The sequence below is a fragment of the Magnolia sinica genome, chromosome 4 (assembly GCF_029962835.1).
Source record: "Magnolia sinica isolate HGM2019 chromosome 4, MsV1, whole genome shotgun sequence".
Classification (NCBI taxonomy): domain Eukaryota; kingdom Viridiplantae; phylum Streptophyta; class Magnoliopsida; order Magnoliales; family Magnoliaceae; genus Magnolia; species Magnolia sinica.
Window position 1 is genome coordinate 18,979,267 of NC_080576.1, and position 72,089 is coordinate 19,051,355.

Sequence of the window (72,089 nt, forward strand, 5' to 3'; positions counted from 1 at the left end):
AAGATAAAAATGCACCAATCCTTCTCTTAAACTGCCATAGCTTTTTCATGGAAGTTAAGAGTGCCTTTTGAAAATAAGGATGTAGATCCATTGAATTAAATCATTATATATCTGATTTGGATGATCTTTTACTTATTGAAAAAATAATTTAATAAAATTCTAAATGATTTTGAAATGTTTTAATATAAATATGCTTTAATTTTAGATATATTCTAATTTTGAGCTCATGCCCTAAAATAATCTATAAAAATGGATGAACAGTATGGATAATAGGGCTGAAAGTTGGACGGGTTCAACCCGACTGACCCATGATCGACCCGACATTGGGTTGGGCTCGGGCAAGATGAATCGAGTCCGGTCTCAAGCCTGGCTATACAAACACCAACCCAATAAAACTTGGGCCGGGCTCGTGTTGCCCGATCCAACCCGAACTCGATTAATATGTAAGTCACTTATAAATTATAATTGAGTGTGGATCATCTGTGTTAAAGGCATTGGAAATTCTAGTGTGGTTGAGTTTCATCGGTCCACGTCATTTCCAATGACTGAAGCTAATAAGATATGCTAGATTTCTGTATCCTAAATAGATTACGTACCACACAACGCGACTTTTAAAGGAGTAGTTGTCTTATATTTTAGCTTGTTTGTTTAGAAAAAATGAAGTTCTTTACGATAAATAACTACATATATAATTAATAAAATCATAGATAGAAAAAATAAGTATGTATTGAAATATAATACACTAATGTAATAACAAAAATACTAGCATATATCCACCCAACTAACCCGACCGAGCTCGCTTGGGTTGAGAATTCCCAACCTGAGGTTGGGTTAAGGTTAGTGTTAAGATATAGGAACCTTGGGTTGGGCTAGGGTTGAGCACCAACCCAAGCCAACCCACCCCACCCGACTTTCAGCCCTAGTGGATAATCATGGTGGGCCCATAGAATTTACTATGTAATTCAGTAGGCAGTCGGCTTCCAAGATGATCAGCGCAGTAAATAACTCATCATGAACCATCTCAAGTGGGTACTGCAAGATGTGGTACCATATGACGTTTTCACAGAATCTGACTCGTCCGCCAGATGTATCGCATCAAGTTGCTCACATATCACAAAAATCAGTTTGATCCACAACTCGGATCGAGCCACAACACACATAACAAGTTGACCGTGGAAGACCACGGGTGATTTGAGTGGGTGACCAACAATATTGTTTATACATATCGAAGCCGTTCAAACCATTCGTCTGTACTTGATGAAAGGTTAGGCCAAAACTAATATAGTTTCACAACTCAGGTGAGCCTTAGTGAAAATAAAGGATGGGCATCCCCTCTTACCTTGTTCCCATTTCTGTGGTCCACTTGCGTTTTGTGTTAGGTTGAGTTAATGGCGGTTGGGGTATCTTGAGTTGATTCACCTGATGGACGGGTTGATGGCGTTCCGCCATCACTGGCTCCGACTCTTTGAAATTAGGGGCTTTAAACAACATCCACTTACCACTGTTTCATGCATATCAGTCTTAGTACATCTTTCATACCCTTCCCTTAGAATACATTGGCCTGAATATTTTCAGAAAAGGTACCCTGTGCAAGGAATGGGGATTGCCCACGCGACATGAAGCTAGGAGGGGTCCACGATGATATTTTTATCCATGGTAGGACATGGACCAAAAAAACAAGGCTGATCTAAAACTAAAGTAGGCCCCCCTACAAGAAAGATTGAGCATTGAACACACACTCTAAACATTCGTGGGGCTACATAATTTTGAATTAGGTTAATATTTTTATATTTTCATTTCACCTTTGCCCGGGCAACATAATGAAGTTACTTACCAGTTGCCCGCACAGCATGCCTATCGCACGGACAACAGGTTTTTTATAAAAATTATCATTTTGAAGGCATTGAGGAAGGCTTAATTCATGCCAAGGGATCAAAGTACTTGAAGTATATGAGGTTGGTCAAGACAAATATCATTTCCGCACGACAATTTCTTAAATTAGAAGACCATATTGCGATTCGAAATGCTGCAGCAACCGATATCCTAACTCATTCAATGTTTGTATTTGGTAGTTATCAATGCTTTATTTTAAAATTAAGAGATAAAAAAGACGTAAACGAATGCCGAATTAATAAATGTAATGTGATGATTGTTGTATTTTGTTTTAAAATAATATTAAAATTTGAATTTTCAAATTTTCGATGTTTTCCCTCCACATTTGAAAAGCTTTGGTACTTTTGTGTTGTGGGTTTTGTCCCACATCGGATTTGAAAAGGTAAACTATCTTGTATATAAGATAGTCTTTTTGCCTAGGGCTTGAGCTCCTTTCAGGGGGCATGTGAATTTGGTCCTTGGGGGGGGGGGGGGGCAATAGCTCTAATCTATGCCATTTACTACACACACGCGCGTGCGCCGAGCCGAGCCGAGTCCGAGTCTGAGTCCGTGTGCGTGTGCGCGTGCGTGTCCGTGTGCGTGTGCGCGACGAGACGGGACGGGCTGGGCTGGGCTGGGCGTGGGCACGGGTGCGGGTACGGTGTGTGTGTACTCGCGTGGGTGTGTGTATGAGTACTCGTAGAACTGTATGTGCGGGAGTGTACTCACATTTGCACTTTTTCGTTTTTAACCAGAGAGATGCGTCCCTTCCGGTTGGTCGCCTCTGTTGGGTTTAAACCCAACGGACCTAACCTTTTGAAAAGGGTGCTTATGCACCACTTCGGAGTCTATATAAAGACAATAAATAGACTTCTGGTTGTAAGTTTTTATTAGAAAATCAGGTTTCCTTTTAAAAATATATTCAAGTATTTTCTAATTCGGGTTAAGACTATAAGTGGTTCAAGCCCGTGTACAGTGAGTGCACCGCTGAGACCGGGTCATAGTCGTTGTATCCTGGAGGTCGATTGCTCTGGAAACCTGTTGCACTTGGGACGCTGTCCAAGGGGAGCAAATTCGATTTCAAGCCGAGTGACTCAGTCACGCCTCGACTCAATTCAATAAGTTATTCTTTCTCAAAATTTATTTTCCTTTTTTGGTTCTTGATTTTTAATAGTCTATTTAATTCAACCAAATATTCCAACAATCTTGAAATCGAATTTTTGAATTACATAGACTATGGCTATAGTAATAGTAAATATTTCTGCTGAGTTAGCCAAAATCAAACCGTTCACTGGACAATGCTTTAAATGGTGGAAACAGAAACTGATGTTCGCATTGACCACCCTGAAAGTTTCATACAGATTATCTGAATCATTTACTATAGATCCAGCAAATCAAACTGAAGTAACAGATGAAAATAATTGTAAAAATTATATTCTAAATTCTTTATCCAACGAACTATATGACGTGTATGCTTCTTACGTGTCTGCTAAAGACATATGGACTGCTTTGGAAAAGAAATACATATTAGAAGATGCAGGCGCTAAGAAACATGCAATTGCTAATTTCTTTCATTATGAAATGACAGACGATATACCTGTCACAAATCAGATTCATGATTTTCAAAGTTTAGTTTATGAACTATTGACAGAAGGAATTAAGTTGGATGAAGTGTTTCTTTCATGACCACTAATAGAAAAGTTACCGCCCTCCTGGAAAGAATATAAGAATAGAATGAAACATAAAAAGAACGGTGTTTCTTTGGAAACCACTATCATACACATACGAATAGAGGAGGCCAATAGAATCAGGGACCAAAAAGAAAATAAAAATGAGATAGATTCAAAGGCGAATCTTGTGGAATCAAGTCGGGCAAATAATAAGAAAAATGGCAACTGTCATAACTGTGGCAAACCTGGACATTATGCAAATGAATGCAGGCTCAAAAAGAAGAATGCAAACAGTCAATTCAAGAAAAAAGGAAACTGCTACAACTGTGGAAAGCCTGGGCATCATATCAAAACCTGTAGGCTTAAGAAAAACAAAGATAAGCCGCAAGCTAATCTTACAGAAACAGGCAATGAGTCTGACATGATAGTAGCTGTGGTGTCAGAAGTCTTCCTTGTAAACAACTTGGAGTGGGTGCTAGACACTGGTGCAACTAGGCACGTGTGCAAGGATCGTAGCATGTTTACCTCCTACCAAGTATCAGGAGATGATGAACAGGTGTTCATGGGTAATGCTAGAACGTCTCCAGTTGTAGGGAAAGGGAAAGTACTTCTGAAACTCACTTCTGGAAAGACTCTGATGTTGAATGATGTCCTACATGTGCCCGACATTAGAAGAAACTTGGTCTCTGGTTCACTCCTCAATAAGGCTGGTGTTAAGTTAGTATTTGATTCAGATAAGCTTGTAATGACTAAGAATGAAACTTTTGTTGGTAAGGGGTACTGTAGCGATGGTTTATTCATTATAAATGTATCCAATGATAATAATAAGAAGACATTCAGTTCTGTTTATATCGTTGAACCTTTTTATCTATGACATAGTAGATTAGGTCATGTGAATATAGCATCTTTGAAGAAAATGAAAAGATTAGGTTTATTATCTAATATATCTAATGAAGAGTTTGACAAATGTGAAACATGTGTCGAATCAAAATTCATTAGAAAACCCTTTAAACAAATAGAAAGATCATCTGTTCTATTAGAGTTAATACACAGTGACTTAGGTGATTTTAGAAATCACATGTCTAGAGGTGGAAAAAGATATTATATAACTTTTGTAGATGATTACTCTAGGTTCACTAGAGTCTATCTGTTAAGGAACAAAGATGAAGCTTTAGATGCTTTTTCTAAATATAAAATTGAAGTTGAAAATCAGTTAAATATAAAAATTAAAAGACTTAGAACAGATAGAGGAGGTGAATATGAATCTTCTCAATTTAGAGAATTATGTGAAAAGAATGGAATAGTTCACGAAACTACAGCTCCTTATACACCAGAACAGAATGGAATAGCAGAACGTAAGAATAGAACTCTAAAAGAGATGATGAATGCTATGTTAAATAGTTCAGGCTTACCCTCAAATATGTGGGGAGAAGCAATTCTATCTGCTTGTTATATTCTAAATAGGATTCCTTCTAAATCTTCTGAACAAACACCATATGAACTATGAAAGAATCATGTTCTTAGTTACAAATATATTAAAGTGTGGGGGTGTCTTGCTAAAGTAGGATAACCTGAAACTAAGAAAAGAAAGTTAGGTCCTAAAACGACCGACTGTGTATTTATAGGTTATGCACAAAATAGTGCGGCCTATAGGTTTCTAGTTTTAAAAACTAAGGATAATATTCTAGATCCTAATACAATTATAGAAGCTAGGGATGCAGAGTTCTTTGAGAACATATTCCCTATGAAATCTAAATCTACAGGAATAGAGGAAGTCAATGAATCAGATATTGCATCTACAAGTAAAAATGCATACGAGAAAGTAGTATAAGAGATACAACTAAGAAAAAGTACTAGGGTTAGAAGAGAAACTAACCTAGGAGATGATTTTTTCACTTTCTTAGTAGAAGATGATCCTATAACTTATATAGAAGCAATTAACTCTCCAGATGCAACATTTTGGAAGGAAGCAATAAATGATGAGTTAGAATCTATTATATCTAATAACACGTGGAAAATTGTAGACCTACCACCTGGAAATAAACCAATAGGTTGTAAATGAGTGTTTAGAAAGAAACTAAAACCAGATGGGACTATTGATAAGTTTAAGGCTAGGTTGGTAGCGAAAGGCTTTAAACAAAAAGAAGGAATGGATTACTTTGATACTTACTTTCCTGTAACTAGAATTACAACTATTAGGGTCTTAATAGCAATAGCCTCCATATATAAACTGGTGGTACACCAGATGGACGTTAAGACAGCTTTCCTAAATGGAGACTTAGAAGAAGAAATATATATGGAACAACCTGAGGGTTATAAGATATCAGAAAAAGAAAATAAAGTATGTAGACTAATTAAATCATTATATGGTTTAAAATAGGCTCCTAAACAATGGCATGAAAAATTTGATGGTGTTTTAAAATCAAATGGTTATCATATAAATGATGTAGATAGATGTGTATATAGTAAAATTTCTGGAAATGATTATGTTATTATATGCCTTTATGTTGATGACATGCTTATTTTTGGAACTAATATTAAATTAGTTAATACAACTAAGAAATTCTTGTCATCTAAGTTTGACATGAAAGACTTAGGAGAGGCTAGTGTAATCTTGGGTATTAAAGTAACCAGGAAAAATGATGTTATTATATTATCTCAATCTCATTACATTGAGAAGATATTGAGAAAGTTTAACCATTTTGACTGTTTACCTGTCAGTACTCCTTATGATTATAGTGTGACTCTCATGAAGAATACAGAAAATAGTGTGTCTTTATTGGAGTATTCTAGAATAATTGGTAGCCTTATGTATCTAACAAACTGCACTAGACCAGACATTGCTTTTGCAGTAGGTAGGCTAAGTAGATATACACATAACCCTGGAAAAGAGCATTCGAATGCTTTGTCTAGGATTTTGAGATACCTAAAAGACAGTATAGCCTATGGTTTACATTATAATGGTTTTTTTGCTGTATTAGAAGGATACAGTGATGCTAATTGGATTAGTGATTCAGATGAGACAAAATCCACGAGTGGATATGTCTTCACTTTAGCTGGAGGAGCAGTCTCTTGGAAGTCTACCAAGCAGACATGTATCGCTCGGTCTACTATGGAATCCGAGTTTATTGCCTTAGAAAAGGCTGGAACAGAAGCCGAGTGACTTAGAAATCTCTTAGCTGATATACCATTGTGGCCAAAGCCTGTATCGGCCGTATCTATTCATTGTGACTGTCAAGCAACTATAGCGAAAGCAAAAAGTAAAATATATAATGAAAAGAGCAGGCATATTAGACTCAGACACAACATAGTGAAACATATGTTGCGTGATGGAGTCATATCTATTGACTTTGTGAGGTCAGAAAAGAATCAAGCAGATCCTCTGACTAAAGGACTATTTAAAAGGTTAGTCAATGATACATCGAAGGGAATGGGGCTAAGCCTAATATATGAGCTGCCATTGTCGGCAACCCAACCTATACAAGTGAAGATCCCATGAGATAAGTTCAATGGGTAAACAACAAGATACGAGGTAGACGATTGCACTGAGTTGTATGAGCCCCTTCTATGGTGTACAGTGTGAGCAGCAACGCAGAAGGATGAGTTGTTAGAACTCTTAATGAATCCATAACCATATATTTGGTGGTGTATACAGTTGCTGCATACACTTAATGGAATTCACCTATATGGGTGTGGAGGTGGAGGCCGCTTCCTATGAGAATCTAGGCGAATTCTCTAGAGCACTCATGAAATCCAGGTAATGGTGTATGGCCGAAACGCACCGAACCGCAGAATCACTTGCAGAGGAAGAGTTGTGTGAGTGGCATGTACTTGCGATCTACATTAAAAGGATTCAGGTTCAAGACTATGGTGTCACCTGATTCCTGTAGACCTGTCTTGCTTACTCTAATGTCGGTTCAAGTCTATGGTGACACCGACACCATTGCACAACTATTACGCTTTAATCCGAAAGGGTTTATTTTAAAACATGTGGGGGATTGTTGTATTTTGTTTTAAAATAATATTAAAATTTGAATTTTCAAATTTTCGGTGTTTTCCCTCCACATTTGAAAAGCTTTGGTACTTTTGTGTTGTGGGTTTTGTCCCACATCGGATTTGAAAAGGTAAACTATCTTGTATATAAGATAGTCTTTTTGCCTAGGGCTTGAGCCCCTTTCAGGGGGCATGTGAATTTGGTCCTGTGGGGGGGCTATGCCAATAGCTCTAATCTATGCCATTAACCACACACGCGCGCGCGCGCCGAGCCGAGCCGAGCCGAGCCGAGTCCGTGTGCGCGTGCGCGACGCGACGGGACGGGCTGGGCTGGGCGTGGGCGCGGGCGCGGGTGCGGGTGCGGTGTGTGTGTACTCGCGTGGGTGTGTGTATGGGTACTCGCAGGACTGTATGTGCGGGAGTGTACTCGCATTTGCGCTTTTTCGTTTTAAACCAGAGAGATGCGTCCCTTCCGGTTGGTCGCCTCTGTTGGGTTTAAACCCAACGGACCTAACCTTTTGAAAAGGGTGCTTATGCACCACTTCGGAGTCTATATAAAGACAACCGATTCCAGTTTCAAATATGAAAAATTCTTCTCTTATAAAACGCTCTCTGATATTCGGTTTTAAGCATTTTCTACTGAGTTCATCGCTGAGTCAACTCAGCACTTTCGGATTAAACTGCAAGTGATTCGAGCCCGTGTACAGTGAGTGCACCGCTGGGACCGGGTCATAGTCGTTGTATCCTGGAGGTCGATTGCTCTGGAAACCTGTTGCACTTGGGACGTTGTTCAAGGGGAGCAAATTCGATTTCAAGCCGAGTGACTCAGTCACGCCTCGACTCAATTCAATAAGTTCTTCTTTCTCAAAATTTATTTTCCTTTTTTGGTTCTTGATTTTTAATAGTCTATTTAATTCAACCAAATATTCCAACAATGATGTCATATAAACATTGAAGTGGACTTATGGAAACTTTAACTGTAATAATTTCTTTACTTTTTATTCATCGTGGGGCTCAACTCGAGTTCGGAAATGCTAACATCGTGGTGACGTTATCTAGCTTCCCAGGCTGTCGCAGGCAATCGGCTTTGCAAGTTCCTTCAAAGCTCTCTTAAAGAGGATTGACTGAAGAATAAAAGTTCGAAGGGGAAACGGACACGGATAACCAATTGACGGTGGATGCGCCAACATGATGTATGTGTTTCATCCACTGTTCATTCATTTTTCCAGATCATTTTAGGATGTGATTCAAAAAATGGGATAGATATATATCTCATGTGGACCACACCATTGGAAATTAGTGATTAAACGCGCACCATTAAAAATTTCTTGGGGCCCCGAAAGTTTTGTATCAAGCTGATATTTGTGTTTTCCCTTCGTTCAGGTTGGTTGAGAAATATACATTACAGTGGGCCCTAGAAAGTTTTTAATGATGGACTTTCAATTACCGCTTTTTTTCTTGTGGTGTGGTCCACTTGATACTTGGATATATCCCATTTTTCGAATCATGACCTAAAATGATCTGGAAAAATAGATGGACAGCATTGATAAAGCACATACATCATGGTAGGGCCCACAGAGCACTGTCCAGCAGCCACCTCGGTACTTTCAGTATCAGTAGGCAAACCACGTCCAGGGAAAACTCCTCTCTTAAGCTATATACACATGACATGGCATGTGCTTGAGACATCTTTTGTGTGCAAACTCCTCTCTTACGCTATACACATGACCTGGCATGTGCTTGAGACATCTTTTGTGTGCATCAGGTGGGCCACATCATGTCGATTGCCTGGCCCAAAAATCAGGCTCATGTGGGCTTATGCATCTATGCTAAATGTGGACCATTGGCAATTCTTTAAAGCCGTCAATTGTTAGTTGTTCCTGTACATGTGTGGGGCATCTAATGAGTTTTATCGGCTCTCTCTCGGTCCAATCATCCAGAAGGTGGGTCCCACCTAATGCATACACGTTTTTTTCCTTAATAGGTAAGCTAGGAGATCAAACGGTGGAGAAATGCTTAGCAACGATCACCCTCCTCTTAAACTGCAAGATCAACCACTTCTAAGAACAAAGGAAAGGCCGAATTAAATATACGTGGCAATTGCTAAAAAGAATGACTGACGATCTGCATTCAAAGTACATATGTGGCCCACCTGCCTGATCTTTGGAAACATGGTCCATTCACTGTAGGCCCACCAGACGAATGGTCTATTGGCAATGCCTTGAGTACATTGCAACTTGGTACCTGCACCGTCCATTCTGATGGACCCCTCATGGATAGTTTTATGCGGAAAATAGACCGGCCTATTAATAATAGGCTAGGTTAGCACTTTAGACAGCAGCAGACGCAACCCAGCGGTTCAACCATCGTCTCCCGTACCTAGTGTGGAGAAAGACCGAGCTCGACCTCTCGGCAACAAGTCAAGCTATTTATCGACCAACCGCTATATGAGGAGCTATTCACCTCAGGTTGGCTAGACCCGCCCTCCGACGAACGCGGCCCGACCACGGTGGAAGACTAGGTCAAGTCACCCCGGGTCAGCTAAACCCGTCATATGTGGGATCCGACCTGACCTCTATCAGGTTTGTCGACAATCTCAGCCAAAGATCACAAAAACCAACTCTTACACTAATCACCCTGCGATTCTAGCCAAGGATATAGAAAGATCCGCCAGGTAAAGAGTCAGAATCCTACTATGATCTGCCCTTGCCAAAGCTGAGAGAGGCCCATCTATGCCACTGTTTCTCTCCATCTATAAATAAGGGTACCTTTGATGGTGAAAGGTATGCACCCACAATCTCTATCCCTAAACCTTCGATATTCAACTAGACCCAAATTACTTTTCTGACTTAGGCCTCAGAGGATCCCCTACATGAGTTAGGGTCTTCTTTGTCCGCTTTGTGTAGGTTCGCTGGTTCGAGGACGGCTAACCAGATTTTTACATCAACAGATAGTTAATTGTGTAGAAGGCAGATTGATTATATGTTTATTACCTGGGACTGTTGATAGAATTTTGAGTGATAGTATATTCTTTCATTGTCCAATCAATAGATTTTTCTTTTTTTAGTATAACGCCCAATTTGGGTTACATGCATTAGATCTACCCGTCCATCAGCCCAATAAAAAACTTAGTTGGGCCACACCATAAGGAACGGTTGGGATGGGCTGCCCACCATTACTTGTTATATCTCATCCAATACATTAATCCGATCACCCCACCAGGCCCACCATTAGTCGTTAGATCCCATCTAATCCGTTAATCTGAACTCTCAAACTAAAATAACGATATGAACAATGGTTAATGAGGATTAGCTTCTTCGGCGATTATGTGGAAGAGAAATCTGTTGTATTGTTTGGGACCGTCCATCTAGTTACCTCTACGCTTGATTGCAATTCTTTCAAAATAGATATGGATTGGATTATTCCAACGGTCTGATTGGTGGCCCTCCAATCACGGTTAAAAATAAAAAATGGTTAACGGTAAAAAAATTCATCGAATAAAATGATGGTAGGATTTTCAAACGGGTGCGAGTTTTGTAACATAACTATCCATAGATAGTACCTACTGAATGGATGGACCGGATCGAATTGATCACCCTGCCAAGTTTACAATGTAGAGATTGCTACCACATTCCTGTCCATCCATCTCTTTTCTTTATATCCATTCATCTCATTACAAGACAATACAAAGCATCTCTGCATTTCAAGCATCCTCGTATTGAACTCCAAACATGCCAAAGATTGCAATTTAATAGAATTCCAATCGTTTTCATTGAGCTAAGTCCAAGAATGTGGGCCCAATATTATCAACTTCCTTCCTTCCAATTGACGCAGGGGAGTACGTGAGGTCGAGCACCGTCTTCCTCAAGAGGATAACTATTCCGAATCCACGGAACTTCTCTGGACTCCTCACAGAGACTTCTTGAATCCACGAGGAAAGAAAGCAAAAAATAGAAATAAATTCTAATAAATTCGAAATTGATTGATGAATAATTGATAATTCCCTAATGTGTCTCCTTACACCATTAATATAGGAAAAAAAAAAAAACTAAAATTCGTAATTACCAAAAATAGTAAAATTCTAACTCTAATAAAAATCCTAATTCTAATAAAACTCTTCTAAGGCCTAATTTCTAAAAATAAAAATTGCAAATAAACTTTCTCTAGAAGAGTCCTAGTATAATTAAAAGTTATTTCTAAAAGGAAAGAAAATCTAAAGCTCTAAAAAATATTTAAAAAATCGGAATTACTAAAAATAGTAAAATTTTCCTAAAAATTCGTTTTTGAGCTGAAAGCGCGCCTTTTTTGACGAAACGGACAGATGCGACTCACTTTATGGGTCGGTTCACCTCGGATGGCCCATTTCAGTAAAGATTGATAGGTTGTGCGTCCCGTAACGATACCCGGATCAAAAGTTATAGTCAATTCACGGTCCATCTTCTTTTGGCTCAACCATGCTAGGAACGTGTTTGTGACAGGTTCTACATCAGACCCCTCCACTTGAAAAAAACTCGTCCTCGAGTTACGCAAGAGACTTGGCACATGAGTCTGAGATAACTTCTGACGCCGATATTCATTAGACTTTTTTTTGTACTTGGCATTAAGCTTTTGAGCCGATACGATACATATACTCATGCTTTTGAGCCGATACGATACATATCGATTAATTCCTTCACATCTGTCTTCAAGATTTCATATTTTTTCTGATAATGTGGGCAATTAGGCGGACTTGCCCCTGCGATGGGATCAACGTAATTTTGCATATCTCGTATGGGAGGTAATTTATTAGGGAGTTCATCGAGCACAACCCCCTTGAACTCCTGCGATACTGGTTCCAAATCCTTTAGGATATTCACAGGCTCCACATATTTTTTCTCTTCAACTACTGCATATATGTCTCTCGTTTCCTCAGATTGTTTAACAAAGGCCTGTTCAGTCATGAGAGATTGTCCCTCCACTTTAGAAGTCTTAAGTTGGCTCACCGTTCCCATAGGGGTCACATGTTTTCCACTGATGAATCCTGTGGTTTGTTGCAACTCCGTTTTGACTTGGTCAGCTCTCGCCGACAAATAATAGGATTTCTCTGCATAACCCTTTAATGATTGGTTATCTTGCCAATAATTTTGATTTTGTTGGAATAATACCTGATCGTAATTGGTAGGGAAGAATCGCATGCACAATAACTTCTTCATCCGCGACCACATGCGGATTGGCGCCTTCATCCGTCTCATTCGCTCGAGTTGAAGTTGCTCCCACCAATCTGAAGCTCTGCCCGTCAACTTGTAAGCCACGAGTTTAACTTTCTTTTCTTCCATTATGTTCATGTAGTCGAAGAAACGTTCGACTTTAAGCAACCAATCGAGGAAGTCCTTGAAGTAGAGTTGACCATTAAAACTAGGAAGATCGACTTTCATCTTGAATTCTTGGTCCATCCGATCCATCTGATTAATGGCTCATCTAGGATGTTGTAAAATCATGTCGCTAGATCCCATTTTATCAGGAGTGATCCTGTGGTTCACTGATAGCGTCGCCCTACGATCAATATGATTATGAATTCTTGCAATTGTTGATGGTGGATCCCCACCATGAACACGGAGCTTCCCTAGGGCCTCCGCCAAACGATCCGCCATGCGATCGATGGAAGCTTGCAGCCCTTGCATGGCTTGCCGATTCTCTCGCCATGCTGCTTCGAAAGCTGCCACCGTTAAAGGTAAATTCCCTGGAACACCGCCCATAGATAGGGCCCACCAAGATGTTTGTGATAAATCCCTGTGTCCATCTGTTTTGCGACGCAGGGGAGGACGTGAGGTCGAGCACCGTCTTCCTCAAGAGGATAACTATTCCGAATCCACGGAACTTCTCTGGACTCCTCACAGAGACTTCTCGAATCCACGAGGAAAGAAAGCAGAAAATAGAAATAAATTCTAATAAATTCGAAATTGATTGATGAATAATTGATAATTCCCTAACGTGTCTCCTTACACCACTAATATAGGAAAAAAAAATAAACTAAAATTCGTAATTACCAAAAATAGCAAAATTCTAACTCTAATAAAAATCCTAATTCTAATAAAACTCTTCTAAGGCCTAATTTCTAAAAATAAAAATTGCAAATAAACTTTCTCTAGAAGAGTCCTAGTATAACTAAAAGTTATTTCTAAAAGGAAAGAAAATCTAAAGCTCTAAAAAATATTTAAAAAATCGGAATTACTAAAAATAGTAAAATTTTCTTAAAAATTCGTTTTTGAGCTGAAAGCATGCCTTTTTTGACGAAACGGACAGATGCGACCCACTTTGTGGGTCGGTTCACCTCGGATGGCCCATTTCAGTAAAGATTGATAGGTTGTGCGTCCCGTAACGATACCCGGATCAAAAGTTATAGTCAATTCACGGTCCATCTTCTTTTGGCTCAACCATGCTAGGAACGTGTTTGTGACAGGTTCTACATCACCAATCAACATCTATAAATCACCATTCAGCTCTTCATCAATTCACAATCTAACACAAAATAACTGCCTTTGATTTTTAGTGTCCACAAAAAAGAAAAATGGTTAAGGGTGCAATCAGCCACCATATGGTGTCCCCACTCCCACCCGCAAGGCTCTGGAAAGCGATTGCGAAGGACCCACACAACCTCATGCCCAAGATCATGCCCCAAATAATATCGAGCATCGTTGTTCTTGAAGGTGATGGTGGGGTCGGAACGGTCAAACAGGCTAACTTCACTGACGGTAAGGATCGCATTACTCATGTTTCTGTAAGTGCAGATTATTAGTATAAGGTATTAACTATGTGTTCGGGTTTCTCTAAGGGCATGTTTGGATACATGTATTATGTGGATATCATAATGATTCTTAAATGATAATTTATGTGGTCATCTTGAGGATTCAAAAATTAAGAATTCTTTAATTTATAAGACAATTGTCAGCTTATTTTTTGTGGAAGTTCTGTCAGCCCTACTATGATGTACGTGTTATATCAATGTAGTCTATCCATTTGACTAGATCATTTTAGGCCACGAGCTAAAAGATAAGATAAATTCAAATCTCAAGTGGACCACACTAGGCAATGGGGATAATGATTCCCACCGTTGAAACCTTCATGGGCATACAATAATATTTATTTGTCATCCAACCTGTTCATGAGGTTATATGGATCAAAGAAGGAAAAAAAAAAAAAAACAAATATAAGATTAATTCAAAACCACTAATTTTGTAGATGTGCGTCTTTCAACAATAGATGTTTCAATCTCTACTAATTTCTGTGATGTGGTCCACTTGAGGTTCCAATTTGCCTTTTTTTGGACTTATGCTCTAAAATAAAATTGTGAAATGGATATATAGTGTGGTCTATTTAGAAAAAAATAAATTTTACTTCGTATGTGTTGTGTAAAATCACCATATTTTTCCGCATTTAGATAAAAGTTGTTATTTTAATATTGTTGATTAATCCTGCTCTTATACCATGTAAAATCACAGCTTCTTTAAAAACTCAAGTCATTATAGGATGGTGTAGCCATGTATATCAAGGAACTTTAACTGACAATTTGTAAATGTGCAGCCATCAAGGACTTTAGTTATTGGAAGGAACGTGTGGATGAGATTGACGAAGAGAAGACGGTGTGTAAGTACTCTGTGATTGAAGGCGGGCTAATCGGTAAGAAAGTGAAGTCGAGCACGTTTAAGCTCCAGTTCGAAGATGGCGCCAATGGAGGGAGTGTATGCAAGCTTGATGGGGAGTTTGAGGCCATTGAAGATGGCCCACCGATGGAAGATGAAAGGATTAAGGAGACAATCGTAAACATGGAGGGGATGTTCAAGGCCGTAGAAGCCTATCTTGTTGCCAATCCAGATGCATATGTTTAGCCTTGAGTTCTTGCAAGGGATGTCGTAGATGTGCGTCTTTCATGGTTTTATTTTCTCCAATAACTGCCATATCTTTGCAGTGTCTTTGCATGGGAATATGAAACTTACTTCAATAAGCTAGCTCTCTCTCTCTCTCTCTCTCTCTCTCTCTCTCAATGGGCCGGTTTGGACTGGGTCTTACAATACAATTCCCCAGGCCCGAACCTGTCTGAGCTTGTATTGAACTAGCACTGAGGCCCAAGCCCGGCCCAAAAATGGGTGGGCCAGACCCGTCCTGGCCTTGCCTAAAAATGAATCAAATCCTTATTTCCTGCAATGAATACTCCTAATGCATCCGTTGATTAGGTGGCCCGCACGTGCTTCAAGAAATAGATATTTAGAAAAATGGAATCACGGCCAACATGCAAGATGCTGTATGGATGATGATCCAGTGGGCCCCGCGTAATTTTGTAGCATTGGGAAGTATGTATATCCATGATAGTCTGTCACGATCTGTATATGCATCCATTCACGTGCATGAATTTCGACTGAAAGAAATCCAAGATCAGGATCAGATGCATTCTCTGATATCATATCAACAGAGACAGAGAGAGATGAGAAAATGAGAATGGAACACTTAATCTTCAGCAATGGTTTTAATGGCCATTGAACACTGTTTCCTGTGGTGTGGTCTACCTGATATTAATATTTGCTTGAATTTCGGATCCATACTCTAAAATAAGCTGAAAAAAAGGATGGACAGCATGGATATACAATTCATACATCATGTGCGCCGCACCATCAGGGTCCACCCATAACGCTGGCTCGGGGTCGCAGCTAAGTCGACGTCCCTAAAAATCGTCTGGACTTGGGTGGAAGCGGATGGGCTGATGTACCACACATCAGCTATAGCTGATGTATTGACGTGAGCAAGTCCTGTGGATCCCATCATGAGGTATTTATTATATCCAAAGCGTCCATTCATTTGGCGAGCTTGTCTTAAGACAGATCTAAAGATCAATTGGGAAGCAGTTAGGGATCGAACGTCTACCAATGAAACCCTTTCAGGGGTCATAGAAGTTTCGGATCAATATGAAATTTGTTTTTTCCTCTTCATTCATGTATTTGTGACCTTATTAACAGATTGGATGGAAAATAAACGTTATAGTGGGCCCTACAAATATTTTAACGGTGAAAATTATTATCCTCACTGCTATTTTTGATGTGGTCCATTTGAGCTTTGGATATGATTCATTGTTTTTTCTAATGCTCTAAAATTATCTCAAAAAATGGATAAACAGTGTGGATATAATAAATACATCATTATTGTGGGTCTATGTAACTTTGATCTCCTTTAAACCGTTCATACAACTCGGAGCTTGAGGAGCGCCGGTGCGCTTGTCTTCGCACGAGCACGACACGTATCTACATCGGGCGCGAATTAGGTACTACCCTGGCCTGTCCGGAGCTCGGGACAGGCGGAGGCTCCGAGGGCCACTGATGAGCCACTGTGATGTATGACTTTTATCCACACCGTCCATCTTTCAGAGTACTGATCCAAAAATAAGGCATATAAAATACTCAAGTGGACCACACCACAGGAAGCAGCGGTACTAAGGACATCCACCATTGAAACCTTCTAAGCATCTACTGTGTTCGTTTATTTTCCATCTAACCTGTTGTCATGGCCATATAAAGCTGGATGGAGTGAAGAAACAAATATCATCTTGATCCAAAACTTCCGTGGTCTCTAAGAATTTTGCAACTGTGTGGCCATTTTAGGTTTGTATCTTATCTATTTCTGGGACTACAAACTAAAATGATATGGAAAAATTGATGGACGGTGCAGATAAAATTCATACATCACGGTGGCCCCTAGCGTCCTTAGGAGCCTCCGCCTGTCCCGAGCTCCGAACAGGCGGGGTAGTACGTAATCCGCGCGCATCTGCATCAGCTGTATAGCTGGTGTGTGGTACGCCAGCCAATCCGCTTCCGGCTTGTGTAATCTTTATGGACGTGGATTTCCTGCGAAAGCCTTTAGCAGGAAGTTCTGGGTAAGGATTATGGGTGGGCCAATGTGATGTTTTGGTGAAATCCAACCCGTCTATCTGTTTTTCAAGCTCATTTTAGCAAATGGGACCAAAAATAAGGACCTAAAGCTCGAATGGGCCACACGATAGGAAACAGTAGGGATTTAGTGACCGCCGTCAAAAAATTTATATGGCCACATAAGTTTTGTATTGGTCCAAGTTTTTAGTGTTGTCGATTGACGTTATAAACAGTTTAGATGACATATAAACATCAAGATAGAGCCTAGGAAGGTTTCAACGGTAGGCATTCTTTTGCCACTGCTTCATCTAGTATGGCCCACTTAAATATTGGATCCTGCTAATTTTTGTTCTTAGTGTCCTAAAATGAGTTCGAACAATAGATGAATGGGTTGGATTTCTCAAAAACATCACGGTGCACCTCACTTTCAATCCCAGCACAGGAACTTAACTTCCTGCCAAGTGCCGAAGGCTTTCTTAGGAAATCCGAGCAGTAAATGAATGGCCGGATTGGCTGGTGTACAATACACCAGATATATAGCTGGTATATGGACGTCGGTACGTTGTAAGGCTTGGGACAAAAATTAAAACACATATAAAGACCAAGTGGACCACAAAGAAAAAAGCAGTGAGGAATTGAACTTCTACCATTGAAACTCTTTCTCCCACAGGAATGGATTAATATGAAATTTGTTTTTCCTCTTCATTAAGGTCATTATGACTTTAATGAATATATTGGATGGGAAATAAATATTATGGTAGGCCTTATGAAAGTTTTAATGGTGAAAATCATGATTTCCGCTGCTATTTATTGTGTGGTCCAGTTGACCTTTAGATATGAGTCATTTGTTGGTTAGTACTCTGAAATGATCTTTAAAAATGAATGAACTATGTGAATATAATAAATACATCATTGTGGGCCATGTAACTTTGATATCTTTTGAACCGTTCGATACAACTCGGAGCTCGAGGAGCGTCACCGTTCGTCTTCGCACTCGTACCTACGCCGTCTATATAGCTGATGTGTGGTACACCAGCCAATCCGCTTCCAATCTTTACATAGCTGTGCGTGGATAGTTGTCCAATGAACAGTCATGGTTCTTTGGCACTTCATAGTACACATCGCAGAATGGTCACTGAAATTGGGCTGTTGATCTAGTGGGCCTTACCGTGGATGGCCGTGGTACAAACCCCATTCCGGTTGAATGATTCCAGCATCTGATTGATCGACTTTTAGCCTTTGAATCTAGACCACTCATGGTTTTTCTAATATTCGCGGTTCAGTGTTCCATGTTCTACGGCTCACAGCTCCCTTGAGCTCTGGATTTTTGGGCTCATGTCCTAGCATAATCTGAAAAAATGGATGGACGGGGTGGATTTCTCATAAACATCATGGTGCACCACACCTAGCTCCTGACTATAGGAACTCCGTGAAACAGGTGTCGCAGACAATCCGACTCCTTACTCGTTAAAATCCGAAGGTGTCTCCAACGTGATAGATACACAATGGATAATCCACATGCGAGTTATATACGGTGGGCAGGACATTGAAGGCGGGCCCCATGGTGGACATTTAACATGGAAGGTGGGCCTCATCACAATGGGCGACGGCCCCACCTAATGGACGATCTACATCAAAGGTCGGTCCCTAGCGATGAATGACCTGCATGAAGGCGGGCAAAGCATGTTAGGTGGTCCACGTTAAAGGTGGGCCCCACATGATGGTTATGTGTTCCAGATGCATCCAGACCGTAGAAATGGGGCTTAGGTGGGTCGATCACACCGAACTGATTTCGCATCATTTCAGAGTGCAATCTAATAAGCTGTTAAAATGAAAAATAATGAACGGTTCCACTTCAATTTCTGAGTGAATGAACCATCACTCCACGGTGATTATCGAGGCGTCCATCTACTTGAAGCCTACCCTGCTTAGCCTGTTATTTGAATGCCATACAACCTGTCCAAACAACCAATCCACGCGGTTTAGCTACACCGGCCAGCTAGCTGGTGTCAAAGCTCCATGAGCCTCACCATGATGTATGTGTTTTATCCACGCCGTCCATCCATTTTTTTCGGCTCATTTTCAGGCATAAGCCCCAAAATAAGACGGATCCAAATCTCAGGTGGACCATACCACGAGGAAAAGTGGGGATTGAATGCTTAATATTGAAAAGTGTCCGAGGGCCATAGAAGTTTTGGATCAAGCTGATATTTGTGTTTTCCCTTCATCCAGTTCTTTGTGAGTTGTGACCCTATCCACAAGTTGGATGGCAAAGAAACATTAGAGCATGCAATAGGTAGTTCTTAACGGTGGACGTTCAATCAACACTGTTTTTCTTGTGGTGTAGTCCACCTGTGAGTTGGATCTGTCTAATTTTTTGGCTCAAACCTGGTAAATTGGATGGATGGCATGGAGGAAACATATACATTATAATAGGGCCCATGGAGCTTTGACACCTGCTAGCTGGCCAGTGCTGGGTCCTAGCCAAACTGCGCTCATCACCAGATATGCCCCACCAATCATGCTGATGGAATCGCAAGAATCAGGCCAATCCATTAATCAGGTGGGCCACGTTACTTGAATCCGGATTTCTTTGGGGGGCAAATTTACATTGTTTATTATTATTATTATTATTTATAGTGGGCCTACCTGATCATTTGATGGCCCTGATCTTCAGGGTGTCTTACTTCCTTGGGGGATAGACCTGATACACGTATGGGATGCCACAAGGATATCAGAGTGGGCCCCACACAAAGCTCCATTCAACTCAACGTGGAGTCAAGCTCCATGGGATAATTCCCCATACGAAAGAGAAATGCATTATTTATCATACTTTTGGGAGTATGGAACTCTGTTCCACCGAATCCAATAAACTCAAGGTTGTTGGATCCTCCTCCTTCTAACCAATGTCATTCATGACGATCTAGTTGCAGATTGGTTGCTTGCACGTAACATCTCCAATGAAAAGATTAAAAAATGCATCCCACGATCTCTCAGGGAGATGAGACTTTTATTTCAGTTCTTACTTTATATTTTAAATGAATGCCTGTTTGAATTGAAGTAAATGACCGGAAATGAAACCAAATGTCAGTAAATAAGCTGTAAATGAAATCTTGTCTGTAACGATTAGATTTGGAAGGAACTCCTTTAGAAAGTCAAGTAAATAAAGGTGTTCTTATATACATATTTGTCATATATCCGTCCCTCTAATGATACTTTAAAATAATCCAATTATCGTGTACATCATTGAAGTTACAATAATATAATGATCCAAAACTATTTAAAGATTGACCATCTAAACGGACGGTTGAAAAATATTGAGAAGTTACTTGTTTATGATCTATATGTTTGAGGTTCACTTGTGATTTAATTATTATTATTTTTTGCTAAATATGTATTTTGCTGAACTTATCATAATTATTTTGTCAAATATCATATATGTACACCAATTTAAGATGTTATATGTATTCTTGTGAATTTATTAAAATTTTACGGTGCATTATAATTCATTTCATTTATTCCCACTCAAACAAAATATTCAGATTTCAAATGCATTTCATTTATAGTTAGCCAAACACAACTAAGACATTTTCTTCCATTTACAAGCTTTCAAACAAACCCTAATGACTTAAAAACTCTTTTTCTTACAAAGCTGGCCAAGAGCTAGCCCGGGCTTAAGGAATTATGGTCAGGGTAGGGTTGACTTAATCACAATCCTAACCTAGCCCATTGCTACCCCTTTCTCATGGACCTCACTTTTACAAAAGTGCTTGGAACTATCTTACATGTTCAAAGTTTTATTTTAAGAAATGTTTTAGATCACACCGGGTTGACCCGGTTGCATCGGGTACTTGGATCTAAGAATATTACAAAATAATGGGGTCCGGTTCTAGTTTTAAAACAACGATCAAATGCATGTATCTCAATAACAATTTCTTTTCATTCAGGTCAAAGCAAAACTAATAAATAATCATTAATCAAAGTGTCCAATCATGCTAATCAATTTATAATCCGAGTTCAATACGCAGGACTTATAGTAATATGATTATAGACATGAGAAGAACGTTGGTACTCTGGCAGTGTGATGGATGATATGCAGGCACTTAGAAATTGCAAATGTGGCATATAAGTAATTGTACTTAAACTGTCCAAATCATGGATTCTAGTTTAGATGTACCATGGACTAAGTATGCTTATTTGATTATCTATCTATCTGATTGGGGGAGTTTTATTGTATGGTTAAAAATGAAAAATATCCAAATGATCCTGTTTCAACAAATAAGCATACACAGATCGGATCTTAGGATTGTTCAACCAGTCTGATTTTGGCACTATGGATCTGCGACAGTGGGCCCCACATTTTAATTGGTTTAATTTGAGTTAGCATACGCCACATGTACAATGTCTGAGTGCCTGTGTATCAGGCACCGTACTCTGCCAGTGTATCAAATAATTAACTCCCCTATTATTACTATTCTAATGGCGTTGATTAGATACCAGACCAAACCACGGCGCAACGTTCATGCACCCCTCGACTGGTTTTTTTATTTTTATACCCCTTTTAGCTCTGTTGATCTCTCTGCATGATCCAGACCGTTTATCACAAAAATCTAGCTGATTCAACACTCAGGTGGGACACCCCATAGGTTACAGTACATAATCACACCTTAAAATTGTAAATTCCGTGATATGGTCCACCTGGGTTTCAGAACAGTTTTATCTTTGGCTAATCCTTTCATCCTGATGAGGTAAACCAGATGACTGGATTGGATGGCATACAAACAACGCACCGGACCCTACCCAAAACTAATGGTGGACGTTCCCATCCCAACCGTAAAAGGTGTGGCCTATCTGAGTATTGGGAGTCAGCTTACCTGATGGACGGAGTGGATCTCATGGAAGTTCCACCCACGTGGCTCTCGATTAGTGAAACTGACCTACACAAGATACTCTAGCACTGTCCCAAATGAAGTGGGCCCCACCAAGGAACCGTACAGAAGGGCCCATTCACGTGCCGTCAGTTATGAGTGGGTCTCCTCGTATGGTACCGATCACATGGTCCCTCCATTTTCCCATGACCCATCTGACCATCTCATCACTCCCACTAAATAAATTGGGGGATCGTGTATGATTAGATGGTATATTTGGGGATGAGAAACTATAGTTTCCTGATGCATCAGCACTTGGATAGTGTTTCGTTTCATCCAGTCCGTAGAAATGGATTGCTGTTTGTTGATCCAGAATGCTGACCTGATGGGCCCACCATTATTCTAGGGATGGCCCAAAAATCTTCTCCAGTGGAAGATTCTAGTCTTAGAACATTTGACGACTTTTCTAGACCGTTGCTATCTTCTTGTTACCTGTCTATTTGTCGGTCAACCATGGGAGGGCTAGGATTTCCCAGCCTGCAAAATATTTGTGGGCTTCTTCATCCATGATGGGGCCCGTCAGATCAACGGTCTGGATCACTGAACTATAAGCCTCATTTAGGTAGGGAAGTCTCTGGATTCTATAATTTCTAGGTGGGAAGAGGAACCTTGGACGGTTCTGATTGGAAGTTACGTAGGACCACGGAAACATAACAGCTACGTCATGTTGGTGCCGCCCTTGTGTTGGGCTTTCTTGTTACAGCTTCCGATTATGGCGCCAGATGAGCACATCTAACATCTTCCCTGCGGGTACTGGAAATGTTCTGTCTATTTACCGGGCCCACCTTACAGCTGCTGAAAGTGGAAACGGATTGGCTACTCCCCCTGCCACCAGCAAATGGCTGATGGTCGGTGCTCCCTGGGCTCCACCATGATGTATGTTTTTCATCCATACCGTCCATATATTTTTACAGATCATTTTATTTTATGAGACCAAAAATTATGTATATCCAAATCTCAAGTGGACCACATTACAGGAAACAGTGTTGAATGAGCGTAGACCATTAAAAACCTTTTTGGAGCCATTAAAGTTTTGGATCAAGATGATCTTTGTTTTTTTCCATTCATCTGGTCCTTTATGACCTAATCAACAGATTGGATGTCAAACAAACAGTACAGTGGGCTTTAGGATGATTTTAATGGTGGATATCCAATCACTATTGTTTTCCTGTGGTGTGGTCCACCTGAGATTTATCTCTCTCTCATTTTTCGTATAAAGCCCTAAAATGACGTGTAAAAATGGATGAACAGCATGGATGAAACAAATACATCATGGTGGGGCCCACAGAGCACCGACCACCAGCCATGGGGCTGGTGGCAGGGGGAGTAGCCAATCCGTTTCCGCTGAAAGTGGCGGGAACAAAGAAAAAAAAGTCCTGATTCTGTGAGGGGCCTCACGTGGGGTAGGAACTAGGAAGACGGGTCAGAGATCCTGGCCTTGACACGTGTCGGAGGTACAGGCCATTCAACAGGTAGGGCTCACATGAACTAAAATAACATTGGTATGCTGATAGAAAAAAATGGGCACTTAGAGAGAAACTCCAACGGTCCAAATTCAACGTTGAGGTTAGTGTTGTTGCCCTAACTTTGCCGGTCAGTGCCGCTCATGCCTGGATCGGTTGTACCTGTGCGCTCATGTGACCAAGGGTTGGATCAGTTGTACCTATGCGTGTATGATTCCCTGGGCATGGCAGAGTCTACCTAATTATTATTATTATTATTATTTTTTTGGCTTGGTTGAATTGTTGATGCCCCTGCACCGAGATGGACAGACTGAAGGGAGACGATCAGAATCTATGATCTTTTTGCCCATGGATTTCATAGCGTGGTTTGTAGAAGGGTAGCCACCGTGAATGAGTTCTTTTTACCTTGTGTCGTTAGATGTGGAAATGATCGGCTTAAGGACTTTTTATCACACCAATGTGATATTTCTCAATTAGAATAGAAGATTTGCCCTATAAAAAAATTTAAACTAAAATAAACACGATCAATTTTATTAATAACTTAGCTATATTACAACCATTGTTCTTTACAATCATATATAAATAAAAAGCAAAAAAAAAAAAGAGAAGATAAGTACTTGATGCTCCTATTAGCATAGACGGTCAATACAAGTGGTTGGCAGAATATGAAAGTGGTATAAATAACTAAATCAAAACTCAAATGAACATGGTGATATGGAAATTTAAAGTTATAAATATTTAGTATACTTTTAAGATAAATAAACTGCAATGGGAGCCATTCAACAATATTAAATTAGACTAGGAAAAGTAAAATAGACATCAAAGTAAGTACAATAGATAAAAAATAGATAAATGTGTTTGGTGTGGGGCCTCAAAATCTTCTTCTTATATATCTTTTATAGTTTTCTCGAGGTGGTGAGAGTCCATCACTGGGTTTTTGGATCATTTGTGTGGGCTTTTCGAGTATGTAATCTCTTCCTTAACAAACTGAGACTTTGCCCTGAGAGGAAAGGACTTTGGATTTGTTAGCCTACGGAGATGTTTGTGGCCCACTCAAGACTAGGCCTGAGACTGCCAAAGTTTTGTCGATGAAGACAACTAGGCTGAAGTCCGGAAAACTCAAGAACTGATCCCTATCGAGCAGGGCCACTTAATACTTCTTAGTGACCCACCTCATCCACTTCGAGGTGTTGGACAGTATGGATCAAACCACCTCCTATATTTAACCATCACTAAAGTGATGGTCTGGAGTGTTGGAGGGATTTGACCATTGATACTGATATGCCATTTGGGCAAATCATATCTCCTATTCTCTTGATTCTGATCATCATATATAATGTGACCTGACAGAAATTCAGCCGTCCCTTTACGAGTCAGGTCTTTAACCGCATCCGAGTTGGCTTGGATGTCGATTCGACCTCTTGGTCTTTGAAATATTTTAAATTGTTACTGGTTCTCTGAATGTCTTTGGGAAAATCTCTCATTTTGAAAGAATTGGGAGAAACGATCTCATAGATAAGATTATATCCAGTTGTGAGATAGGATATGCTCACTCAACATGTCTTTTATAGATGTGTCAAGCATGTTGCCTTATTTAATGGGCATATTAATTGTGGCTATGTGACATGCGGTGATTCATCCCATAATGCCGAAAGAAGATTAGAAGCAAATCTATATGAGTGCGAGTACAAATTCTACATATGTTAAACATGTAGTGCCTCAATGTGGCATCTTCTTATTGTTCTACGTCAAGACATCAAATATAAATGTAAACAAGTACACTTTTGGACATATTACAACTTGGTAGTGTGTGCAACCTCTGAATGGTTGAGATCTTTGACATATGTGCCATACATGTTCGGATATGTGGCGCCTCAAGTAAGTAGCCTAAGGCCCCTCATTGAATTCCTACAACTACCACCACCACTACCACTAATGATGATAATAATAATAATATAAAAGATTTTGCTAACCTTGCGGCATCGTCCCCTCTCATAAATTTGAGCATTCATTCAACCAAAATACTAATAGGAGCAAGCGGCGGTGCAATACTCACACAAATTGGATAATCCTAGACATCCCATCAATGGCATGAAAATGAACCATTGAGATTGACCCGAGAAAGAAAATAAATCGGATCATTATCTTAAAATATCTAGAAGTATATCCCACTTTATATTACTTATGATTTCAAAATAGCACTTTAGTTTGATTTTAATAATTTGATTTATTATTTATAAATGATGAATAATTGTAAAAATTAGCTGTATCAAAGGGTAGGAATCATTCAATTGTCATGATTCTTGCACCATATTTTGCTCCCCATGGTACTAGAATGGGGAAGTTTCATTTTCATGATGAGGAAATATGTTTGGACAAGTTATATGCCATGAAATGCCAATTGTAGCCTTTACGTTTAGTAGTCATACTAGATTCCACTTTACAGGTGAGCCAGCCTCATCGTTGGTGTCATTTTCTCAACTTGGAAGAGTTATCTGGTTCATTTGAGGAGCGTGTGATTGATATGCATTAGCAATTATTCTGAAAATTTATGTGAATTGGAATTATGGGTTACAAAATGCAACCTGCAATTAATATCAACTGGAATCCAAGTGTTTGGTAGCAGTATGTGGAAGAGAGTGAAAGAAATAACCTTGAATGGTGAACATCGGTAATAAGTGGTATAAATGTTTCAAGTGAAGTAAAATCATGTGATTTTTCTGTGACTTTAAAAATATAGTTTTTATTGTATTTGATGTGAATTGGATCCCATTTACTCTTTCTAAATGCACTAATTGTCACAATATTCACACCTATTCACAGATAACCACTTGGACACTCTAGAGAGGTGTTTGTCACCATGGATTTGGGGGATTTCAAATCATTTATCTATTTGGCACCATAAAATAATTGGAGGTTTCAAATCCAGTGGATTTTAAATCCCCCCAAAGAGGGCTTAAAATTCAAGATGGTCATGATCACCATTTGGGTTGGCCCCATCAATACCATTTGCCTATCTTGGAGAATCAGATGTCCTTGCCAGGTGTTGTAATGACATTAGATGGCCCTAATCAACTTGCCTGCCTAACCATTTAACTATGTGTAACATGGATGGGTCACACGTTACTCAATCATCAATCACATGCCTCAAGCGGCTTGTGCAAACACTTCTAATCACCACAACATACACTCATTGTCCACCTTCAGTGTTCATGCTATTATTGATCCAAAACGCTGCAACCACCACCAGCCACACTTTGTTGAGTCATTTCATCAAACACTTGGTGAGTAACATCAATATCAAAGTAACTGAGTCACCAAACTGGTTCGATCCGAGTTCGATTCGAGCTGGGTTCGAGTGGAGTCGAGCAGGGGCCAGCTCGAACTCAGCTTTGAAACGAGTCAAATCGAGTTTTTTCGAGTTGAGTCGAGCGAGCAAACCGAGCTAGCTCGGTTCGTGTAAGGTCTACGCGGCTACTTTATTTGTAGGTAGTTTGGTATTTCTGCTTGTACGGGAATCCTGCATGACACCTGCTGTACAAAGTGGGTACGAAATCCAATCTCCGGGCGCCCACCGTTACGTCTGTGTGAAATCCACTCCGTCCATCAGGTGAGCCCATTGATTTTAACACGTATTTATAAAATTCAACCCGATAATTAACTCAGGTGAGTCACACCACAGGGACCAATGGGGTGGGGATGCTAGCCATAGAGTATTGTGTGGGGCTCACCATAGTGTTTATATTTCGTCAAACCCTTTCTTCCCATGCTTCTCACCTTGATGAACAGATACTTCAGCAATTAGACTGATCCAAAAATCGGGTGGGCCATACCGCATGATCTAGAAGTTTCGTTCGTGATTTTACATTGTTATTCTTGGTAGCTCCAATCTGAGCTTTTTATCAGGATTAATTTTAGGATGTATAGTTAAAAAAGAAATCGATAAAATGGACGGATTGGATATTGAACAATACAGTGGGCCCCATCTAACTTAGGTATTTTATGTGCTTAGAGGGAGGCCTTCTCGGAGTTTACTTTCTCTAACATGTTGAAACTACTCAACGTTCATGGAATCCACGCCGTCCATCAGTTACACCACCCCTTGTTTGGGCTTATCTCAAAACCAGGGCTGATTCAACACTAGGTGGTCAACCCCCCCAAAAAAAATTGCATTTACAAGTTTTAAATTCACATGGTATGGCCCACCGAGTTTTGGAATACTGTAGTTTTCAGTGTTTATTTCATGCTGATGAGACGCATCCCATGAATGGATTAGATGGCATAGAAACATCACGGTGGGCACTATGCAGCGTTCCATCCCAACTCTTTACTATGGTGTGGCCTATATGAGATTTTTATTATAATCAATTTTGGTTTCAATGGTTAACATGAGGCAGTGTACCTTATGGACGGAGTGGATCTCATGGAAGTTTCAAAGTTCCATCCACCTGGCCCTCGGATTGCGAAAGTAACCGTGTGGATTCCTAGCGCGACGTTTGGTTCTTTCCATTTTCGTCGAAGATAAACTAACCAACAATCATTATTAGGAACGCTGACTTGCAGGTCGCTGTATACAAGTTCTATGCATTTCTCTCCATACGCAACGAAATTCCAAACATCTCCGATGATCTGTACCGTAGATCTGGTGGGCCAGCTTTTCGATGGTTAGTAGGATAAAAATCGTAGTGATTATACAACTCTAACAATCAAATCACTGAAAGTTTTACTATTTGAGTGTTTTCCATTTGCAGGCTACGTATTGGAGCCATACCAGGCTAAAATCCATTTGAATTTCCAGATATGGACCATCCACGTGGTGTCGGACCAGAACAACAGTCCGGATCACCAGATATGTTTGGCACGTGTGTCTGAGGAGGCATTCAGCAGCCACGTGCACATTAGCCGTCTCCTAATCATTAAGTTAGGCCCAATCATATTAATCAATTTATAATCAGAGTTCAAAAGAACTACTTACCCTACAATGATTATGATTATCTGATGGCTCCGATTAGAGATCCCAAACCAAAGCACTGTACATGCACCGTTGACTCTTTAACCCGTTCTGCTCGTGCATGAGACCCCCACTAAAATGAATTCCAACAGGAACCCATCCAGCTGGATCAAAGGAAGGGCATTCGTCACTAAATATCTAGCATATGGTAGGTGGGATAGTTGATCCAGACCGTTCATCTAATGGATCCTTTCTACAGATGGCCACAGTAAAAATAAAATAAAATAGATGATCATATACATCTATTTCATCTACTTGAATGTCGACGCTAAGCCATTTCATTCGCACCGTTAATTTGAGAACCATGAGTCCAATGGCTAGGATAGACCGCTCAACGTTATTTTCAACCATGGGGACATCCATGATAGGGAATAAAAAAAGGTGGTCAGTACGGTGGATGTATCCACCTGCCACGTGTCAGGATGGATCCATGATGCTCACAACAAGAACCTCCATGTGATGGATTATGGATAGGTTTGTTTCTAAACAAATGAAGGGAATCTAAGAACATGAACAGGATTTAAAAATCACAGCTTCCAAAGCTCCTTGCAATGAAATTTTGACTTGGTGGAATGAATCCTACTCACCCAAATGATGATTCAAACACCTTGCCCGAAAAAACCCAATAAAATTTTTTTTTTTTCGTGCATGTGGCCCACCAATCACACGTTCTTGTTGTGAGCATCACACCCTTCATTGATTTCCTCGTTTCAAATGGCCACGTATGCATAGTTTTATAAAGAAGTGAGAAAGATTCCTGCCATTTGTGCGATTAACCACTCTTGATTCGTTGCCATTTCAACCCACTCGCGGATCACCAATCCAGACCGTCCATCCGGTTTGACGTTCTGTCATTCTCTGTAAAAACGGTATGGAACGTACAGTCCTCTGAAGAAATGAGCAATAGACAATCTCTACCGTTGGATCATACATGTGGCTATGTGATTTTTGATGGATAGTGTTGTTCCAATGGGTCCCACTACGGATGAGTCATGGCCCGGTAGTCTCACTGATCACAGGGAGAGGATTGCCTGTGACCCTCTGTGCCCGAAGCTATGTGGGCCCATAGAGATGTCAGTGACAAATCCACTCCATCCATCTGTTTTGAAAGACCACAATAGGACAGGATTCTAAGTATCAATCAGATCCAAGACTCAGGTGGGCCATACCATACGAAACAGTGGGGATTGAACGCTTCTCGGTGAAAGAAGTTTTGTATCAAGATGATATTTGTTCCTACAGTTTATCTGTGTCGTAATAATTCTAGAACGGTTTGGATGGCATACAAACATCATGGTCAACTCCAGGAAAGTTTCAACGGTGGACATTGCTGTTCCCACTGTTTTGTGGGTGTGGCCCACCTGAGTTTTGGATCTGCCTTATTTTTAAAATCCTGTCCCATTGTGGTATTTCAAAACAGATGGACGGACTGGATTTCTCACGGACATCTCTGTAGACCTCACAGGGACACAGGCGATCCGCTCCCTTGATCACAACCATAGCATACCTTCGTTGTACTTAATCGGCCACATTAAGTGGCCCAAGAGTTTCAGTTGAATCAGCAGAATTTTTGCAGCGGCCCATCCACTGATGGTGAGGCGTCTGGACTCTGGAGGTATAAATGTTCGGATCACGACACATTTCTACGTGTGTGGTGGAGATCGGATGCTGCAGATTTCAGTAAGAAACACCGTTTTGTAGAAACGACTCTTCAATGTCTTCAATGGAGGATTATAAATAACATACTCTAACAGGGTGTGGCGCATCATACTCATCATACTCACGCATACATACATCCTACACGTGGAACGCACATATTTCAATCCAGACCGTACAATTAAAGTGGCATTACCTAAGCTTTAAACTGATCAATCGATCCTAACATTTACATACATATGTCCTACACGTGGCACACGTGTACTGTAATCCACACCATCCAATCCAAGTAGGAAATTCAGATCGATCGGACAAGCCTAAGCATTCACATACATCCATTGTACACTTGGCCTTCATATATTTCACCCACACCATACAATTCAAGTCAGCAAAACCTAACATCTAGACCAATCAGTCAATCCAAACCGATCAAAAAAATCAGACGATCTGATGGCTCTATCAAAGTAAAATTTTGTCCCTGCGTCGTAGACAGGGAACCCCACAAATCCAACCATCTGGATCGAGTACAAGTACGAACAATGGATCCAAGAGTATGATATTCCATACTCCCCCAGAGCATTACATCATCCTTAAAAGCCTAGAAAAGAGCTTAACAAGAGCAGAAGCTATTAAAATAGGGAAAAGAAAGAGACCCAAAACAACGGCTACAATTCAGTGGTTGAAATGAATCTATTTTCAAAGGGCAAATGAGGAGAGAAAGTCATAGATAGAGATTAAAGCACAAGGCATGGGCCGGCAGTCAGCTCAAAGGGATGCGAGTCGGCAGAAACTGCCTAACTAACCTTGAGACATAACCTCCATTAATTAAAAATAATATTGCTCTAATCATGGCTCATGTGTTTCTTCTTCTTTGTGCATGTTCCAGACAAGATTATTTAAATATTAATATGGGCTAAGCTGCAATGTGGGTTACTCCCACCCTACATCCATCTGGCCCAGGCTGTTAGTGGGCCATGGTCTTCATCATAGTTTTAAAACACATGACTCGACCTGATACCCAGCCGAGTCGAGTCGAGTCGATTGTTGTGGTTTTTCCAACTTTTAATATATGAGTTATGTTCTATTGTGGTGAGTCGAGTGGAGTTTTTATTGAGTTGTGATCAAATTGAGTTTTTTTTTAGTCTTGATTAAATCTGGTCGAGTCAATGTGACTCGGGCAAGTTAAGTCGAGTTTTTGAGTCTTTTTAGTGCTGGCGGCTCATGTGGTGCCAGTGTGGCATCTGTGTGTGAGATCAAAGATGATGATTATGTTGGGCCCACTGTGAAGATATGTAGATCTGCCTGCTCATGTGGGTCATGCTTGTGTGAAATAAATAAATGGGTAGGATACATTTAGCAATAGCTCACATTTGCTGTACCTATGTGGCCCACCAAATGAGCAGAAGGGCCTGATTAGGTGGAAATGGCTTGAATTGAAATGGGTTGGAAGCCCATTCTTGAATCGGCATGAGAGTCCGCCCAGACTGAGCAAGTTGAATGGGCCTTTTGAGCTGTGGATCGGGCTTAAGCAATACTACTAAATGGGCTTGACCTTGGTTGAGGTCTGGTCCGTTTCTTAATTGGGCCAGAAATAACTTGATCATGAGGCTTGGCAGATGATCAAGATTGGACATGTGAGCACAATAAAAGTTTACTTTGTTGTCAGATGTCTTAAATCTGTATGTAATAAAGTGTGTCGATGTCATCGACAGGCTACTTAATTCCATTGAGCAAATGTTGATTCTATCAACGTATTGAATCAACATTTGCTCAAACCCATCAAGAAAATTCGAAAAAAATTCCTATCGATTGTTGGACAGTTTTAGAGACTGTTACTTGATAGCATCGATGGTTCTTGATTAATTTCATCGATTGAATCTCGATGGCTATGATGCTATCGAAGGTCCTATTGAGAGCACACATAGAATTGTGTAAGTGCATGATTTGTTTCCTATTATTATTGTGGTAGTTTATATACCGGGTGTAATTGAGATTGAGTTAGGAATTATGGTTCTCTAAATTTGCTTAACGATTTGAGAGGGTTCTTGAAGGAAAAAGACTTGGTCTTTTCTTCTTGAGTCTTTGATTAGTAGAATTTCATCTCTTATAACTTCATTTTTCATTGTGTATTATCGCTTTATGTCATGACTGTTTTAGCAAGGATTTTTCTGTATTTTTTTCCACGTAAATTTATTGCTTTTTAGTTGAATTTATTTGTGCGATTATGATTATCTTGTTAGATTTCTATCTGTTTACTTTGCGAGTCTCAGTACACTTCCCATTTCTCCAAAAATTACATGAACCCAATTGGTGATGGCCATCAAATGGACGGCTCCAAATCCAACAGTCAAAACAAATTTTGGGTCCTGCTCCAGTCTACTGTGCCATCTATAATTCGTATGGTCCCCACACATGCATGCCACATGTACGGTGGATGAACCATTGTCGACATGGTGAGCTGTGGCCAACCCACATTCTGCAGAGTTGCCTTCAAATAAGCACAATACCTGAATCAAGATGCTTCTGTTGTAGTCTACCACAGCCATTGACCCTGCATTTGTTAATGCAATCACACCGTCCACAGCCATCTCAGATTTATTTATTTTAATCATTTTTAAATGGGGGTTGACACCCAATACGCGGGGTGATTGGCAGTTATAAAAACCCGGCAATTGCTGTGAAAGAACACATCCAAACTTGTAGCTCTTTAGCACTACTAGTACTAGCACTGCTACCAGCTCTCTCTTGCATTTCCTACAATGGCGATTCCGGTCATCGACATTTCGAAGCTCAATGGTGAGGAGAGGGCAGAAACAATGGCTCAGATTGCGAATGGATGCGAGGAGTGGGGTTTCTTTCAGGTAATTCGATGGTTATTTGAATCTGGGTTGGGTGATGGCCATAGTTGTTATAATCAACTGAGCCTTATCCCAACTAATTGGGGTCAGCTACATGAATCTTGTTCAGTTCTTTTATTCTATCATTGAAATATCAGATTGTCAGGATTTATGAAAGGAATGCCAAAATGATTTGGGTGAGGAGAGATTGATGAGATGGGTTGTGGCACACCTGTGTGAGATGGGGCCATGTACTGGGCAGGGCTTGACACGGCGATCTTATGGGTGGACCATACATGTACCTTGAATATAGGCTGTTGGTGATTTTCTTTTTTCTTCTTAATGGTCCATTTTCTTAGTATGAAGTGGCTGGCCTAGTGCCTAAGTCGTTCGCATGCGTGCCATATAGCCAAGTATGCCATGATCAACCTCTTCATTCTCTCCTCGTCAAGGTATTCCGTAAGGGTAATGGTGTCCATAATAGCCACTATCGTCACCTTTACAATACGGGTTGTAATAGCTGTTACAGCTACTGCAACGCCATTACTCTCTCTCTCTCTCTCTCTCTCTCTCTCTCTCTCTCTCTCTCTCTCTGTTAATTTTTTTATTGAACAAAAAATCCAAAGAGTCTTTATTTGTAATGGACTGTTACTGTAAGCGGGCTGTTAGGAGATCGTAACCACCTTTACGGGTCATTTTTTCCATAACGACTGTTATGGCTTTTATGATCCCGCAACATGTAATGGTTGCTGGCCTTGTGGCCCCATCATGACTTTTATGGCATACCATGCTCCTCACTCAAAATCATGTATTCCCAACGTGCATTCCAAAATTTCAAATCCCATTTTCGAATGCATGTTGGATTTCTGTTCACTAGATTGTAACACATAAATCACAATGGCTGTAGTAACATGAAAAAACATTCTAATTATTCTATATTTTCTTATAATTCTTGTGTAATCGCTAGCAGCGGTTGTATAATGCATTACAATTGATTTATAACCTTTGGTTGAAAACGTAAAAAAGATGCGATGGTCATAACTGTTTTAACTGTCATTATACAAAAGCGACATCCATGACAAATCCTCAATTATCCACTCATGATTTCATCAAAAACCCATTTCTAGAAAATGTTTTCTCATCATGTTCTGATTGACTTTCTTTCCTTGCAGCTGGTGAACCATGGAATTCCAGTTGAACTTCTTGAAAGAGTAAAGAAGGTGTCCTCACAATGCTACAAGTTCGAAAGGGAAGAAAGTTTCAAGGACTCAGTCCCCGTCCAATTGATGAATGAACTGTTGGAAGGGAAGAGCGGAGAGGCAGGCCAGCGACTGGAGAACATTGATTGGGAGGATGTTTTCCTTCTTCATGACCACAACGAATGGCCATCCCAGCCTCCAGAATTCAAGTAAGAACAGACGGCCTCTGTTATTCAAGTCACGAATTATCATCATACTTAAAACTTTTGTTTGAGTGTTTATGAGGAAGTGTTCCTAATTGGACGGTTTCCACTTGTGGGGTCCACCAAACTAGCATGGGTGGTCCTAATATCTGTAAACAGTCCAATCAAGATCCGACCGTTGAAGATCGCTTACACCAAAATATGGTTTAAGTGAGATTTTAACCATAGTTCAAATACTTGAAAACTTGAATTGACTCGATCAGATATGTAATAAGTATTTTAATAACATTTATAAAAATTGAATAAATATCAAATAGCCAGCGTCTGGCACGCTGATTTGATATGTCAGATCATCTAAGAGAGGCACTAAATTCAGTTCGAGTTGCATCGAGCTGACTCGTTCGAGTTTTGAATCGAGTCATCGTGTTCTAGAACTATGATTAGAATATGTGTTTGGATTAATGACATTCACCAAATGAGTGACCAAATCTGGATCAATCATCTCTTGAAGTGGCCATAATAGCCCAAAAGTCCATTGATCAGATGATCCAAACTGTCTGATGAATCTCTTTGCCTAATGTGTGCATGTTTGGATGTGAAAATAACAGGGAAACCATGGTGGAATACCGCCGAGAACTGAAGAAACTCGCTGAGAAGATGATGGAGATAATGGATGAGAATTTGGGTCTAGAGAAAGGCTACATACAGCGGGCCTTCAGTGGCGGCGATGAGCCAGAACACGAACCTTTCTTCGGCACCAAAGTGAGCCACTACCCTCCATGCCCACACCCAGATCGAGTGAATGGCCTCCGGGCCCACACCGATGCAGGTGGGGTCATCCTACTCTTCCAGGATGACAAGGTCAAGGGCCTGCAGATCCTCAAGGATGGCCATTGGATTGATGTCCAGCCCCTGGCCAATACGATCGTCATCAACACTGGGGACCAGATCGAAGTCCTGAGCAACGGCCGATACAAGAGTGTGTGGCATCGTGTCTTTGCCACTCAAAATGGGACCAGGAGGTCCATTGCATCCTTCTACAATCCATCACTCAAGGCCATCATGGGCCCTGCACCAGAGCTGGTGCACCAAACACCTGTGTGTGGACCAGCTTACCCCAAGTTCTCTTTTGGGGACTACATGTCTGTTTATGCTAATCAAAAGTTCCTTCCTAAGGAACCCAGGTTCCAAGCTGTAGGGGCCATGGAGGGTGCTGATAGAACTTGATCTGGTGGGTCAGGTTGTCTACTTCACAAATGTAGGCCATGGAAAAGGCGTAAGCTGATTGGCTTGCTTGTTGTACCTTCAAGAAGGAAGATGAGTAAGTTGAATGTTAGTTGTGGTTTTTTAGGAGATGGTTACTTTCCTTGTGTTCATGTACTGATTATCGAAGTGTGCTGTTGAGGTTTGCTTTGTAAATTATCATCAATGCTTCACATTTTCCATGATTTTTTATTTTTTATTTTGAATATATTTTATGGTTATGATGGAAATGGGTTGGGTCAACCACCTTCATGGGTTGGTGTGATGACCCAAGTCGACCTAAAACCCTTTTAAGAAATGGGTCATGAGTTGGGTTGAGACTAGAATTATAAAGCATACTTAATGGGTTGGGCTTGGGCTAACCGAAAGTGTTTTTGTTGGTTGAGAGATTGTAAAGGCGATGGAGAGGTGAAAACAAGGCATAGAGATTTACATGATTCAGTCACATATTATAACTGTCTCCTTAGGAGGATTTCATCATGAAGAAGAGCCAACCTAGGAGGGATTCTTTCCAAATATGACTTTCAATCGTGCTGTTTTCATAGATTTATATGCATGGTGATGAAAGTCATAAAATTGGGCAACACCATGGATGAATACTCTCAATGATAGTATGAAGCCTCTCTATGCATTGGATTTTTCTAAATCTTGTTTTAGTTGTGCTTCTCGGTCAATAAAACCTCATATATGGTGATCATAAGGCTAGAGGGTCATTTGACAACATGGATTTTGGGTTTTTATGAATTGAAATCTAGGATTGGCAATTCAGATTAGGTTAAGCATCCCTTAAAATCATGAATTTCAATTACATCTTGGATTGAAAAATCTTTAAAAGGGCTCCTTTTAAAATTCAAGAGAAAATGTGAGTTGTAAAGTCATTAATTTTCAATCTACTTTTTCCTCTTTTCTTTAAAGTATTCACACTCTTTTACTACTAATTGCGAATATGTCAGACTATGAACATATTTAATTAAAACCCTAATAATCGTGCACAAGAAATCTTGCTGCTTAATTCGTTCCAAAAATGCCAAGATTATCCAAATAAACTCTACACCGCTTGTTAGTGGGCCGCTAAACCCGAAACTATAGAAAGACGTTCGTCTTAGCGGGCTTGATGTCCATCGCAGACATTGAGCTAACACAATACGTTGAAATATTCAACTTGAGCTTGTAAGGTGAGCACATGTGATGTGTGAAATCTGCCTAGGAATTGCAAGAAAAGTAAATTATTTGACACCTTCAAACTTAACTGAAGTTGAGATTTTTGGACCGTTAGTTCGTGACCAAATTGAGGACACTGACTTAAGTTAATATCTTAGACATATCTATATAGTTGCGGCCCAGATCGACGATCGATGACCACTGAACTGATCTCTTGTCATAACTTGTTGTCGGTGCGTCCGATTTGTGGGCCGATCGAAGCCTTACTAGATCATTGCTTAAGGCAACTATCGTACGCCGTAAATCAAGCCTCCAATCGAACATGCTAAAATTGTACAGAGAGAAAATTTAATTTTTTCGATTATCTCGATTGATTGAAACTAGGAAAAACTGTCCAACAAGCAAACTCATATATTTGGGGTACTATCGATCGATCGAACCATATTGTCGATTGATTGAAATCCACTATTCAAGCATTGATTGGAGATAAAATTTTTAACAATCTCCATTGTGGATTCAATCGTCATTCTCCATTACTTCAAGCTGCAATCACAATCTCTAATCGTATACATCATAGTATGAATATCGTCATTGCTTTTCGTGCACACTCTATCTTAAATAAACAGTTGCTAATCCCAGAAAAGTAGAACATAATATAAACTTTTCTGTAACAACCATATTCGTAAGCATATCCATCGGATTCACGCTTTTGTAAATCTTTTTAAGAGTAACACTGCCTTTCTTAAATACTCGTCGGATAAAATAATAACAAACATCATATATTTAGTTATAAAATGGTAAACTGAGTTCTTTAGTAAATTGATAGCATTTTTACCGCCATAATTCATAGGCACAACCTCTTACTGAAGACTAAACTCATTCATCATTCATCTCAACTAAACACCTTCTTTAAATGCCTCCGTCACTGCCATATACTTAGTCTCCGTTGTAAAAAGAACAATCACAGACTGAAGCTTTGACATCCAATTGATTGTTCCACCTGCTAATATAAATGAGTAACAAGAAAATAACCTTATATTATCCACGTTTCCTATATAATCAGAATCCATATATCCTATAAGTTGTCCTCTGATTTTTCAAATGTTAAAACGTAATGCTTCATACATCGTAGATACCGAAGTATTCATTTCACTACTTCCTAATATTGTTTGTCGGGTTTTGATATATATCTACTCACGACACCCACTACATGTGAAATATCCAGTCTCGTAGAGACTATGACATACATTAAATTGCCAACTGTGTTCGAGTAGGGTATACAAGAAATAAAACTGACTTTCTTCATATATAGTAGGACATTGCTCTGAAGAAAGTAAAAAATGAGCAACATGAGGTGTTCTAACTGGTTTAGCCTCGTCCATTCCAAGCATGAGTAGGACCATCTCAAGATACTCTGCCTGAGACAAGCATAGTGTAACGCCCTGTATTTTCACTATTTTGGATTTCCAAAAATCCTTGAATTTTTTAATGTAATTAACTTATATTATCACTTACTGGCCATTAGCACTCAATGTTAGTTTATACACGGGTGATACCAGTAAAGAACCGCACAAGTCCGATTAATCAACCGTATGAAGCCAACGAATTCGCCCGATCACTTAAACACCGAATTTAGCCACATGATTTGCTCACATAGAGCCTAAATCTAACCGACCTACCACTGATTAATCAAGATAATCGTAACAAAATTAAAAGATCTACTCGAATTCGAGTTAGATAAGGCCCGGATCTTGACTAATAGACTAAATCAACCCTGTTATACTTTTAGCCTAAAACCGACGATTTAGAGTAATCATGACCAAATCTCCACTTTCACTAGTTATAAATATGCCACACTATAAACATAATTAATCCAAACTTTAATCATTGCCCATGAGATATCTCAATACCTAATTCATTCCAGAAATTCTCCAATTTTTTGAACAAGCTCTAAACCGCTGGTTAGTGGGCTCCTAGTTACAAAACTATAGAATAATGTCTATCTTACTAGGCTCGACGTCCATCGCGGGAGTCGAACCTGGGTAATTTTCAGAACCGCTCAACTTGAGCTGAAGGACGGGTGCATGAGAAGTGTAAATACCCTAAAGGAAGAAGCTGAAACTTAAGTGAATTTGGTCGTCCACTCTTATGCAAAGTTGAGAATTTTGGACCGTCATTTTATGACCAAACTTCACATATAGAGTAAGGATATTTTCCTGCTCATATCTGTATAGCTGCGGCTCCGATTGACCATCGGTGACCATTGAACAGACTTCTAATCATATCTGTCGATCGGCGCATCCAAATGGAGGGCCGATCATGTCCATACGTAGATCATTATTAGGGCTAACTATCCTATGGTGTATATCGACATGTACACCCATAATAGGCCCTAGAGGTTAGAAAAATCCTCCCATAGGGCTAGTATAGTAAAAACTCAACCATTGAGGCTATTTACACCAAATCTGGCACTATATAATGGCCTCATTTGGGCACTCCATCTCTCCATACGAATTTACATCCTCCAATGGAGAGAAAGAGAAAGAAAAGGAGAAAGAAGAAGAGAAGAAGAGTGAGGAAGCTTTAGTGCTTCCCTTCATCGGTTTCCTCCAATCAAGCCCTAGCATCGATCACTTTCCTCCGCCGAATCCACCCCATTTGTGATTTGGAGGTAAGAAACAAACATACTTCCTAACCTAGGTCCTTTCTAAAATGGATTACATGAATCTCATATAGTTCTTGGTGTTTATATAGGAATTTATGATTTTTCCCAAATCCCTAACCACAGGAACCTTGCATCCACCACCACAAGAGCAAGATTCCCAGGTAATCACCATTCTTCTCCATATATGCATTTTGTAAGTTAGGCCCTTGGATATATCCTAACATGCTGGTGCATTTGACTCAAGACCTCGACAAACCCTCCCGCGAGTCCAACACCCCTAAGACGATTCCGCAAGCCCTCGGCGACCTATAGGTGCGGACCATTATCCTAAGGTAGCCAAGTACCAATTTTACGATAAATTTAATGATTGTGGATGTTAGATTGATGTGCATGAGTAATTTAGAGAAAATCTAGCGAGGAACCTACATGTTAGGTCTACCCAACATGCATGTGATGATAAGTTGATGTTTGATTGGTCTTCAATTCGTTTGGACATGAAATTGGTGTTGCATGTTCACTTCACATCCGATTTTTGCATGATCTTCTATGTGGCATGTATGATTGTCTTATTTCTTATTGAATTTGTGTACTATGAGTGATGTGTTATCCTTTGCCTCTTAGGAAATCCGGCACCACACGCATACACGATTAACTTATGCTATTAAGAGTAGTAGCATTCATCTTAATATCCTGAAATTTTATGCTTAATGTATTGTACGCATAATTCCATCTGTACTTGAAGATGAATCTTTAGTCGCTTAGAAGTGATATTGAATACAACACATTATCTGGTTGGTCAGGATTGAGAATTGAGAGGGTGGACTCGTTGGTTGGACCGCCCTGTGACTAGACTGACTGATTTGGGCGGACATGAATGAGCGACAGTAGTGGGATTACATAGGTTGCTTGCACCCGATGTCGTGCGTTACGTGCTTGCCTGAACTTGGGCAGTCTAGTCCATCGACCGACCAACCATGCTTATTAACCATGTTTGCTCATGCCTGTTTGGAACCTGAAACACTCCTCGCCCATTGATGCCTACTAACAATAGTTGAAAACTGATCCACAATCTCGTGAGCCGGGCATGGTAGAATGAGACACGGGGTCCGAGTTGTCGGCATACGCTGGGGTGACGGGCATGGTGGAACACTCCTCGCCGATCCCGCTTTCCAGCACTTCCCATGTGCTTGCAATCGGGGGTGGGGACCCCGATGAGATCAATGATCGCGGGGTCCTGGCCTCACGTGTTGAGGGGTCTGGGCCTCACAAATGGATGAGGGCATTGATATCGTTGGAGTGTACCAGTTTCCTCAACCTGTTGGATGAACGGAATTAACTAAATACTCGGCTAATATTATTCATGCATTGCATTAGCTAGGATTTGGCGACTCGACAGTTGATGTCACAATGAGGGAGTGTTGGTCATGCGAGACGGTGAGATGAAGTCGCTCGAGGGAGTGTTGTGGGTGATGTCATGCATCATACACAATTCATGTATACGCATTAAAAAAGACTAGTTAGTGATTTATGAATGTGTGTTTTTCATTAAATTCATTATGGAATTGTTATTTGATGTAACTTATGGCTAATGACACCCATTGAGTTAGCTACTCACTCCTACTCTGGGACAGTGTTTTAAAACACCAACCAGACCTATTAATAGATGCAGGTGAGGCAGAGCTCGATGAGCCGAGCGAGGTGAGCATAGATAGGGAAGATGAGCTTTCCTACTTCCAGCTTATGGGTGGATCACCGTAGACTGTGCGGGTTGTTTATGGGTTGTTGAGTAGAGATTTAGCGCACCATTTCCTTTGGGCATTTTTGATATATATTTTGTCAGGCGACGCCTTGTGCGACCCGTTTGATATTCCTATAGACTTGTATTTCTTAGTCGCATTTATTTCAGTAGATTAGTTGTGGTTGTGGTTTATGTTCCAGCCAATTCCTTTATTGCTCATTTAAACTGATTTATGTACAAATCACCATAATTAGGATATAAGCGACACCCGAAAATTTGGAGGCCGAGTTCCTATACGGCCCCTGAAAACTTGGGGTGTTACACTTAGCCTGCTCATCTCTCTATCTTTGTGTATATAAATGCAGAGAATCTTCTTTGCAGCCTTAGATCTTTCATCTCAAATGTCCTTTATAGTTGAGCCTTTAATATGTTGATCTCAGACATATTATGACTGACAATAAGTATATCATTAATATACAATACCAGTATAATGAATTTTCTACTACTAAGTGATTTGAAGTAGACACAATGATCAAATTTACTCCCAATAAACTACTAATAGACTATGAAAGAATCAAACTTTTTGTACTACTGCCTATGCAACTATTTCATGCCGTACAATGACATCCTTAACTTGTAAACTTTATTTTCTGACTCCTATACCTTGAACCCCTTTGTTTGCTTTATATGAATCTGCTCTTCTAGTTCTCCATACAGGAAAGTAGTCTTCACTTCCATTTATTCTAGTTTCAAATTGTATTAGGCAACCAACACCAACACAAATATGATAGATACCTGTTTGACAACATGTGCGAAAATTTCATTAAAGTCGAAACCCTCATTCAGTACAGAACCCTTCATTATTAGTCTAGCCTTCTATTTATTCTATTTTTTCTGATAGATCCACTTACATTTGATCGCTTTACGTCCACCGAGAAGCTCCACCAGCTTTCACATATCATTCTTGTATAAAGATTCCATCTCATCTTATATTACCGTCATCCACTTCTCAACATTTGTATCTTCCAATGCTTCCTGGAAGGTAGATGGATCCCCCTCATTCGTAATGAGAGAGAATGTAACATTCAAGTTATCTCTATATCTCGCTAGTAATCTGCAATCTCTCGATGGATTTTTCCTTATAGGTGGCTTCTCCACCTGCTCCTGTACCTTTTCTTACAGCTTGACTTCTACCTGTGTCTCACCTTTATCAATTTCAACATCAATTACCACTAGCTTTTTCGTTTTCTTATGTTCATACTTGCAGAACAAGAAATCCTCATCAAGCCTGATGCCATGGCTAATCATGATCTTCCGTGTGACCCAATCATATGACTTGTATCCTTTCACACCACCACCATATCCCATAAAAATACACTTCGTTGCCCTTTGGTGTAGCTTATCTCTCTCAACTAACGGTACATAAGAGTAAGCATCACAACTAAATACTCGCAGCCCTGAGTAGTCTACATCATAACTATTCCGAACTTCTTCTGGAATTTTACAATTTATGGTCGTAGATGGGGACCGATTCACTGAATAATAAGCTGTACTGATGACCTTAGTCCATAATTCATTTCCCAATGCAACATTACTTAACATACTTCTTACTCTCTCTAGGAGAGTTTGGTTCATACGTTCCGCATAACATTCTGCTTTAGTATATGTCTTACTGTATTGTGCCTCATTTTTTTATCATCTTTGCAAAACTGATTGAATTCCCTATAAGTGAATTCACCACCATTGTTTGTCCTTAGTAATTTCAACTTTCACCCTATCTGCTTTTCCACTATCGCCTTTGACATTTTGATGGTGGTAAAAACATTAGATTTATGATTCATGAAGTAAATTCAAACTTTTCTAGATTAGTCATTTATGAATATGAAAAAAAAAAAGATGACCCCTTTTAAAAATAATGGACAATGGCCCCAATACATCTGAATGTACATAATCAAGCATACTTTACTTACATGTATATCCGAATGCACATAATCAAGCACACCTTACTTACATATTTTCTAAACTTAAAGACAATAATGATTATTTACCATATATGCAATGCTTACATACATTAAAATTAATACTTTTAATTGCAGGAATCAAACAACAATCAGAAAGTAATTTCATACCACGCTCGCTCATGTGGCCTAAGGCGCATGCCAACCAATGTGGACTATACTACAGATGCTACAGCTCCACCACATATGGTATTTCTGGTCATTTTGTAAAAGTTATCTTCCCATTGTACTTTCATAACAATGAGTGTCCCCTTAAAACCTTAAGGACAAGATCAAACCCAGTGAACATGCATCCAAGTGCCTCGAGGACTAATAAAGATATCCGATTATTCTTAAAATCAGGAACATGTCTTACTTTTATTAGGATATGTTATATTCTATCAAACATTTTGATGCACACTGATCCAATACCAACAACTTTATAAGCAAGGTCATTGCTCATAAACACCAGGACACCATTATGCTCATTGTATGTGGTGAATCAACTGCGATTAGGAGACATGTGATATGATGCCTCCGAATTCAAAATTCAATAATTACTGAGATACTCGGATATAGATGTGGTCGGTACGTCACAACCACCTGCTTCCTCATTGGATTCTACTGTGTTGACCTCCCTCGATGAATCATTTGTCTTTTCTTCCTTATAAGTTTTGGAAGTTGCAACAATCCTTCTTCGTATACCCAGACTTTCCATAATTCCAGCACTTCATTTTCACTTTGCCCTTTTACTTAGACTTAAATCGAGGCTTCTCATTCTCTTGCTTAGACTGTTTGCCCCGGACAAACAATGCGTTAGTAAAAGATCTTTCGCCACCATTTTTCTTTCTCAATTACTTTAATCAAATGGCTGAGATAATGATCTCGATGTCCAAGATATCCCTAACAGTGCACAAAGGATCCATCAGATACTTATAAGATTCCGAGACAGACGTTAATATGATTAGGGCTTTATTTTCTGCATTCATCTTTACTTCCACACTCATTAACTTGCAAAGTAATTAATTGAACGTACTAATGTATTTATTAAGATCTGATCCTTTCGCCATCTTTATATTATAAAATTGTTTCTTCAGATACAGACGATTACTGAGAGATTTTGTCATGTATAAACTTTCTAACTTTGTCCAAATCTCTGTGGTGGTTTTTTGATCAAGTACATTATATAAGACATCGTCGGACAAGCATAATTGAATCAATGTAATCGCCCTTTGATTAAGTTCTTCACACTCTTCATCTTGCATAGTTGAAAGACGCTTCGTTATACCAAGGAGTACCTAATGCAATCTTTGCTAAACTAGAAGGCTTGTCATCTTCACCTTTCATAGTTCAAAGTTATTTTTCTTGGTGAACTTCTCTATTTCATACTTCGAGTTTGATCCCTTCATCGCCATGTCTCAGATTTAAACTTGAATCCCAATGTAAAGTTCTGATACCACTTGTTAGGGCAAAAAAGCAACCTTAGAGTCAAATCACACAAACAAAAGATAAGAGCAAACAAAACAATCATAGAGAATACAAAAAGTTTACTTGGAAAAACCCTTACAGAAAAAAAAATCACGACACAAAGCGACAAGCAATATCCTATGAAAATAAAATTACAATATATGTAAAATTTACAAAATAGAAAACCCTTAGTTTTCTCTCTTTAAAATTCCTTGGCTCTCTCTCTCTCTAACCCTTAGATGTCATAGCGATACCCTAATCCCGTACTAATTTGGCTTTTATAGCCAGATTATAGAATTAGAAACAAAAAATCGCATTTACACAGGAGTTACACAAAATCGTTGATCGATCAACATAGATCGAGTAACCCTCGATCGATCAAGCCTCCATATTTCATCAATTGAACATGCTTAAAAGTAACTAGAGAGAATTTGATTTTTTTGAATTATCCCAATCGAACGAATCTAAATGGTCAATTGATCGAAACTACAAAAAACTGTCCAACAAGCAAACTCATATACTTAGAATATTATCGATTGATTGAATCAGACTATTAATTGATTGAAATCCACTATTCAAGAATAGATTGGAGACACCAATTTTAACATATGTGATGCTCTAAAGGAGTGATCCATATACTCATCACGTGGGACACATTATTGAAAAATTGACAATAATTCAAAAACTATTAATGAGTTTTACTTCAATTATAAAATTAATATACTTGCTTTTGTGGGCCATAATTAATGCTTGGAATCACTTTAATTTTTGAGAAAATGTCATTTTATAATGGACTTATCATAATGATTATTTTGCATGTTACATATATTATATTAAAATATTTGAAATTATTTTCTTCCATCACATTTGTTATCATGTAAATATATATATATATATATATATATATATATATATATATAATCATTAAAAAAAATTATAGTCAAAATTTAGACCACTATAAGTTTTGAAAATCAAGGCATCCAAACACTATTAGAAATCTAGGGTTCCAATCCATACTACTAAATGGACCTTAAATAATAGAGAAATTTATACTCAATGATTTGGACATGGTGCTTGGTCGCCCATTGTAAAGGAAAATGTGTTTTCTTAATGGTGGTCTTATTCCAATAACATTGGAATAAGAGCACAGTTTTTATTTAGATTCGGCAACTGGAATCAATAGATGAGTCGAGCTGCGAATCGCCTGAGTGAGGACGCATCAAACCAACTCGCAATAGGTCTGATACCGCGCCTATAGGAGATGTTGACACGTGTAAAATACACGCGGAATGGAACTTCACTTCTCAGCTCTCAATTCGCACCCATCTACTCACTCTGGGAGAAATGTCGAGAAGGGGAAAACGAAAGGACGAAGATGAGTATGCTAGCGATGGAGATTTGGATGGGTCCACCCATCCCAAGAAAGCTCCAAGAACAGATTCTGACGACTCCGATACCATCACAATCTGTGATGTCTGTTTCTTCTTTCCCCTCTTTTCGGAGAAATTGATCTCTATTTTTCTTTCTAACAACTAATTTCAGATTTATGTCGAGTTGTTGGTTTCAGATATCGAGGAATCGAAGGGTTTCTGTGAGAAGCTGGCAAGGGAAGGTTGTCGTTGACATTCGCGAATTTTACATGAAAGATGGCAGGCAAATGCCTGGAAAGAAAGGTCTCTTCTTTTCTTTCCATCTGCTTTGTTTTTCTTTCTTAATTATATATATTAATTCTCTCTTTTTGCGATTGAAAGGTATTTAGTTATTCCGATTGCTGGTTTCTTCAGTGGATTTTGTGGTGTATTCATGATTTGGTTGTTGTTAGCAAAGGTGGAAGTTGTTCGTCTAGTCGTCTTCTTCTTCTTCTTCTTCTTTTTTTTTTTTTTATGCACAAGCATTATAATTTAGGGTTTTGGGATTAGACACCTCAGTGGGAGGAATGCAGCAGATGATTTTCGATGGGAGGGAGGAACTGGGAATTGGGGATTCTCACTTTCAATTGGAATGTTATTTCAATTGCCTGTTAGTCTCTGGGGGAATGGTATTTCAAAGCGGCTTGTTGATATGCCTTAGTGGCTTGGATGTAGTAGTTAAGGGTCCTTTTGGATGAGCAATTGAACTGAATCAGAATAGCGAAGTTATATGATACTCAGGCAGCATGTGACACTTGAGACACATGCAGTTATAAATTGTACACGTGGCGTACATTTAGTCAAATTAAACTAACTAAATTGTAGTACATTGCTGTTGAGTTACAGTCCCAAAATTAAATTGTTTGAATGATCCTAAACTCTGATGTGGACGCTTGTGGACGCTTGTCTGTTGAAATAGGACAATTTGATATTTTTCATGTTAACTGCCTGATAAATGCCCACCAATCTGACAGTCAAATAATAAAAAAGGCATAAATTTTTGAGAGAGAGACCCACCACCAATCTAACCTTCGACGTGAACACTTGCCTGTTGAAATAGGGGAATTGGATGATTTTCATTTTAACTGTCCAAAAAATGCCCATCAATCTGACAGTCATAATCAAATAGGCGTAATTTGTTGAGAAAGGGAGGGAGTGCTGCAATTTTCATTCACAACAATGAACAAACCTAAATTGCATTTTGATGCATTTCGATCTAGCCCCACTGAGAGAGCCCCATGTTCATTCACAACCATGACCAAACCCAAATTGCATTTTGATGCATTTCGATCTAGCCCCAATTTTGTCATTTCGTCTTTATTGAACTGAGACCTACATGTTTGTTCTAGTGCAAAGCTGGTACTAGATGCCTAATAGGTGGTTTTCGGAAGGATGAGGTTGTGATACCATGTATTGACTGACATGGAGGTCCCTTTAGAACCGAGAAGTGGATCTGTTAGGGGAGATTTTTATTGTAAGCACTTCTTGGCATCTCCTGCCATTGTGTTCACAAGAGAAATGGCTGACTACTTGGCTGATTTGAGTGTACGGAGGCCTTCCTAGATGAGTTATGCTATCTTTGCCACATCAGACAGACCCAGAATGCAAGATGGTAGCTCCTTGTTCTCTCCCAGCATCAGAAGCATTTTGTGGAGCTTGATCTCCAACTCGAATGGACTTTTCTGGTGCAATCCAAGAGTGGGCCGTTGATGGCCAGGAGTGGATCTCATGCTGATCAAAGATTTGGAGCCCACCATCTGTTTGATCAGTGATTTGGATCCCAAATCTATTTGTCAGTTAAATGGAACACCAGACCAGACCATGATGGTGGTTGTCATGCAGTTAAACAGTGGGTATACAAGTACATGTTGTTTAGTCTTTGAGTCCTTAGTATATTTAATCAGTTGTAAGAGTTAGTCAGAGTGCCTTGTTGAACAAGTTTTCCTTAAGTATTTTTGTTTCTTATTTTGTGTGCCTTTTTGGGTACCGAGTACCAACAGTGTTTGTGTGACACGAAATTGCACCTGTTTGAAAGCCTATTGAGTTAGCTTTCAAACGAGCCCATGCCATGCAACTTTGACACACATTGATTGAGTTGACCCATTTATGGAGCCTGTATGACTGTGATGGGATGTAGGGATATTTTACTTAGAAATTTAATTATTAACATAGATGGTTGCCAACTTAACCATTAAACAGAAAATCGTAGATGGTTAGGATTACTAATGAGTCATTTGCTGTTTTTAGGTTCTTAGTAGCCTGTGTAGCTCCCTCAGCGGTGCAGGCTTCTTTCTTTTGTTGTTCCCTTCCTTTATTAGTATAATACGTGACTTTTAAAATCTTTATTAGTATAATACGTGACTTTAAAAAAAAAAAAAAAAGCATTACTAATGAGTCATTAGGGTTAGAATAGAATTTCATTTGCGCGAACGCGCTCGCGCACACACACACTATTTGAACTCTTATATGAAAGGTTGAATGAAAAATAGAGCCTCTCGCTTGTTAGATGAGCTGGTAGAGACTGTGTAGTGTGCGTGAGTGATCCAGGGTTCAATCCTGGTATTGTTACCTTTCCAAAAAAAAAAAGAAGAACTTTTCATGCATGGAGACATTCTTTTGCTTTGAGGAGCTTGTTGCCATCCATGACGTTAGTTTTGGTATCAGAGCATATTTGAGAATGGGGTTAGTTTGTGGTATTCTTTTTTACAATTTTTAGTTCATTTCCCTTCACGGGAACCTTAGACCTCACCTTTTCAAGAAATAGTTAAAGAAAAAGAACTTCTTTTTCCTTCCCATCTTCGCCCTGAATTCTAGACTCTAGGAAAAAAAAAAAAACCCATCTTTTTCTTCTTTCTCCCATCTCTAAAACCCTGGATTTCAAAATTCATCTCCCAAACTCAATGCTGTAAAAATCTTTCAAAAAAAATAAAAATAAAAATCCTGTAAAACCCATCTTCCCATCTTCGTAATTCCCAAGCACGATAGACTCACATTATGATTTTCCTAATAGATGTATGGTACATGGAAGGATTGTTAAGATGGTGATCAGCATAAAATAGTTGTGAGAGCTTCATCTCTGTCAAGTCTGGGTTACTTTCACAAGTGTAAACATATTCAACCTGTTGTCAGCTTTTGACATACTCCTTTGGAGAATTGTAATCAGAAGATGTGTGGTGCATGGTCATTCTCATGGACTGTTGGCATATTCTTCCTGGAAGGCCATGGATACGGGTTCAAAATGCATCCATGAAGAAGAATACTTATTTTTAAATGGTAGGAAAAAGGGTCATGATGAATCTGTTGGCTGAGAAGATTTTTATGTTCAGGCATCCTCTAGAAGAAGACAAGAAATCGATGAATCTGCAGATGGATCAACAGCCAGATTGAGAAAAGAATTGCCGGATGGATCTGCTGATTGATCAAAGGATTACTAACTAAAGATTTAATGGACAGATTGCTGTTGATGATCAATGGAACTTCCAAGGATGTGTGCCACAACTAGTGTTTATGCAATTCTTGCACTGAGAAGACCAGGACAATTGGTTAACACCCAAAGGTAAATTTGAAGACAATTATGATTGGGCAAGATAGTGTGATGATCAACGATGAGTTGGAAGACACAACAACATACTCGGTATATGACAAAAAAATTGCAATCCAACGAGATCTATATTGATTAGACAATTGGGCTACATCACCAGCTCCCACCGAAGCAACAATGACATGATATAAAAATGGATGTGTATAGAGATCCTTACTTGAGAGAGTTCTTCCCAATCAAGAGGGAATGATGCAATCCAAGAGTAGGTTCTACAAAATCTAGTAATGGATCCCATGATCTGTCGATCAGATAAGTGGGCCCTGCCATCTGCTCTACCAGCAGTTTGGGATCCGCAATCATTTTGAACAGTTAAGTGGGCCCTTGATGATAGTCCAGTTAGTGGGCCCCACATGCATAATGTGGTTGGTTTTACAGGTCCATAGGGTTTAGCCTTTTGTTTCCTCACGTCAGTTTGTTTTCAAGCAGTGACAGAGTTAGAATAGGTCAGTCACTTGTAGAATAAACTTTACTTTGCTATTTTCACCGGTTATTTTGTTTTATACCTATTGGGTGCCAAACAATATCCAAATGACAGGAAATTGGCCTATTTCATTATCTTTCAAACAATTTCAATATCATGTGATTTTGACATGAGTTGAGTTATGACCCATTGGCAGAAGGCATGCATGGTGAAAGATGAAATTTATGGATATTTTAGTCATTTTAAATATTTTTAAAAAAGAAGAAGAGATTGTTAGGATTAGAGTTAATAAATGATTAGGATTAACTAAGAGTTTCTTTTGCTTTCGGAATAATATATATACATGTAAACAACTCTTTATCCATATATAGGTTCTGTTGGTAGGGAGATATGTAATTTCATCATCATCATAGAGTCAATTCCAGTTTTGCTGGTGGTCCTCATCCTGGAGCTGGCAGATTAACACAAGGATTTCCAATGAAGGGAAGGGAAGGAGGGAGTCCCGGAATGCTCAGCTGCAGAAATTGTCACCATACCTCGATCCTATTGTTGACCCAAAAAGATGAAAAAGCTTTACTCAAGCATCTTTCTATCTTCAACAGGTCCTTTTTTAGTCCATACGAGCTGGTGTGTAAGGCTGCCATTTCCATGCCAATACAGATATAAGGGCCCCATTTAATAATATCCATCTTTTCTGTAGTTTTTACACTTGGTTCTTCCTTTTAACCATGGAGGAAGATTAAAAATTCATTTTATACTAGATCTAGGCCTATTTACACAAGATTTATACTAGATCTAGGCTATTTACACAAGATTTGATTTGAGTGAAGATTGGACGAATCAAAGCAAAATGAATTTTCCAATAAATCTTATCAGCTCAAGAAAAAAGAAGTGGAATGAACCTTTTTGGGGAAAAAGTAGAATGGGAAAACTATCCTCCCCCCCCCTCTCATCATCATCATCATCTTTTGTTGCATTTCAGATAATGGCCCCTAGTCTTGTGTTCGACTAGGGCCTATTTGGTTGACATTCAACAGGTCAAGCCGATGGAAGACATTCTTATCAAAGAATGGTCTGATTGAATACACAATTGAATACATGGCTAAATCATAAATAAATAAAAATTCTGTTGTTTTGCATATTCTTATTTTCCTGATTTTTTTTATTTTTTATTTTTTGGTCCAGAAAGAAAAAAAGGGCTGATATGGGCACATATCGTCTGCTGTGTGTCTGATACAGATCTGAAGTGCCCTGTATCTTATTGTTTTGGGTCTGGCTGATATCCCCCTATCGATATGCAAAACCTTGCTGTGATCTGTCTCTTGGGTTCCCCACCAAGAAATGTGATGAAATAATATTCAACTCTACCATTATGGCCCTGAAAAATTACCAAGATATAATTTCTTGTGCTTGATGAGGACATGTGTGGGTCCTGCTTTTAGACAAGTTTCTCACCCAAAAAAGCTCACGCTTCCTCAATTTCCTCTGAACATTATCATCACCCCCCTCTGAACTGTAGATTCGATCTGCGAAGTTAAGGCCTTAGCTCATAGGTCTCAGATGTACGACCTTTGAGGGTTAACAATTAAGGCTTGTTTCAAGTCTAAAATATGAAACTTCAATCTCGAGGCCTCATGATGTAGGACAATTAATCACTTGCTCTAAAAGCTAGAATTGTTAGAGTATGACGAATTAATCCATTTATCTCATAGCCCAGGCTCCACATTCATGGCTTAGGACCTCGGCCGAACCCTCCCCGTGGGCCCCAAATCACATAGGTTGCCCACTGCGAGTGTGTCCTCGCATCCCACAGGCTATTCCACTTGAGCCCGGTGTGAAATGCCCTTGCATTAATTACCTCCGGTGAGGAGTCTCGAACACGAGACCTCTCCCGTGGGCCCCAAATCACATGGGTCACCCACCCCGGGTGTGTCCCTGCATCCCATGGGCTACCCCACTCGAGCCCGGTGTGAAAATGCCCCTGTATTAATCACTCCTCATGAGGAGTCTCGAGCACGAGACCTGTTCTGATACCAATTTAATGTAGGACATGAAATTAAATATGACATGTAAAATTTCAATCTTTAGATCATACCAATTTTAAACAATCACAAAATTTCACGTCCCACATACGATCAAACATTTAACAAGGGGAATCTACAGGGGTCCAAGCCTATACAAGTTTAGGACTGGATCAAATAAAATTATAAACCAAACAATGCCCAAAGGAGTGTAAGATTCATCCAATCTTGCAAAGGATTGTTCCCCAATTCAAGAGGTTTACAAAAGTTGAAAATATTTGAAATTTGAGATTATCTAGGGTTAGGGTTGAGGTTTGAAGGTGAGAGAGGAGATAAATAGAATAAATCCAGAACCTGAGACGATCCACGTGTGTGGACAGCTAACCGGCCCAGGCGCACGTGGGTGGGGCCCACGAAACTGGAAAGCGCCACCTAGGGTGTGGTTGGCTAGGCGAGGCCCACTCCCACACCAAATTTCATGTCGATCCGCCGTCTGGTGTGTGCGTGGTGCTCCGCCGAAGTTTCAGGCCCTCTAGTGTGCCAAAATCTGAAAATCTGCCGTGGAGGAGAACTTGAGCACAAAAAAAAGGTGAATATGAAGCTTGGGGGGGGGGGGGGGGGGGGGCGGAATGATGAAAGTGGGGAGTAAGAGGTGGGATGATTTGGGATAGCTGTGACTTCGCACCACGGCAGTTAGCCCTTTGAGGAAATGAGGGTCTCACACCCAATTAACTTTTTCAACTTAGAGGAATAGAGAAGAAGAAAAAACGTAGAATTTTATTCATAAAGTTCAATGAAAAAAATACCTACATGGGGTTACCTATTTATAAGAAAATCCTAAATCTTAAATGCTGCACCATGTACACACACTAATACTTAGAGATGAAGTAACAAAAATAATAACTAATCTACGCAATCAAAACCGTTCATGATCTTTCTAATAATGATTCTACCCCACTCGAGCACGGTGTGAAAATGCCCCTGCATTAATCACCCTTGGTGAGGAGTCTCGAATAGGAGACCTCCCACTCTGATACTAATTTGATGCAGGACAATTAACCACTTACTCTAAAAGCTCGAATTGTTAGAGTATGACGAATTAATCCTTTTATCTCATAGTCTAGGCCCTACATCTCATGGGTTAGGAGCTCGGCCGAACCCCCTCGTGAGCTCGTGGGCCCCAAATCACATGGGCCGCTCACCCCGAGTGTGTCCCCGCATCCCATGGGCTATCCCACTTGAGCCCGGTATGAAATGTCCCTGCATTACCTCATTTGCTAATGGCTCGATTTTAATGCTTTTGACACGGACTGGTATATATTTGGTTGTGTATCTTGGTATATGCTAGAATGCTGCTTGTTCTCATTTATTTTATTTTATTTTATTCTTTTAATGTTCTTTCGCAGGGATCTCACTTAGCATGGATCAGGTATGATTATTTCTTGGAATTTATCGTGGCTTTAGTTATCTACTTTAATAATTGCGTTTTGGCATTTTATTGATTCTTTCTTTTGTGTACGATGAAGTGGAGCATACTACGGGATCATTTGGATGAAATCGATCAGGCAGTTGCTGAGAATGCTTAGTTTGCAGCAAAAAAGCTAATTTCGTTCGGGTTGTATGTTATATATTGTTATATTAAGTATCTATTAATTCGAATGGGTTTAGGGGAATGAGCCATTGTGGGACCTGTTTGTCTTGCCAATACAGAGCAGCTTATTTTTATGTTTGTAACCATCGGATGGTCAAGCTGTTTATGGAGGTGTTGCTGCATGGTCTCTTATGTTTCCCACGGAAATAATGTATTTCGTTTTGAGTTGTCTAGCCTCCTTATTATGCAAAGTCCAATTGCTTCTTCTTTGGCTAGTTTAGTCCTCGCGAGTTGTTCATACCAAAAGAAATTCCTGGCCAAATGTGGCTAAATGGATGAGAACGGAAGTGGTGGGTGAAGTTCCTGAATTGAACTCATGGCTGCACTAGTAGGCATGATCGGTCATTTATGCATTAGACGCTTCATATTTTGGGAAATCAGGCTTTTGGGCCTTTTATTGCTTTGAGTTGCTATGAGTTCAACTCCACATGGCGAGGGTGAAAATTTCAAAATATGGTGCTTTTGAAAGACCTTATGCCAGTTGTTTGAAGGAAGGCTAAAGCTCTTGAAAGCAAAGTTGCATCCATCTGGGAATGTTCCCATTAGGGCCTGTTTGGAATGCGGGATTAGGTGGTATTGAATTGCATTACATGGAATTAACACCATTATTACACATTGATTATGTCTGTAAATATCATGGCATTTTGACCATCCAATTCTACATTTGGGATCCAATTCTTCCTTTGGGAAAAACACCGATGCATGTGAAACACTGGTGGACGCAGGAATTGTGTTCAATGGACTAGATTTCACAACCGATGGTGGACGTGGGAATCGTGTTCAATGGACCAGATTTTACAACTGATGCTAGTCACCTATATTCTTTACTTGTGTGTCACGTGTAAAGGATACATGGATGAACGGCATGGATAAAATACATGCATCAATGTGGGGCCCACGGATGTAGTGGATTTTGAAATCCACATGTTGGACATCCTTGTTGTCAAGCAGATGGAATCCATCATCCGTTTCCCAATTAGTGTTCATTGTCCACTCAGGACTACAGTCTCCTCCACTGCTGTTCACAGAAGGCATGGTCTCTGATTTGATAAGCAACAGAGCCTTGTGTTTCGCGGGTCCAGTAAGGGGCCACGATCTGGCTATGCTTTGAGATGCTTCCAGTTCATGCCTTCTCAGCCCAAATGGTGACATTAGCTTATCTACAGCTATAAATGAACACTGAAACGTGTGCCGGACTGACTGCTGCTGTATGTCTCAAAAGAATGAGAAGTACATTTTCCAGTTACATGGAGGATGAAGATGAAGATGATGATGCTACATCGAATGAATGTAGGACTTGTTCCAACATCAATCTGGTTTGCATATCTAGAGGATTCTCCATCCGGTCGGCATAGGCAATGTTCAGGAGATAAAGCTTCTTAGAAGAGATGAATGCAGCTGAAAAAATCCTCTTCATCCCTCCTCTGGTACTATCAACCTTGTACTCAAACTCATATACTGGTAGGTCTCCATTACCCAATCTTTCTGCAACTCCTATCACCTCTGCATCCTTTGTACTTTCCTACAGAACAAGATAAAATATGGATACAGTGCACTGCTATTGTTGCCACAAGCTGAAGAGTGGTTAGATTCCAATTGCAGGTTTTTTTATTATGAGAAGTGGAGGACCATGGTTCAGTAACTCAGGCCATTCGTCTGTTGTCTCCTGCTGTTGATGGACCATCCCCGAAAATCTCCCTGATTGTAAGTTACTAGCCACTAATCATGTGGACCATTGCAGTGTTTCTTCTTGGCTATCTATTTGTGAACCTTTTATTGGAAGGTTGTGGTTGTCCTATCAAGGAGATGTTTGGGGTATGATCCATCCAAGGTGAGACATAACAGATGAGCGGTGTTCTATTGGGTCGTTTGGCACTCCACGATTTGGGGCATCAGTGACCCAATTCTTAGGGCAAATTCCTGTTTGAAATGTGGCAAAAGGCACATTTTTGAATTCTTGTATGGAGGGTGGTTTGCGGATTCTAGGCCTACCAATTCCAAATCAACGGTCAATACCTTCCAAATGCTTACCAAATCCATGTTTATGGATTCCACGCCCATCATCATCATCATCATCATTATTTAAGCCATATCCCAATTAATTTAGGTTGGCCGCATGAATCCTACTCCGCCATCCTACATGTTTAGATGCCTCTTAAGTTCTGTCCCTGGGGGAGGAAATTTACAGGCAAAGAACTTCATGGGGCTGAGTGGGAAGTCACTTCCTTGTACGTAGAGGTGCACACGAGTCGAGTCGAGTTTGTGCCAAGCTTGACTCGGCTCGGCCACTAGCGGACCCCAGCTCGAACTCGGCTCGGCTCGGCTCGGTCCTCGATCTTGGCTAGTCAACTTGGTTCTATTCGGTCAGCAGCTCGGGCCAGTTCGAGCCGAGTTCGCTTGTGCAGCATTTTCACAAACATATGGACTGCACATTCAAATTCTCACCAGCCGACACTTCGTTGAGTCATTTCATCAAACACTCGGTGAGCAATGCCCATATCAAAAAAACCGAGTCACCAATCAAATTCAATCCGAGTTGAGTCAAGCTTGGGCAAGATTGAACTGGGCTCGAAATTTTTTCGAGCTTGAGCTCCAAAAAGCAGCTCAATTCGTCCGAATCCAATTTCGAGCCGAGGCGAGTCGAGCTTTTTCGAGTCGAATTGAGCGAGCTGACCGAGCTAACTCGACTCGCGTACATCCCCACCTGTAAGTGAAATGCAGTTGAAATTCACTTACGGCCCATTTGGATTCCACCAAATAAGTTATTTTTTCTACTTACAACAGTGGATAAGTAACTTATTTGAGATACCAAATAAGGAAGTTTGGTTTATGATCAATTATAAGTAACTTTTTTTTTTTTTTTTATACTCAAGTTACTTAACACATCATCTTAATAAGTAGAAACCAAGATAAGTTACTGGAGGCATGAGTAGCTTATCTTTTAAGTAAAACTTAAGATCCAGGCGCCCCACTTAGAAACTTAGTTGCATGCAAACGACTCCTTAGTTACTTTCCAATTCAATTTAAGGACTTGGATGATCTTTTCCCAAAATCAAATTCTTTATTTCAAGATATAACTGATGGAATCCCAATTATCGAGAAATCCAACTCTGGAAATTGAATTGGAAGGTGATTACCAAAAGTCCCAAGTTGCCAAACGACCTCTCTATCGAACCATGGGCCATACCTGTGAGAAATGGAAACTTATGTGTACTGTGCAATGAGGACTCTTCATAGGATCTTATTCATCCAATCAACGACCCCCTGACCGTTTATAACAGATGAATTTCGATGGTGGGCCATGAAATGAAAAGATGGGGCATGTTTACCTTGCGCTTTTCAGCTTGGATGAGTTTATCTGCGACGAACTGAGGGGACCCAAAGTCGGGGAGGGAAGAGAGACGGACGGGGGTGACCACAACTCCCACATTGTTACCTCTCCCATCCTCGAATAGGGCCGTTGCCCCTGCTTTCTCTACCTACACATACTACCAACAAGAATCAGAGAAGAAACCCAGAATGATGGACGGATGGATGAATGGGGGCCGCACCACATACCTTGATCCATGAAGGAGGGAGGAGGAGGGTGAAACCTTCGTTAGGGTCGGTGTATCTCTCCAGCTGATTCTCTACAGCAGCTGCAGTAGAAGAAAAGGGGAGTTGAATCGGAGAGGGGAAGCAGAGGGAGGAGAGGACAGAGAGGATGAGGGTCCTCTTGCGTGTTGAAGCAGAGACGGCTTGGATTTGAGGATGGGAGGAGGAGGAGCAGCGGACGGCTGTGGTGGGTTTTAGTGTGGCCACAAGGAATGGGATTCTGCAGAGGCAGATGCTGCCGGTCCTTGTCGACCGTATATCCATTTTTCTTCTCACCTCACCTCATCCTCATCTCATCTCCCTCCCAATGGGAACTCGGGCGACTAGGTTGTTTTTTGCTCGCTGTAACGCATGCCGTATCCAAGCGCTCATCAGGTGGGCCCACCATGTGGATTTTCTGGCCAACTAGCTGCACATGTACGTTGGACCATCCTAGTTGTGTCAGCCCACCTGGATGGTCCATTCGATCAATCTGAACTGTTCATTAAGTCGAGATCAATTTTTGTAGTCGATCATGCAAAAATTGTACTGATAGTCATAGGATGACCCAATTAATCTTTGATTTGGCTTATTTATTTATTTACAACCATCCATTTTTTAAAGCCATGGATGGGATGGTTACAATTGCCTAACAAAAGCATTTCTTTAGAATCATAGGCAATGCATATTAGGGCCTAACAAACAGATGCATCAAATTGTTGATACCACCTTTTTTTTTTAATTCTGTAAATTATCTTGACCGTCTATATTAGAGACCATTGATTAAATGGTTCATATTTGTTAGACCGGTGTGATGTTTGTACGGTAGACGATGAAATGTGTGGTGGACCTAATGAACAGTCCAGATCAATGGATTGGACTGTCTAGATTAGAATATCTAGACAGAGATTAGTTTGTGTTCTTTTTGTTGGAAGTGGACTACCGCTGTATTTTCTTTATTGTTTGGTTGCTCCATATTTCATAAAATATACACAAATTAGACTGATTCATCATGAAATATGAAGAAATTTCATGATATTTTGTGCAACTAAATGCTCCCCCTTAACCATATCTTTTAGTGCCAGTAGTTGAAGAATTGGGAATTTTTCATAAATCTGATTTTTCGGTACATGGACCATTCACAGCAGGGCCCATCGTATCAACGGTTTAGATCAATGAACCACGGTTCTTACTCGTACGAAAATTCGACCATGGAATTACGGACTCTGTACTGCATGGACCACCTTAATTAATTTGCGCTTAAAGGACGTCTGAATTGGACGCGGATTGCGTAATGACAGCGTCAGGAGCGAGGTGGCTACTGACAGTGCTATGTATTTTATCCCAGCCCTCCATCTAATTTTACAGATTATCACAGAGATCATCGATCACACCAAAAGAAAACAATGAAGATTGGATGCCCACCGTTAAAAACTTTCCTGAATTCAATGTAATGTTTATTTGTCATCCAACCTGTTTAATCTATCACGCACACATTGATGAAGAGAAAACACAAATATCAGCTTAATCCAAAACCTTTTTGGCCCTTAAGAAGTTTTTAACGGTGAGCGTTCAATCAACACTTTTTCTTTGAGATTTAGATCTGCCTCATTTTTTCGTTCATGCCATAAAATAGTATATAAAAATAGATGGATGGCGTGGATTGGTCACATAGTATATAAATAGTATATAAAAATAGATGGATGGCGTGGATTGGTCACATAAGTTATTATGGGACCCACAGAGCACTGTCAGTAGCCACCTCGCTAGTGACGCTGTCAGCAGGCAATCCGCGTCCGAATTGTGAACAATAAATATGAAATTTTAATGGCTCGTATTCAACTCTAGTAATCAAAGGTCAGGATCATCATTAAAGCGTGATGACGAGGGAATAGCTTGTTTATGACAGTAAAGATAATAAGCACGGTTAAAATCATCGGACAATCTCAGCACGTGGGTCCCACTTGGCGGCGAAACACAGCTAGATTCTGTGTCGCGACGGAGGCAAAACGAACTCAGCCGAGACAGAATCCGCCTACAACCTGCTTAACGTGTTGCACTGCAACACCAACAGACCGTAGTAACTAGACTCGCGCGACTGAGATGGTGTGGAGGTCTCACCGCAACTAACGAGATCACAAATCAGGTTCGTCCATTACTCTCATGTGTCCTACCTTCCGAGTGTCCCGGATCAAATACACATGCTCCATTTTGGCACGTACGAGGGGAGAATCCTAGTCCATCTCACTCGCGCAAGTGAATTAAGCATTTCCAGGTAGTCAAGGTCTTCGTTCTAACTTCTGACCTTATAAATGAGCGGAATGCGAGTCGGCAAGATTATGGTGTGTGTTCGTTACAGTTTACTAAAATGTGGCAACCTCATCTACCGTATCCGTGGCAGATGTGTACTTCAATCCGTACCGTTTGATAGGCTGATCTAAACCATCAGATTTCCCCCTCAGATCTAGACCGCTGAACGCTTTCTTTATCTGGTCGGGGTTGGGCTCGATGTGTAATTGGTCGTGTGGATCGGGTTCAGCTATTTAGTAGTAAATTGTGGCCAACGCACACCCGTCTACACGATGAAGAAATGTGAAAGAATCAGAAGGGGACGTCCACCACGATCTGAAAAATGGACCCACACAAGAATAACATCAGGTGATCCTGTCCATCCGATTGGGATTCAATGAGCCGCCCTAATGTGAGGGGGAGAAAAACGTGTCAGAGATCTGCGTAAAGGTGGTAGATAGACTAATATGGCAGTTGTGATTTGAAAGCCTGGGCCAGGTAACGCCGGATTGGATACTAACCCGTTAGTAACTAGCTAGGAAGGGACAGGAACTCTAAAGGGGACATCATGAAGTATGTATTTTATCAACACCGTCCATCCATTTTGCCATATCATTTTAGGGCACAAGCCCAAAAACGAGCACCCAAGGCTCAAGTGGACCACAGGAAGGAGAGGTGATAATGACACCCTTCCTAGGGCCCACAGTAATGGTTAATTACCACCTGTGTGGTCCGTTTGAGCCTTAGAACTACCTAATTTTTGGTTTTGTACAATAAAATGATATTGGAAAATGGATGGACGGCCTTGATTGATAGTGAGACGGTTACCTAGATTCCGGCTCTACCGGCCACACCTTATCATTTCCCACTAATGTAAGGAAAAGTCCATTCCCATTTGTAACGAAATTTAAAGTCTGAAGCTTTTCTGTTTATTATATATATATATAAATAGAAGGCGCGCTTTGGAAAGAGATAAATAGACGAAAGAGAGTAAACACGCATCTGAAAGTCAAGCAATCCAAAATCCTACTTTCGTTGGACATCTTCTCTTTCTCCTGCTAAAGCTTTACAAAACCTGCTGTCATTTCGCATTCTTCCATCATCATCACCGTTCATTCATTCCTGAGAAATGGATTCTGGAGAGAAGCGCCTCAACGAGCTTGGTTACAAGCAAGAACTCAGAAGAGAGATGGTTTCTCTCTCTCTCTCTCTCTCTCTCCTCTTTTTTCTGTATCTTCATGCATTGGGTTTTCTTTACTAGTTGTATATGGACATCAGGACGATGGACAGTCTGATCAATTGATCAGGACTGTCCATTGGGTCAGCTACTTCATGGGCCACCCATGGAAAAATATGTGTTGATCAGATGATATGAACCACCAGATCAATAGCCTTTACAATGTATGGTCAAGATTGTTCATAGAAATAAGTCCAATCAACCATCTGAACCGTTCATTGGGGGAACCCACCATGGGTTGTTTATGGGTCCATTCTGAAGAATTGGTTTGATCAGATAATGCCGACCATCCATTCATATCTTCGGAAATAAGGGATTTCTGATGGATAGGATCATCAGGTGGTTGTACTATTTCGTTGGCTGGGTCTAATGGACGGTCCAGATTGACCGATCAGACTCTCCACATGTCTCCATGCCACTAGGGACACTGGACCATTCATCGTCGTTGTTTTGGCTCTTGTTCTGTTTCTTTCTCAGATTGAATTGAGTTGAATTGGGTTTTGATTGTTGCTGCAGACTCTGTTCAAGACACTTGCGATTTCGGTGTCGACCGTCACCCTTTTCACAGGGATTACCCCTCTCTACGGATCGAGCCTGCGGTACGCTGGGCCGGCCAGTCTAGTTTGGGGATGGGTGGTGGTCTCCTTCTTCACCTGGTTTGTTGGGATTGCTATGGCTGAGATCTGCTCATCTTTTCCGGTCTGTTTATCATTATCTTCCATTCCTCAATTTCTTTTGTTTTAACTGAATATGTCATTCATCTAACATGAATTCAGAGAATTCAATCTTGAATTGGATTAATGCATGCCTGATTTATAGTTGAAGAATTGAATTTTCTCTATTTTGTTTCTCAATATCAATATCCTGCGGGAATCTAAATATTGTGGAAAATACCAGCACCCAATCTCACACCACAAGCATGATTAGCTAGACCATCTGTTGTTTGGTTGCTTTCAACCTAGCTGAGAAAGAAGATTTTTCGCTTCAGCCCAATAATACCATAATTTCCAATGATTAGTTACCGTCTTCGGATTGAAAAGATTGAAAAGATGAGCTATGGTCAGTTGCTTTCTACTTCAAGATTTGAAATTTTCCGCATTTACAGGGACAAGAGCCATCCAAAAGAGCTCTAATTTCAACTTCCACACTGCTGCAAATCCCATAAAAATGAAAATGAAAATAGATGAAGTTCCCTTACAGAACCCCTTATAACACCACCTCCTCCACTAGTACTTGGGTGGTTGACATACCAGAAACTAGGCTAGTTAACTTGTCGGGTGGGCCACACATGGACCAACAATGGACGGTTTAAAACAAGAAGCCAATGGTTCTCCATCCAACATGTTGGCCTGAGCTATGTCATCCACACTTTTGGGCCCACCTGATGCACCCTTCGAATCACACACATATGCTTGGTTGGAATTTGTGGCAAAAGCCAATTGCTACTATCATGAAGGGAAAATTCAATAGTGTAGGAAATTACTAGAAAATGTGTACGTCGATTGTCTTGGAAGATTTAGACTTGAAAATTACAAATCTGGACTGGAAAAATGTTTGAAATTCTATGTCCACTTCTTGTATTCCTTCGCTCGTGAATGATCACTCACACAGTTTCGAATTAAGCAGGGTGAATTGAATTTCTCTTGTGAAAATGGATGGTGACTAGCAATGTAGAACAACGGAAATTTCAAATTGTTGTTTGAGAAATGCCATGGAAAATATCGAGAGAAGAGATTGAAGTGATGATTCATTGCACATGTGCCAACAAATCACAACTATGATAGATGGCCTTAGGGAAACATTTAGTATTAGATAGACTATTAGACAAGAAATGGCCAGCAGTCTATAAAACAATGTTCAAGTGTGGCACACCAGACTAATGTTTGGGCAGGGCATGCTGCCACCAGACCCACATGATGCATGGCCTAGATCTTGTGCAGACGAGCTACGTTGACCCCATTTGCTGCTAATCACATCCCCAATCCGACCATGTGAATCGCCTTAGCATTTCAGTCATTATTTAGTTCTGCATCGGCAATGCAGGTTCTAGAGTCTCGCAATTCCCCAGTATATACCATCAGCATTTTCCTTTCCTGACTGCTCCTGATCACATTGGATCTGTTATTATCTGCAATTCCTATTTCAAATGCTGCCTGGTTCTGTTTCGCGCTTCTTGTTGTATCTTTCCTTATTCTTTCTTACTACATAGATTAGTCCTTCCTGGAAAAGAATTTATGGAAATAATGTGCTATTTGGTGTAACATTAAACAGACGACAGGTTCTCTTTATTTCTGGGCCGCCCATTTAGCCGGCCCCAAGTGGGGTCCATTTGCATCGTGGTGCTGCGCTTGGTTGGAGACAATTGGCCTCATTGCCGGAATTGGTACACAGGTAGCATTTCTTCCCTTGATATATCGATCATGCGGACATTTTGATGGTTTCTAACCCAAGATTCAATTTTCTTGGGAGACCATGATACTAATAAAATGATTTCCTTCTTAAGTTGTTATATGCAATGCATGCTTCTCATCCTACCCTTACTTTTGGGCATTGAGATTGGTCTCTAACTATCAAATTTCTTCTACATGGTTGGTAGGCTTACGCAGGATCTCAGACGTTGCAGACCATCATTTTACTATGTACTGGTACAAACAAAGATGGGGGTTATTTCGCCCCGCGAGGGGTGTTCTTTTGCATGTACATGGGCCTTACGATTATATGGGCCATACTGAATACATTCGCACTAGAAGTCATTGCCTTCCTCGACATAATTTCAATATGGTGGCAGGTATGTACTCTCAGTCTTCTTTTTCCATCATCGAATTCTCAGTTTTTGGGGCAGAATTTTCAGATGGGCTTGTCTAGAACATCACACCAGATGCTCCAACAGATCTACTTCACTAAAATACAGATGGGTGGATGTACATTCGCTGTCATGCGGCTACACACAAACACCACCTCTGTTAATTCACTGGAATTCAGATTTTGTTCAGCCAATCTCTTCCACTCTGACATACCAACGATGTGCAGGTTGTTGGGGGTTTGGTTATAGTTATAATGCTTCCGCTGGTCGCATTGAAAACACAATCTGCCTCCTATGTGTTCACTCATTTCGAGACATCGCCGGAGTCGACAGGGATAAGCAGCAAAGCATACGCGGTTGTTCTATCTGTTCTTGTTAGTCAGTACTCTCTGTATGGATATGATGCTGCAGCACATCTAACAGAGGAGACGAAAGGCGCAGACAAGAACGGCCCGATTGCAATTCTATCAAGTATAGGAATCATTTCAATATTTGGATGGGCTTATATTTTAGCACTTACTTTCAGCATTCAGGTATGATTCTTTTACTACTGTTTGGGCATTTTGCTTTCGGCGGACTGTTACCTATTTGATGTGGGATTGCGATTTTCATCAGGATCCGAGTTACTTGTATGATGTGAACAATGAGACTGCTGGAGCATTTGTACCAGGACAGATTCTGTATGATGCATTCCACGGGAGGTATCAAAATTCAACCGGAGCGATAGTGTTGCTGTTTGTGATTTGGGGTTCGTTCTTCTTTGGTGGCCTTTCAATCACTACTAGTGCGGCCAGAGTGGTAAGAAAAGCCTTCTTTTGATTTGGAGAAGTGGATCACTTTCTTAGCAAACCAACTTGGTCTTGACATTCCAAACTTGGAAAAAAAAAACCCAGCAAATGATATGCTTAATAAGAGAGTGTTTGGATGTACTATTGAATTGAAATGCAATATTTAGTTCTACAGAGAGGAAATGACCAGATTTTGCAATTACCTTCCATGGTATTCTTAATAAGGAAGTAGCCCTCAAATTGCAGCTACATGCGTTTCTAGTCCAAGATGAAAGTAACCTGACTGCGATTTGGTGACTAGTCCCTCAATATGTCATCTGAAGTAATTGCAATTTGGTCAATTTCCTTATTGCTGAACTAAATTATTGCATTTCAATTCAATTGTGCATCTAAACAGCCTAAACTTTTCCTTTGATGACTGTATTTTTTTCAAAGAGCCATGCTCCAGTCGTCATGGGCAGATACAGGGCCCATGTAATGTATGTTGGCCATCCAACCTGTTGATCCAACACTCAGGTGGGGAGCAATGTGAGAGAGGATGCCCATCCTTGATTTGCACAGGGACCCACCTGAATCAAAGAACAACCTGAATTTTGGTCTTACCTTTCATCCAGGCCAGATTCCTTATACCAAATGTAGTGGGTATTCCATGAAAATCAAGGGTGGGCATTTCCCTCCCTTGATACATGCAAATATGATGGATGGGTTGGATTTTATACATGCATCACGTGGGCCCCAATCTGCCCAGAACCATTGGAAGGCACCCAATTTGCAAAATCATAAATTGAAAACCTGAAGCATATTTGATTCGATCTACTCTAGAGCTGGGCATGGGACGACTTGACTCGGCAAACTCAACTCGTCCGACTTGTTCATACCCGACTCGATCCAAACCGAGTAGACTTTGTCAAATCCGAACTCAAACTGAGTCGAGTTCGGGTCACCCAGCAACTCGACTCGACTCAACCCGAAATCCAACTCGGTACTGACTCGACTCGATTCAAAACTCAACACGACTCATGCGTGTGTGCGTGCGCACACACACACACACACATATATATATATATATACACTCAGATTTGACGTTTCAGATCTGAGATGCTGTGTAGCTGATGGAGAGGCTGCAATTCTGGCAAGTGCACCTTGGTTTTGAGTTGTGATTTCAGCATGTGGATACATGCTGCACCTGACCTGACTCAACCTAACTTGGTATTTGTGACTGGGTCAGACTCGGTCTGGATTAGTCCAGGCCAGACCCAGACTCAGATCGGGTCAGGCATGCTAGACTCTGCACTGAGTTGGGTCGAGTTTGGATCAGGTCTATTTCAAAACCAGATCGAATCGGGTCAGCCCTAACTCAGTCAGACTCAACTTGATGCCCAGCTCTAGTCTATTCTAAATACTCCTTCAATCCAATATTGACAATCTCACAAAGATGAAATCAAAAGTCAAAAACTAATTGGATATGTAAATGATATTATTTGTTTCATCATTTGGATGTGTGAAAAATAAGTTGTAACATTTCACTTCTTACTGTTATTTCAAAGCGATCGCACGGATGTTGGTGATTTCGCATCTATCATGGCTCATTGTGACATGTCAATCTTCCAGGTATATGCTCTATCCAGGGATAAAGGAATTCCATTTTCATCCATTTGGCGACGAGTTCACCCCAAGCACAAGATTCCTGCGAACGCAGTGTGGTTATGTGCCGGCGTCTGTATTCTTCTTGGACTTCCCATCTTGAAAGTCAATGTGGTTTTCACTGCCATCACGTCCATTTGTACGATCGGATGGGTCGGTGGATATGCAGTTCCAATCTTTGCTAGGATGGTCATGGCTGAGAATAATTTCAAACCAGGACCGTTCTACTTGGGCCGAGCAAGTAGGCCAATTTGCTTGGTAGCCTTCTTGTGGATCTGTTATACATGTTCAGTCTTCCTATTGCCAACGATCTACCCTCTTGATTGGAACACTTTCAACTATGCTCCGATCGCGCTGGCCGTGGGTTTGGCACTGATCTTGCTGTGGTGGCTTCTTGATGCAAGGAAATGGTTCAAGGGACCAGTCAGGAACATTGATGTGCAGAATGGAAAGGTTTGAGAGCTCTGCTAAAGCTCTATCCATATACCATTTGAAGAACCAGGTCATTCATCAGGTGGGGCCCAGCATATAAAATTTTTAAAGGTTTAAGAGCCCTGCTAAAGCTATTCATACCACTTGGAGGTCTGGGACATTCATCAGGTGGGCCACACCATATACTTACATACATGGCCTGAACATCAGGCTAGTAGATCATTTGTAATCTTAACATGTCTATTCTTTTTCATATTACTGGACCAGCTGGCTACATGGTGGACCCACCTGATGAACGGCACAGATCTTTCACATACATTGCCACGTGTGGCGTGAGTCACAACCAGCCTTTGCATTTCTCAAGGTTTAACTTCCCTGCATGGATGTAACAACTGCTCTGATAGAAGTGAGTACATGTGATGGATGATCTTTTAGTGGAATTTTATCTATTTCCTTGTAGATTTAAGGCGCGTTTGGATGCACAACTGAACTGAATTGCGAATGTTGAGTTCAATCAAGAGGAAATGGTCATATCGTAGTGATGTTTCTGATCTAACGTAGCAAGGAAGTGGCCCTCAAAACTGCAGCTACTTTCATGTTCAACATGAAAACTGCTAAAGCCACTCAGTCCGTGGGACCCACCATGTTCTAAATTTAAATCCACTCCGTCCATCAGGTTTTATACTCAATGTTAGGTCCCGGAGCAAAAAATAAAATAAAATCTAGCTAGATCTACAGCTCAAATGGATCATACCACAAGGAACGGTGGGAATGGGATGATAACCATAGGTTTGTGTGCAGCCTACCAAACAGTGCATATTTCATCAAACCTATTAATCAGGATAGGATGAACAGAATATACAAAAATCATCCTGAAAAAAAAAAAAAAAAAAAAAAACTGAGGTGGGCCACGCCATTTGAAATTGGCAGTTTTTGGTATTGTCCAGTGAGTTTTTAACTGGGCTTATATTCTCAGCCGTTAAAATAATTATCCTCGCCTGATGGACAGAGCAGATTTTACATATACAACATGGGTCAAGTCAGTTTGAGCTACCTTCATTAAAAGAAGTAAAGGAAGTGGTTCGAATCTAAGCCGTCCCTTCCTTTGTACGGTAAAATCTCAATGACGAATTTACCATCTCTTTACCCATTCACACCCACTGATTGCAAGGGTAAAAATGTCCAAAGCCATCGAAGGTAAATACAGAAAACTGGAGTCTGGTCTAATCAGGGCCACGGTACAGAAAAAATGCATTTTCTATAACCCATGTGGGTGTACGGTGCTTCTCCTAGTTGAATTTGGACCATGGTCTGCATTATTTCTAACCATCCATCTCCAAACATTATTGCCGACGGATAGCTGACTCACCAGTGGGCCCCACCTTCAAGTAAGGCAAAGAACGAGGCTTCACCTAATTATTTTTTGTGGGCTTAGAATTCTGAGCTTGGGCCCAGCCCATGGGAACTCCATACAAAATGCATGTGTGTGCCTAACCGAGTGTTAAAATGGCATATTTTGCAACAAAGAACATATGTACTTATGAACCTGGGCTTGGTTAGATTGATGGGGCACGTGTGCCAGGTTGAAGCAGCCCACAGGCCAAGCTAATAGCCCCAAGCCTGGTCAAAGTTAAGCTTGGCTTTCTGGGTAGGCTTGTTTCAGGCCAGCGATGGTTCATGTTTGGACAGGTCCTATAGCACCCAATACCGGGCTAATCAAGATCAGGTCTTCCTGTTTCCGGGTCCTTTCAAGTCTTGAGTCTAATTCTTGAAGACTCAAACCCAATTCGGACTAGACCCAACCTACATGACTGGAGCTAATTCTTACATGGCTTGAACCCAACCAAATTTCGGAACAAGTTTGTTGTGGTTTGATTTACAGATTTGGTGTCATGTGATAAATGCAGGCGTGTCATAATTGAATGTGGGGCTTAATTTAAATCGAACAACTATGACCCTAAGTGCTAAAATAAGCGGATAGGTAATATGTGACCAAGATCAACTAAGATCGGTCACCTATTCAGTCACTCACACAATATTTTAAAGCAATCAGGTAATAGTCGGATGGTAAGATTTGTCCTCTGATAATGAGTTACATATTTGCCTTCTGTACTAAAGAATTTTTTAATACTAATAAGAGAACAAGAAGAAATGAATTCTTACAGTTAGTCGTGGAGAACAATAGCAAAACACTCTCCTCAATGAAAAACTCTTCTTAATACTTGAATTGAATCCAACATATGAGCGTAAATTCGAATTACAGTTAAGGTTAACAACTACTTAATTACCACCGCAAATTACATTAAGAAATATAAATAACAAGTAAAAGCAATTATACTACGGAATATAATTAACTTATAAAAGTAAGGGTTACACTAAAGAATATAAATGACGGATAATTAAAAGATAAATTTAGTTTGATTTGATTTAGTTGGTATGAAATGACTTACTTTGTTGTATCATGATGAAAGAATTACACAAAATCATAGATTCCATAGCTCAAGTGAGCCATGCCGTTGGAATTTAGATGTTTAAGGTATAATTTTATGGAGTGGCCCACCTCAATCTTGAATCAGCTTGATATGGACAGGGTAGATTTCGTGCCCGTTAAGTCATTCCTCCACGTAGATAAAGAAAACTACTACCTAGGCAAGGAACGGAAGCATTTTTCCCGGAGAAAAAGCGGAAACGCTCCTATGTAACGGTCATAAATCAGATCTATGGAAGCTTCCTATCTGAAAAGAAATTTGGAGGATCCTCTATCAAAGGTGGGACAAATCAAATCGACGGTTTGGATGAAAGAACCATGCAGCTCACTTGTGCAAAATGGATGCATTGAGATTTTAAAATTCCTTTGATTTTGTATACATCTCTTGCTTAGATTTTAGATTTTGCGTGGAAACATCTGCTAAAGATGCGGATGCCATCAAGAAAGCTGCAGCTCAATTACAAGTGATACAAACATGCCAATCTTGGAGTTCAAATTTTGGTTCCACATTGAATGGATCATAGCCGTTAAATCACACTGATCTGATGATATTAATATCTGATTTTTCTTCTTTTTTTAAAACATGAGCGATATGGACAGTTAGCTCAACCCACTTAAGTGGGATAAAGCTTAGATGATGATGATTTTTTCTGTTAAATTTAGATTTTAACCATTTTCTTTTTAACTGTCCATTTGATGATCACCAATTGGACTGATGGATCTTGATCGGTTCTAATTTATGGAAATGTTACATGCGCATTGGGCTCTAATTTATGGAAATGTTGTATACGTATTGGGCCCCATGCCTTGAAGGCACATGTTATTGCTCATGCATGTGGTAGATAATTTTAGTACATCAGCCTAATAATGAGGTAGATATAAACCTTGACTGACCCACACCATTCAAAAATTTGAGAATGGATCATATCTTCACTGATAAATTACTTTCTCTCTCTCTTTTTCTTTTTCTTTTTTTTTTTTCACTTCTTAATATAAGGTTTGGGATATAGATACCATAGGATGTCCCATTTTGGAGGTGTTTCAAAAAAATCTCAAAAAAATATAAAAGATTATTAGTATTATTATTATTATTTTATAGTAAAAGGGAATAATGGTTTTGTTTGTCATAGTTTTAAAATGCATTTCTTTAATTCCGCATCAAATAAGGAGAGGGGGTAAGAAATACTTATAAATCATTTTTCATTAAAACATTTTCTGAAATTTGTTATACCATGCTCTAGCCCATACGTGCACACAAGGCCTTTTTGAGTAGAAAATTCACTAAAAAACTAATTAATCAAGCATGATAAGATGGGCATCTTAGTATCTTATGAGAGGGCCTCTAATATTAAGATAATCAATTTTTAGCTGAACGTAACAACAATCATCTACTATCAATTTATATGTGCCATACGTGATAACAATCTTCTACCCTCAGTTTATATGTTAGGGTTCCACAGTAGAAAACTAATGTTATTACGCATTGATTTATTAGCAATACACATGTACTTTTTTGAATTAAATCTTATGAAATATATTTACCTGGATTTGAGAAGTATGGTTTGGTAGCCACAGGGGAGTTGTAAACCATGGATCTCATTGCCCTGTTTATGATCATACAAGCTTTTAAGCATACATGTGGTGTAATTGAATAGCCCTAATGTGAGAACACTACCAAAAAATAGGGAGATCATCATGCCCAGACTCAGATAGGCTTGTGATTGTACTAGCTCAATTAAAATCCCCACAACTTCAAGATGTGCATATGGAAAGGTTTTGTTTGATCATGCTTTAAATCTCCTTCAATGCTTCAAATCTGACATTGTCAATACCTTGAGTGGCATGGGAATTGTGGAGAGATAGTAATGACCGAAGAGATTTGGACAATCAAGTGCATAAATTAGACATGTGCATGGACATTCTTCATAGTAGGGTATATATGTTACATAAAGTGGTAGAGTATCATTTGGGAAGTAATCTCCTCCAATTCAAAATCGAAAGGGGAGAGAGAGAACCTCATACTGTCCACATCTCTCCCTTTGTGGAGTACATCCCTACTTAAAAGAAAATTAAAAAAGAGAGAAAAATAGTGAGACGTGTTGTATTTGATGTCTTAAATCAAGTCAGATACAGGGCCTGTCGAGGACATCAAACAGTGCTTGATCTCATCGAGATTTTTTGAATTTTCTCCAATTGATTATTAGACTAAATGGACATTTTTCCCATGCCATCAATGAGTGCTCGATAACATCAAAGATCAGTTCGATGCCATCGAAGATGGCTCGATGCAATTGGAGAAAATTGGATTTTCATATTTTATCTCTAGACTGTTTTGGTATTAGTTCGATGTCATCGACATGGCTCCGATGCCATCAAATGATTGGTTTCGATGACATTAAAGATTGTTCGATGCCATCGACACTTTTAGAGCAATTTTACGTAGAGTTGCGATTTTGCGGGATTTATTTTCGATTTTACTTGGAATCCTTCTATATGTTATATATATGGGTGTAAGTGGGATTGGGAGGGAGTTCTAGGTTTACTAATTCGTCCAATGGTTTCAAAGGGTGTAGTAAATGTGAGATTCGAGTTTGTTTGAATCAGGTATGCTCTTTCTCTTTATAATTTCTACTTTCATAGTGATCATATGTCGCTTTGTGTCATAATTTTTTCCTGCAGGGATTTTCCACATTAAATTGCTATGTTATCATTATGT

At 40.0% G+C, this 72,089-nt stretch overlaps 5 protein-coding genes across 8 annotated transcripts; 4 read left to right on the forward strand and 1 right to left on the reverse strand.

Moving 5' to 3' along the window:
* Window positions 1-14,053: 14,053 nt before the first annotated feature.
* Window positions 14,054-15,496, forward strand: LOC131244395 (pathogenesis-related protein 1-like). Its single transcript, XM_058244007.1, has 2 exons — window positions 14,054-14,266; window positions 15,096-15,496. Exons 1-2 carry the CDS (start codon window positions 14,083-14,085, stop codon window positions 15,398-15,400), a joined length of 489 nt encoding a protein of 162 aa, XP_058099990.1. The 5' UTR covers window positions 14,054-14,082; the 3' UTR covers window positions 15,401-15,496.
* A 17,695-nt stretch (window positions 15,497-33,191) lies between these two features.
* Window positions 33,192-36,183, forward strand: LOC131244396 (1-aminocyclopropane-1-carboxylate oxidase-like). The gene is made up of 3 exons (XM_058244008.1): window positions 33,192-33,347; window positions 34,496-34,731; window positions 35,334-36,183. The coding sequence occupies exons 1-3, from the start codon at window positions 33,246-33,248 to the stop codon at window positions 35,950-35,952; spliced, it is 957 nt and encodes a 318-aa protein (XP_058099991.1). The 5' UTR covers window positions 33,192-33,245; the 3' UTR covers window positions 35,953-36,183.
* Window positions 36,184-46,205: 10,022 nt separating this feature from the next.
* Window positions 46,206-54,290, forward strand: LOC131242667 (RNA polymerase II transcriptional coactivator KIWI-like). Of its 4 annotated transcripts, XM_058241459.1 has the most exons (4): window positions 46,222-46,489; window positions 46,584-46,689; window positions 53,875-53,897; window positions 53,995-54,290. In XM_058241459.1, exons 1-4 carry the CDS (start codon window positions 46,361-46,363, stop codon window positions 54,052-54,054), a joined length of 318 nt encoding a protein of 105 aa, XP_058097442.1. In that variant the 5' UTR covers window positions 46,222-46,360; the 3' UTR covers window positions 54,055-54,290. The 4 variants fall into 4 exon arrangements, with proteins under 4 accessions (XP_058097441.1, XP_058097443.1, XP_058097445.1 ...); XM_058241458.1 differs by lacking the exons at window positions 53,875-53,897; window positions 53,995-54,290 and adding an exon at window positions 50,819-51,261 and having other exon boundaries at window positions 46,206-46,489; XM_058241460.1 differs by lacking the exons at window positions 53,875-53,897; window positions 53,995-54,290 and adding an exon at window positions 50,861-51,261 and having other exon boundaries at window positions 46,208-46,489.
* A 1,002-nt stretch (window positions 54,291-55,292) lies between these two features.
* Window positions 55,293-58,034, reverse strand: LOC131242668 (psbP domain-containing protein 2, chloroplastic). The gene is made up of 3 exons (XM_058241463.1): window positions 57,678-58,034; window positions 57,449-57,598; window positions 55,293-55,641 (listed from the first exon to the last, which is right to left on the reverse strand). The coding sequence occupies exons 1-3, from the start codon at window positions 57,975-57,977 to the stop codon at window positions 55,363-55,365; spliced, it is 729 nt and encodes a 242-aa protein (XP_058097446.1). The 5' UTR covers window positions 57,978-58,034; the 3' UTR covers window positions 55,293-55,362.
* Window positions 58,035-60,926: 2,892 nt separating this feature from the next.
* Window positions 60,927-67,344, forward strand: LOC131242669 (amino-acid permease BAT1-like). The gene is made up of 7 exons (XM_058241464.1): window positions 60,927-61,173; window positions 61,735-61,917; window positions 63,490-63,609; window positions 63,815-64,006; window positions 64,249-64,554; window positions 64,637-64,819; window positions 66,421-67,344. Exons 1-7 carry the CDS (start codon window positions 61,111-61,113, stop codon window positions 66,910-66,912), a joined length of 1,539 nt encoding a protein of 512 aa, XP_058097447.1. The 5' UTR covers window positions 60,927-61,110; the 3' UTR covers window positions 66,913-67,344.
* The last annotated feature ends 4,745 nt before the right edge of the window (window positions 67,345-72,089 follow it).

Coding starts and splice junctions, on each gene's coding strand:
- LOC131244395 (XM_058244007.1), top strand. CDS start 14,083: ATGGTTAAGGGTGCAATCAGCCACCATATGGTGTCCCCACTCCCACCC. Junction 14,267..15,095: donor ACAGGCTAACTTCACTGACG/GTAAGGATCGCA, acceptor GTAAATGTGCAG/CCATCAAGGACTTTAGTTAT.
- LOC131244396 (XM_058244008.1), top strand. CDS start 33,246: ATGGCGATTCCGGTCATCGACATTTCGAAGCTCAATGGTGAGGAGAGG. Junction 33,348..34,495: donor AGGAGTGGGGTTTCTTTCAG/GTAATTCGATGG, acceptor CTTTCCTTGCAG/CTGGTGAACCATGGAATTCC. Junction 34,732..35,333: donor TCCCAGCCTCCAGAATTCAA/GTAAGAACAGAC, acceptor TGAAAATAACAG/GGAAACCATGGTGGAATACC.
- LOC131242667 (XM_058241458.1), top strand. CDS start 46,361: ATGTCGAGAAGGGGAAAACGAAAGGACGAAGATGAGTATGCTAGCGAT. Junction 46,490..46,583: donor ATACCATCACAATCTGTGAT/GTCTGTTTCTTC, acceptor TGTTGGTTTCAG/ATATCGAGGAATCGAAGGGT. Junction 46,690..50,818: donor GCAAATGCCTGGAAAGAAAG/GTCTCTTCTTTT, acceptor ATCCATATATAG/GTTCTGTTGGTAGGGAGATA.
- LOC131242668 (XM_058241463.1), bottom strand. CDS start 57,977: ATGGATATACGGTCGACAAGGACCGGCAGCATCTGCCTCTGCAGAATC. Junction 57,599..57,677: donor TCCCTCCTTCATGGATCAAG/GTATGTGGTGCG, acceptor TAGTATGTGTAG/GTAGAGAAAGCAGGGGCAAC. Junction 55,642..57,448: donor TCCAAGCTGAAAAGCGCAAG/GTAAACATGCCC, acceptor CTTGTTCTGTAG/GAAAGTACAAAGGATGCAGA.
- LOC131242669 (XM_058241464.1), top strand. CDS start 61,111: ATGGATTCTGGAGAGAAGCGCCTCAACGAGCTTGGTTACAAGCAAGAA. Junction 61,174..61,734: donor AAGAACTCAGAAGAGAGATG/GTTTCTCTCTCT, acceptor TTGTTGCTGCAG/ACTCTGTTCAAGACACTTGC. Junction 64,007..64,248: donor TAATTTCAATATGGTGGCAG/GTATGTACTCTC, acceptor AACGATGTGCAG/GTTGTTGGGGGTTTGGTTAT.